The sequence below is a fragment of the Heptranchias perlo genome, chromosome 41 (assembly GCF_035084215.1).
Source record: "Heptranchias perlo isolate sHepPer1 chromosome 41, sHepPer1.hap1, whole genome shotgun sequence".
Classification (NCBI taxonomy): domain Eukaryota; kingdom Metazoa; phylum Chordata; class Chondrichthyes; order Hexanchiformes; family Hexanchidae; genus Heptranchias; species Heptranchias perlo.
Window position 1 is genome coordinate 7146235 of NC_090365.1, and position 72089 is coordinate 7218323.

Consider the following 72089-nt stretch of genomic DNA (forward strand, 5'->3'; position numbering starts at 1 on the left):
AGTGAATAACTCCTCAGAACACCGATATCTGTCAGCGTGAGCAACTTGAGATATCTGGGAACGAACGAGAACTGGGCTTGAAACTTTCTACATGGATCCTGAGAGTCCGTGAGACGCAGCTGCAGGCTCTGAAGGCAAAAAGCTTGGCCACCCCAGGCCTCGTGAGTGAAGGCATTTCTCGGTGATGTACTAAGTTATACTAACCAGGGTGGTCCCAGGTTAAATTCCCCACCTGTGCTGAGATAGTTGATCTCAGTGGAGCCAAAAGTTAGACTAAGGAAGGAAAAATAAATCAGTTACTGCTCACGATCACAGGGACACCGATTAGGCGAGGACGGGATCGGACTTTGTTACTCTCCCTGGTTGAATAGCTGGCCGACACACATGAAGAATGACGCTCGCACTTGAAGGACAGACACTCGGGCTAGATACCGGAGATCTGCAGACACCAGTGGAACTATCTAGCATCAAGACTCCGGCTTTAGGAAAGGAGGGGTGAAGAATTGGGGGGAAATAAATTGTACGTTTCTGCGAGGGGTGAATTTCCGCAATTGTCCTGATAGTCGTTTCTGAAGATTATGGCGGGAATTGACTGTCTCGATCCAAACAGACCGTTCACTGTGATGCAGAAGGTTCAATACTGCGGGAAGCAAACTAAAAGTGAGGAAATTGAGAGAAGGAAGGAGAGTTGGTGAAGACTTTGGACGTTGAACGTGTTACCAGGGCAGGCAGGATCAGGCCTTACGTCTTTCTACTCTCACACCCAGGCACTTTCACCAGAGGTCACTGGACAGTGACCAGGACCGGGGGGGTGGGGGGCCATGGCTGATTCTTTCCCGTCCCGTGCAGGGGGTCGGGGGTCAGGGGTGAGCAGCATTCTTGCTCCTGCCCCAGCTGAGATTACTAACTCAGTGCAACCCAGGTGGTTTTAGCCCCAGATACTCATCAATTAATCCAATGGCATCAATCGGGATGACATTTACTGGGAGACATTCCTTTTTCTACGCAATGTATGCAAGCCTGTGAACTTATAACTCTGAGCACAGCCACTGAAGGCAACATAAACTAATGAGAAAGAAGAGATGGATATCCTTTTTGTCGTGTGGAACAGGATGTCATAGCTGATGTCAGGTTAGAGTAAGCATGGGTTAATGAGTCCATTAATGGCAAAATCAAAGGCCAAATTAGATGAAGAATAATTGCTTAAACTCAACTGAAACCCATTTATTAAAATGACCATAAAACTATTTTTCCATGTAGTTTCAAAGGACATGTCAGTATTGTTTTAATGTTAATTATGAACTGCTGACTGGTTTTTAATTCACTGTCTGATACTGAGAGCAGAATTACTACACTTCATTTGAGATTTATTTGTAGAATCAGACATCTCTTTAAGGAGATTCCCAAATGTCCACCAGATCTGCCTGTTTCTATTGCCCTGAAGGGTCCATTTTACCCCCCTCCTGTTAGTTGAGTTTCCTGGCAGATGGTGCGATTGGTTACCACACCATTCGTAGAATCATAGAAAATTTACGGAGCAGAAGGAGGCCATTTGGCCCATCGTGTCTGCGCCGGCCAGCCTAATCCCACTTTCCAGCACTTGGTCCGTAGCCCTGTAGGTTATGGCACTTCAGGTGCACATCCAGGTACTTTTTACAAATGAGTTGAGGGTTTCTGCCTCTACCACTCTTTCAGGCTCTTATATTCTATGCCTCAGCTAATAAAGGAAAGTATCCCGCATGCCTTCTTTACCAGCTTATCTACCTGTCCTGCTACCTTCAAGGATCTGTGGACATGCACTCCAAGGTCCCTCACTTCCCCTACACCTCTCAGTATCCTCCCATTTATTGTGTATTCCCTTGCCTTGTTTGCCCTCTCCAAATGCATTACCTCACACTTCTCTGGATTGAACTCCATTTGCCACTTTTCTGCCCACCTGACCAGTCCATTGACATCTTCCTGCAGTCTACAGCTTTCCTCCTCACTATCAACCGCACGGCCAATTTTTATATCATCTGCAAACTTCTTAGTCATGCCCCCTACATTTAAGTCCAAATCATTAATATATACCATAAAAAGCAAGGGACCCAGTACTGAGCCTTGCGGAACCCCACTGGAAACAGCCTTCCAGTCACAAAAATACCCGTCGACCATTACCCTTTGCTTCCTGCCACTGAGACAATTTTGGATCCAACTTGCCACTCTCCCTTGGATCACATGGGCTTTTACTTTTTTGGCCAAACTTCCATGTGGGACCTTGTCAAAAGTCTTGCTAAAATCCATGCAGACGACATCAAACGCGCTACCCTCATCGACCCTCCTTGTTACCTCCTCAAAAAATTCAATCAAGTTAGTCAGACATGACCTTCCCTTAACAAATCCATGCTGACTGTCCTTGATTACTCCGTGCCTTTCTAAGTGACGGTTTATCCTGTCCCTCAGAATTGATTCCAATATTTTGCCCACCACCGAGGTTAGACTGACTGGCCTGTAATTACTCGGTCTATCCCTCACTCCCTTTTTAAACAACAGTACAGTGTTAGCAGTCCTCCAATCCTCCGGCACCATGCCTGTATCCAGAGACGATTGGAAAATGATGGTCAGAGCCTCCGTTATTTCCTCCCTTGCTTCTTGTAACAGCCTGGGATACATTTCATCCGGGCCTGGTGATTTATCTACTTTCAAAGATGCTAATCCCCTTAATATTTCCTCTCTCACTATGTTTATCCCATCCAATATTTCACACTCCTCCTCCTTAACTACAGTGTATGCATCGTCTCTCTCTTTTGCGAAGACAGACTCAAAGTATTCATTAAGAACCATACCCACATCTTCCGCCTCCACACATAGTTTATCTTTTTGGTCTCCAATAGTCCCTACTCTTTCCTTAGTTATCCTCTTGCTTTTTATGTATTTATAAAACATCTTTGGGCTTTCCTTGATTTTACTTGCCAGTATTTTTTCATGCCCTCTCTTTGCTTTCCTAATTTCCTTTTTAATTTCCCCCCAGCACTTTCTATAGTCCTCCAGGCTTTCGGTAATATTAAGTTCTTTCACCTCTGAGGCCTGCATTTGAATTCTGCCCGAAATTAAATTATGAAAGTTTTCAATCTCTGTAAGGGTCCCATATGAAATGAGTTTGGACAGTCCCGGCCCAATTGTTAGTGGATATGGGCCTAATTTGATATTAATCAGCTTTAACCTGGCAATCTCATTCACAGAAAGGCCAAATCTCTGTTGCCCGTATCCTAACACACAGCAAATCCCATTCCCTCATCACCTCCTGTGCTCGCTGACCTACATTGATTTCCGGTCCAGAAACACCTTGATTTTAAAATTCGCATCCTTGTTTTCAAATCCCTCTATGGCCTCGCCCCCCCCTATCTTTGTAACCTCCTCTAGCCCTACATCTCTTCTAGATCTCTGCACTCCTGCAATTCTGGCCTCTCGTGCATCCTCCACTTCCTTCGCTGCACCATTGGCGGCCGTGCCTTCAGCTGTCTAAGCCCTAAGCTCTGGAGTTCCCTCCCTAAACCTCTCCACCTCTCTACCTGGCTCTCCTCCTTTAAGATGCTCCTTAAAAGCTACCTCTTTGACCAAGCTTTTGGTCACCTGTCCTAATATCTCCTCATGTAGCTCGGCATCAAATTTTGTTGGATAACTCTCCTGTGAAATGCCTTGTCCCTCTGCAGGCGTGGGTCCTGGGATTGGTGAGGCTGCAGACCACACAAGAACGGACACCTAACCTAACAACACCCACAGAGAGGATAGTACCTGTGCACCAATATCAATCTGTCCCTCTCCCTCCCCTTCCCCTTCTCCCCCCCTCCTCCGCTCTCCCCTCCCTCATTGGGGCTTCCCTGATCCTGATGCATATTACGTTGTCTACCTCATACGTTGCAGGAAAGGACGCCCCGGAGCATGGTACATTGGCGAGACCATGCAGACACTGCGACAACGGATGAACGGACACCGCGCAACAATCGCCAGACAGGAGGGTTCCCTCCCAGTCGGGGAACACTTCAGCAGTCAAGGACATTCAGCCACCGATCTTCGGGTAAGCGTTCTCCAAGGCGGCCTTCGAGACACACAACAACGCAAAATCGTCGAGCAGAAATTGATAGCCAAGTTCCGCACCCATGAGGACGGCCTCAACCAGGATCTTGGGTTCATGTCACGCTACACGTAACCCCACCAGTGAAAAAGAGTTATCTGTTTTTAATACAACTGGTCATTCTCTCTCTTTCTCTTCCTTTTGGATGTTTCTCTCTCTCTCTCTCTCTCTGTCTTTGGGTTCTGACCGTTGTATATTCAGTAGTCCTGTATGTAATGTCTCTCTGTCACTTTGATTGCCTTGACAACGGGCAGTTGGAAAGATTATCTGTAATCACCAGGTATTGTTCTCTGACTATAAATGTGGTAACCTTCATGGAATCCCACACTCACCTGACGAAGGAGAAAGCCCCCGAAAGCTTGTGATTTTCAAATAAAACTGTTGGACTATAACCTGGTGTTGTAAGATTCCTTACATTTGTCCACCCCAGTCCATCACCGGCATCTCCACATCATATTAAATTACGGTATCTATAAACACAATTGTACCGACAGACTCCTCATACTTAATTTACTCTCCTGTAAATGCCATGGTACAGTAGCTGACTTTACAGAGTAACAGGTGACCATGGTGACAAAGTGAGGCCAGAGTTCAAACCTGTAGTCTACTTGAACTAGATTTGATTCCTGGGATGAGAGGGTTGTCCTATGAGGAAAGATTGAGTAGAATGGGCCTATACTCTCTGGAGTTTAGAAGAATGAGAGGTGATCTCATTGCAACATATAAGATTCGGAGGGGGCTCGACAGGGTAAATGCTGAGAGGATGTTTCCCCTGGCTGGAGAGTCTAGAACCAAGGGACATAATCTCAGGATAAGGGGTCGGCCATTTAAGACTGAGATGAGGAGGAATTTCTTCACTGAGAGGTTTGTGAATATTTGGAATTCTCTACCCCAGAGGGCAGTGGATGCTCAGTCGTTGGGTATATTCAAGACCGAGATAGACGGATTTTTGGACTCTAAGGGAATCAAGGGATATGGGGATAGGACGGGAAAGTGGAGTTGAGGTGGAAGATCAGCCATGATCTGATTGAAAGGTGGAGCAGGCTCCTGCCTACTCCTGCTCCTATTTCTTATATTCTTATGATAACTCTAAAGGTTGACGTCAAATCCTTCATTGACATACACCTATTCACCAGGATTCTCACTCCCATACGCTATCCATGGCCCCTACTGGAATTTGTTTGTTTGCGTGTGGGCATTTGTACAAGTACACACGTGTAAAGATCGAAGGTAAATCCGGAAACTATTTCAAATTAAACTGTGAAAGTAGAACAGGAGGGTACGAGCAAAAGGCAAATAATATCAGCAAGTTCTTCTTCATACAACGAATGGTCCATGCGTGGAGTGCACTTCAGGATGAGGTAGCTTCTTTGTATCATCCCCCTCCTGGAATCTGTTGGGTGACGTGATGGAGCGACTTTTCTTTATGAATAGTGAGCTTAGATGGGCCGAATGGACACCTCTTCTTTGGACTACAGGATTGAGGTCGGCTACAATGCCCTTCCACGGTTGAATGACCTGCTGACACTCGGTGCAGATGCGGACGTGAAGACTGGCCACTTGGCTCAGGCTGTAAACTGAGACCCGACCTCTGAACAAATCCGAACCTTCAGGAGAAAAAGAGGAGCAAGTGGGGAGAGGGAGGTTGAGAGGGGGGAAAAAACGTAGAAGGCTAAGCTTTGATTCGCCTACACGCTGCCAATTACCACAAAGGAGGCAAAGTGAGAGGGAGAGCAACGAGGATAGATACTTGAATGAAAATGAACTTACACAAACCTTGCCTGAACACAGCTTAGTCTATCCAATATCAGGAGTTTTACCTCAGGAAAATTCTGATGGTGTTTGCCTCAGGTGTGAAGATGGATGGCATCAAAGTTTAATGTTGCTCCGCTCGATTGGCTCCTTTTTATCTTCTGCGGCCTGCATTACCTGTGGCTCTGGAAAAGATAAAACTCTTCAGTCAGGGAAGGGAAGCCTGAGGTTAGTATTGTGAATCTCAACTGGAAGAACAAAGCAGCATTTTAGAAGTCAAGTGAGGTTAGACCCTTGGGATTTCCTTCATCGCTTTGCCTCCCCTCCTCTCCTGAAGGTGGTGACTCTCGCTGAGATACCAACTGCACAGGTGCCTGTCACCCCCTGGTAACTGATCCAAGTGGCCAGTTTGTCGTGTGTGAGCCTTGGCAGGCTGTTCAACTGTGGGGACCATCACAGCAGGCACCGGTCCTGTCCACATCCCATTTGCACTTGTACGCACTTTCACGCAGGGCTCATCGGGTAGGGATCGGGAGCAGGAGCCCTGGGGTGAGGGGATTTGGGAATGGAGTTGTGTCAGGGAGTGGCTGGGGACGAGGCAAGTCTGAGTGATAAATGGTCTGTGATGCATTATTTAGAGTTCATTGCTGTTGTCAGAGCTTTTCAGCAACTCTGTGAAGAGATATTAGTTGATGTATTCACATGTGAATAATACTGAAATAAAAATTGTTTTGTTTGAATTCACCTTAATAATAATAGTTGAGAGGAGGTAATAATTACAATTGAAATCCAACTGGGAGAAATCTTTGCCTGGTTGTTAATTATTGCCTGGGCGGAACAGAGAGTAAATTCTGAAGGCGGATTGCACATTGCTAATGGAACTCGCGTGGGCTTGCTCCCTGCAGTCTGTCCACTCTACCCCAGTGTGTGTTCTAGGGGAGGGGGTGTTGTAGCTCCCTGATAGCTGGAATCTGAACTGGTAATGTCTCAACAGTGATCTAATCGGGGCTATGAGGGAGACAGGGGTAAGACCGACAGAGGGAGGAGAGCAATAAGAGGGATAGAACGAGAGAAGAGACAAACAGGAAAAGGGAGAGCAAGGAGATAGAGATGGTGAACAAGAAGAGAGGGGAAGACTATAGAATTATAAAAGTTTGAGGCTTGGGTGGAGGCCCATCGTGTTTGTGTCAGAAGGGGAGATGGAAAAACAGTAAGGGACAAAAGAGTTGAATTTCTGTCGGGGATTCTCCTGATTGTTCCCGGTAATCTGGATGGGAAAGTGGGGGGAAGATCCACAGAAGCCCCAGAGAAACAGCAAACGCCATTTGCCCTGTTTTTTTTCCAGGTTTCCGCAGACCTCGCGCGCATATTATGGCAATCAGGAGGAGCCCTGTGGAAATTCAACCTCAGAGAGCGTATGAGGAGACAGAGAGGAAGAAGAGGCAGACAGATTGAGAAGAGAGAAGGAGAGAAAAAGAGAGAGAGGCAGACAAACAAACATACAGCGATGACTGACAGCAAGAGACCAAGATTTAGTGAGAGAAAAAAATAGATAGAAAACTGAGGGGAAAAACTGAAATAAATTTTAACTTGAAATTTCTGAGGCAGTATTTAGAATGTAAAGTGAATTTCCCATAAGGTTATTATTTGATAAAGGCAAACCATTTAATGGAGGGATAGGAGGAGGTCACCTTTACAAGCTGTCAGTGATCTGTCCAGACCGTAAACTTATCAGCAACCCCTGTAAAATTCTTGATCATTTATTTTGCGGAATTGTGAGCCTGATATCTGAAAATTGGATGCAATTTGCCTCCGACTGATCAAATTTAGATAGCAGCATGTCTCAAGGAAGAGATGTCAGCCTAGGTTGACAAGGATTAGGTGTATTTAAGTTATTTCTGTATTCCTGCTGATAGAGTTGGCGGAACATTTAACTAATTTGATCCCAGTTACAGCACAAAATTAAAACCAAAAATGCTGGAAAGACGGGTTAACATTTGGCAGTGACCCTTTGTCAGACTTGGGTTCAATACTGATCTCTTTCTCCTCTTTCAGATGTTGGTATGACATTCTCTGTGACCGTGGTGCACTCTGTCTCCCCATTCTTCTCCATCTGTCTGCAACCTTTGACACAGTTGACCATACCGTCCTCTAGACTTGACTATTCCAATGCTCTCCTGGCCAATCTCCCATCTCCCACCCTCCATAAACTTGAGCTCATCCAAAACTCTGCTGCCCGTATCCTAACCTGCACCAAGTCCCGTTCACCCATCACCCCTGTGCTCGCTGACCTACATTGGCTCCTGGTAACCCTTTGGTGTTAAAATTCTCATCCTTGGGTTCAAATCTCTCCATGGCCTCACCCCTCCCTATCTCTGTAACCTCCTCCAGTCCTAAAATCCCCCCAAGAACTCCGCTTTCCTCTGACTCTGGCCTCTTGCATCCTCCACTCTCTTCGCCCCAACATTGGTGGGTGTTCCTTCAGCTGTCTAGGTCCTAAGCTCTGGAATTCCCTCCCTAAACCTACCTGCCTCTTTTAAGATGCCCCTTTAAACCTATCTCTTTGACCAAGCTTTTGATCACATGCCCTGATATCTTCTTTGTTGACGCAGTAAAAGTTTTATCTGATTACGCTCTTGTGATGCACCTTTGGATGTTTTACTATGTTAAAGGCGCTATATAAATGCAGGTTGATGTTGGGTGCTTCGAGCATTTTCCGTTTTTATCTCAAGGGGTTCATCTTTATCCGTTCAGTTCAAGGAATTCCCAGGTCAGGATTACATTTCCACCTATCAGATTCCAATCATATATCATATTCCAACCCCAGCCTCAGATTAACAACTATGGTTACCACCTTCTCTGAGTCCAAAACCAAACAGCGGGGCAGAATATGGGTGGAGAAGGGTCAAAAGATGGAATGGGATCAGGCGAAGGACATGGTTGGGATTCAGGGCATGGCATGGGCAATTGGAGTTGGATTAGGCAGGACATTGGTAAGTCAGCAGCAATAGATAGGATGGGATCATGGGAAGGACATGAGGTAAGATAAGGAACAGGACATGGAGTTGGATTTGGCATGACATGGGGTGGGATCAGGAGCAGAACATGGGGTGGGATCAGGAACAGGTCATGAACTGGGATCAGGAGCAGGGTAGGAGGTGAAATCAAGGCCCCAGTTGGGATGTTTGCGAGGCTGACGATACAAATTCACTGAAAACTCTATTAACTTTTAAGAGTTAGTCCCTCCAGATCATGAATCCATTTTTATTGATAAACCTAAATAGCGGCAAAGGTCCAGAGAGCAGGACAGCACCAGAAGATGAGGTAAATCGATAACCGTCTTTCAGCCAGACTTGGCTTATGACAGCCTGTATATTGACAGAGGGAGGAAAGTCCCACAATTGTGAGATCCAGGGAAAGAACGTAGAGTCGAGGACTCATCACTTTCAGTCTTGGGACAAGGAGGGAGAAGCAATTAAAAGAGCAAATAACATATTGGGGCACAAGGGTGGGGTGGTGGGAATATATACCTACAGAGGGTGAGCCGAGGCACTTGGTGAGACCCCGACTGGAATGACGGGATAGATTTTCAACTTTTCGCCCTGGTGTAGAACTGATGTTACAGATTGCCCGCCTGTTATAGAAACAGCACAATTTTTATTTCCAATGATTTTAATTAGCGCATCAGAATTGATAAAATCGAGAGAGAGGGATTGTTGTGATACAGAGAGAGAGATTAGAGCCTACAGATTAATTTTGAGAGGTAATTTCCATTTGAACGTGGGGGCCTTGCATGTTGGCACAATCTTACGAGAACTTCCAACATAAGTGCTGCCAGTGAACTTGGAAAACTGGTATCTGGTTTACATTTTTGCACTGCCCACTCAAAAACTTGGCCCAAAACTGCAGAAGCAATCACGCTATTCCTCAAATCTCATTTATCCCCCTCTGCCTAGAGCTTCCCAATTATTTTGCATTGTTCCAGGACGCTACACTGACATTGTCCAAGCTCAGTGCATCTAATACTTAACAGTTATGAAAACTTGCATCAAACATTGTGGATTGACTCTGCACCAAGGCCTCAGGGCACAGTTGTTCCAACTCTCAATTCTGTTGTCGTTTAAATGATCCAAAAGGCAACAAAAACGCATTCTAACCAAAGTATATATTTTAGCAACACCATGAGTTCTTTTCTGAAGAAAAAAATTAGGTCAGGTCCACAGGGTTTATAAAAAATAATGGGATTCTTTCTTTCCACCTCTGCTTGGACTGCTGACTTGGGCTGGGCTGTTGATTCTCGCCCCAGCGGCCAGTCTTTGTGCTCGAGTGTAGATAGTGGATGTTGGAAACTTATCAACTAGGCACTAATCAACCAGACAGGAGGGGGGGAGCTGTACTCACTGCCGAGCTCGAATCATACCTATCCCAGCAAACACACACATACACTTCCCAACGAGAGTCAGTGGACAGCGGTCAACAGTGGAACTCCTGCTTGAATGATCCCCCTCCCCGAACACCAGGGTTAATTAGGGAAATTACTGCCACTGGAGGTCAGGGCAGCCCGGGAGCACAGCCCATTGGAGGTGGAATCCTATCTGAATATTCCCTTCTGTAGTGACTCCACAATCCACCACATCTGTGAACAGCTAACTCAGCAACTGTTGTGTATCTGGACTTTCAAAAGACGTTTGATAAAATACCACATTATAAACTTGTTAGAAAATTGAAAGCCCATGGGTTTAAAGGGACGGTGGCAGTGTGGATATGAAATTGGCTTTGAGACAGAAAGCAGAGAGTAGCGATGAGCTTTTGTTTTCCAAACTGGAGGGAAGTTTACAATGGTGTATTAAGACCACTGCTCTTTTTGATATATATTAATGAGCTGGGTATAGAGGGCATCATTTCAAAGTTTGCAGATGACACGAAACCTGGAAATGTAGTAAACAGTGTGGAGGATGACAAAGACAGACTGGCGAAATGGCAGATAAAATTTAACGCAGAGAAGTGTGAAGTGATTCATTTTGATAGGAAGATTGAGGAGAGGCAATATAAACTAAATGGTACAATTTTAAAGGGGGTGCAGGAACAGAGAGACCTGGGGGGGGGTGCACATACACAAATCTGTGAAGGTGGCAGGACAAGTTGATAAGGTGGTTAAAAAAGTATATCGGATCCTTGGCTTTGTAAATAGAGGTATAGAATTCAAAAGCAAGGAAGTTTTATTAAACCTTTATAAATCACTGGTTAGGCCTCAGCTGAAGTATCGTGTCCAATACTGGGCATCACACTTTCGGAAGGATGTCAAGGCCTTGGAGAGGGTGCAGAGGAGATTTACTAGAATGTTACCAGGGATGAGGGACTTCAGTTTTGTGGAGAGACTGGAGAAGCTGGGATTGTTCTCCTTAGAGCAGAGAAGGTTAAGGGGAGATTTAATAGGGAGGTTTAAAATTATGAAGGGTTTAGATAGGGAGAAACTGTTTCCACTGGCAGGAGGGTCGGTAACCGGAGGACACAGATTTAAGGTAATTGGCAAAAGAACCAGAAGGGAGATGAGGATAAATTCTTTTTATGCAGCGAGTTGTTATGATGATCTGGAATGCGCTGCCTGAAAGGGCGGTGGAAGCAGATTCAATAATAACTTTCAAAAGGGAACTGGATAAATACTTGAAAAGGAAAAATTTGCAGGGCTATGTGGAGAAAGCAGGGGGGAGTGGGACTAATTAGATAGCTCTTTCAAAGAGCTGGCATTGGCATGATGGGCCGATTAGCCTCCATCTACACGATTCTATGATTTGAGCATCATAGTGCGTGTGCTGAAAGTTGCAGAAACCAACTGGCCCAGGAGGGACAGGCCTTTGTTTTGGGTCAGCAATATAAAGGTTAACCCCTTGGGCAGATATTCACGATGTGAATCATTTCAGTCACACTGCATTGGACTCCGACAAATACAATCATGATTCATTTGCGAAGCCCACCATCTGTGGAGCTTTTTTAAAGCCTGTGATTTATGTGGCTAACTGAAATGTAGTTTTCTACTTGTTGAAGTCTCCCACATGAATTGCAACCATTAAGATAATTCAGAAAAAGAAATGGGGCAGTTGAGCGAGTCAGAAGCATTGGCAACTCAGTAACCAGGTCAAACTTCAATGTTCATCCTCCTGATTGGCTGGAGAAAATGGCCTTCGGAACTGGTTTCCAGCCAATCATGGATTAAACTTTCCCGAAGCAATGGACAGCGGAATAATAGAGAAGGACAGATAGATGAGATTTTAAGGAGTAAAGGTTCAAACCAGAAAATATTGGAAAAGAAAAATAGGAGAAAAAGAAATGGCAGGAGATAAGTTTTTAAACTTAATTTTTTTTCCTATTTTTAAAGCATAGATATGCACCTGGACATGGATGCACACGCAGACACATGCACGCAGATAAACACACGTGCATGCACACACGTAGATATACACATACACAGATACACACACAGATATACATACACAGATACACACATGCACACACAGTCAGATATGCACACACACGCGCACACACATACACAGACACGCACACACGAGCACACACACACAAACAGCTACGCATACACATGCAGACAGGCACACACACACGTGTGCACACAGATGTACATACACAGATTTACATACACAGATATACTTGCACGCACACACAGACAGATATGCACAGACACGCACGCAAACACAGACAGCTACGCACACACATACAGACAGGCACAAACACACATGCACACACAGATGTACATACACAGGTATACATTCACGCACACACACACAGATAAGCACACACACACACATACATACACACAGATACACACACACACGCAAATATACACAGGAGAAAGTAGAACGACATGTAATGTGTTTAAATGGTGAGCAGAGGGTGGTTAAACGGCTGAAATGATATTACAATGAGACGACAGGAAGCATAATGAAAGAAATTGAAGATATTTATGAGACGTGGAGTGTGTGTGAGTAGCTGAGGTGGGCCTGAGCGTTCCAGCATTTTCTGCCTGTGTTTCAGACTTGCAGCATCTGCAGTATTTAGTTTTACGATCTTGCGAAAAAAATCTCTCATTATTTCTATATATATCCTGTAGATAAAAAAGCCTTGTATCTTGAACACATCAGACAGTCTTCAGATGTCATACTTCAAGGTATCAAAAATATGTATAAAAAATGGAAGAATGCCAGGCATTTCTTGCTGGTTCTTCTGACCTCAATTACCTGACCTTTCCCCAAGGGCAGCTAAATCATAACAGCTACACATTAAGATCCCAGGCTAGCTGTGGGCAACACTATAGAAGATCAACTCATGTTACAAGAATCTGCAGAGCAGCTAAAATCTTTCCTTCACATGTAATCTTCCAAGAACTTTGGAATTTGGGGGATTTGTTGACATGCTACCTTGGCTCTCCACTTGAATCTCCTTCAAAGACTGTGTGATTTCTTTCTTCAGGTCCAAGCCTATCCGAGTTCTCCTTCGTTTATGAGGTGCTGTGTCCTCCGTGGGAAAGGATGGGCTTTGAGTGACAGGGACTTTTTCATTGTCTATAGTTAAAGCCACAGCCAAGGTGTCTTTGGTGGTATCTGTTAAGGTTCCCTGGACGTGCTCCTCCAGGCTTTCAGTCAGTTTAGAGGTGGATGGTAGCATGGCTCCATTTTGACTTCCATTGGTCTGTGAGTACACATTGCTCACCATGGTCTTGCTTTCACCAGTGTTATTGTAGACCTTGTATCTGATCATAAGGATGATGATAAAGACCAGCACAGAGGCCACGATGATCCCGCCAATGATGATGATCATGGTCCCACCAAGGAATTGGGTATGCATGGATCGGCACTGTGTATATTCCCTCTCCGTGGTGAACTGTACACAACCCACAGCCCTAGTAGCAGTCAGGGTGGTGATCCCATCATCATAGACAGCCAGGACACACAGGTCATAGTCTCGGCCTGAAATTAGGTCTTTTACAAGGAAGGTTTTGCTAGAAGGTGGAATCATTCTGTAAGACAATTGAATATGTGTTAGCAACCGTGGCCATGAAATATTTCAGTTCACAACTACAGGCTCTCTTGACATGGAAAAGCATTCTCTCACATTAATTGACAAAAGTCATTGCCTGATCAGGTGTTCGAGTCTCAATAAACCACACGCTGCTAGGATTACAACTTTACAAAGGCAGTGTGTTGACGCGTGACACGAGAGCTCCAACATGTTAACCCGAGAGGTAATTAGATGGACGTTTGTACCTAATTCTCCAAAACAGCGAATTCAAGAAAAATTACATTTATATTGCATCTCATCAAAACATTTCGCACAATGGTTATTGTTAGGTAGGCAAACATACAACCAGCAACACCCCATGAAAGAATGCCGAGTTAGTATGTCTTTGGTGGGATTGTCTGAGAAAGGACTGTTATCTAGGACACCAGGAGAACTCCCTTCTTCAAATAGTGCCATGAGATTGTCACAATGCACCTCAATCGTAACATCTCATCCAACTGACCATACCTCCTACGATGCAGCATTCTCCAAGTACTATACTCCAGTGCTGTGGGACTTGAACCCTCAACCTTCGAGCTAAGAGATGAGAGTGCTGTCCATTGAGCCAAACTGACACAGAGTTTCTATTCTCTGCCGTATGAGGAAGGTTTCACCCAGCTGCTACGTGTGGTGGCATCAGAAACATAGTGGGGAGATGTTCGGTAACCAGAGGAACTCCTCCGAAGTTACAAAGTACCCAGCATCTCAGCCAAGTCGCAATTTCTACCTTTGGGGAAAAAGTAACAAGGATGGAGCTGCCCCCATTCCCCCACATGGCTTAATGGTTAAATGCTCCTTATGGACAAGAAGGTTTCAGATTTGATTCTCGGTCTATTCTTTCTTAACTGATATCTGGCATTGCAACATTGGGGGACTGAGATCGAACTCAGTGTCTCTGGGCTAGGGAGAGAAACAATCAGCCAGGTTTCCTGATCCTGGTCCCTATCAGTGATCCGCGATGGAAAGTGTTTGTTTGTAGACATCCAGTGAACTCAGGCCTCGGGTCAGATGTTATTCCTCTACAGTCAAATAGCCTGGCTATTCTCACTGTTCTTGGCTCAGGCATGAAGAATAGCTACTTAAGTGAGGTATTGGGAGGCTGCTGGCCCCAGGGAACTGTATTGTAGCAGAGATCAGCATCATTAGCAAGGTAGGGGAGAAAATGGAGAGGGGGAAAAGAAAATATGATTGCTTACCTTGCAGACGGCTTATGAGCCAAACCTTTATAGCAGGCTATACTGAGCTAGAAAGGATAAACTAGGTGGTCACAAGTATATTCTCCTACACAAAACTAATACAGGAAGAAGCAATGGCCTCCCCTGGATATGAAAACAAAATGTAAGAAGTTACATCTGCCCACTATACTGGACCAACTGGTGGAGAACAGAAGGAGTAGTCGATGACTAAGATAAGTCGATGATTGAGGTAAGTCGATGACTGAGGTAAGTCGATGACTGAGGGTCGATGACTGAGGGTGGATGACTGAGGGTCGATGACTGAGGTAAGTCAATGATTGATAGTCAATGATTGATAATCGATGATTGAGGTAAGTTGATGATTGATAGTCGATGATTGATAGTCGATGATTGAGGTAAGTCAATGATTGATAGTCGATGATTGATAGTCGATGACTGAGGTAAGTCGATGACTGAGGGTCGATGACTGAGGGTCGAAGACTGAGGGTCGATGACTGAGGTAGGTCAATGACTGAGGTAAGTCAATGACTGAGGTAAGTCAATGATTGATAGTCAATGATTGATAATGGATGACTGAGGTAAGTCGATGATTGATAATCAATGCTTAATAGTCGATGATTGAGGTAAGTCAATGATTGATAGTCGATGATTGATAGTCGATGATTGAGGTAAGTCGATGATTGATAGTCAATGATTGATAGTCAATGATTGATAATCGATGATTGATAGTCGATGATTGAGGTAAGTCAATGATTGATAGTCGATGATTGATAGTCGATGATTGAGGTAAGTCAATGATTGATAGTCAATGATTGATAGTCGATGATTGAGGTAAGTCGATGATTGATAGTCAATGATTGATAGTCGATGATTGAGGTAAGTCGATGATTGATAGTCGATGATTGATAGTCAATGATTGAGGTAAGTCGATGATTGATAGTCGATGATTGATAATCGATGATTGAGGTAAGTCGATGATTGATAGTCGATGATTGATAGTCGATGATTGAGGTAAGTCGATGATTGATAGTCAATGATTGATAGTCAATGATTGATAGTCGATGATTGAGGTAAATCGATGATTAATAGTCGATGATTGATAGTCGATGACTGAGGTAAGTCGATGATTAATAGTCGATGATTGATAGTCGATGATTGATAGTCGATGATTGATAGTCGATGACTGAGGTAAGTCGATGATTAATAGTCGATGATTGATAGTCGATGATTGATAGTCGATGACTGAGGTAAGTCGCTGATTAATCGTTGATGATTGATAGTCGATGACTGAGGTAAATCGATGATTAATCGTTGATGATCGATAGTCAATGATTGATAGTCGATGACTGAGGAAAGTCGATGATTAATTGTCGATGATTGATAGTCGATGATTGAGGTAAGTCGATGAATGAGGTAAGTCGATGATTAATAGTCGATGACTGAGGTAAGTCGATGAATGAGGTAGTTACATATGGACTGTGGAAGGAGTGGGCTTGATGGGATGAATGGCCTTTCCGTGTTCCAAAGTTCCTTGTGTAGTTAGAGAGCAAGGGATTTAATTAGTGATAAAGTAACTGCAGGGTACCATCTTACAGTGGAAAGTTATTAAGGAATCATGATTGCTTGTGACCCAACCCAAAAAATGGAAGAACATGACACTGTGACACAAATGCTGGACAGCTTTTACCAAAATGGCAATGATTCCACCTTAAAAAGAACATTTCATAAATGTCAGCTTGGCTCAGTTGGTCGCACTCTCATCTCTGAGTCAAATGATTGTGGGTTCAAGCTCCCATTGCAGGACTTGGGGCCCATAATCCAGGCTGACAATCCAGTGCAGTGCTGAAGGAGTGCTGCACTGTCGGAGGTGCCGTCCTTCGGATGAGACGTTAAACCGAGGCCTTATCTTGCCGATCTGCTGGTTCAGGTATAAGTTAAAGATCCAATAATCATATTTAGAAAAGAGCAGGAAATTCTACCAGTGTCTTGGGCCAACGTATCCCCTCAACCATCACCACCAAAAATCCGATTAACCGGTCATCCATCTTATTGCTGTTTGAGGGATTTTACTGTGCGTAAAATGGCTGCCAAGATTGACTGCACAGCAGCAGTGACTGAGTGAGAGACGGAATAAGAAGCTGCATAAAAAGCAAGTCTTTCCTCCTCATATCCCTGCATATGAAATAACATTAATCTTTACTTCATTGAAATGGAAAAAGAAAATATTAATTAAAATGAGAGTGAATGCAATCACGAGAAGCTCTATCGGGATTCCAAATAGATCACTAAAAATACCAATGATTATTTTTCAAAAATCAACATACCTCTCCAATGAGTAAAAACTCCTTTTACTCATTTCATTAAACCTCGTATTGTACATGAACACAAACTGTTCGACAGTTAACCCAACACATTAGCAATATCTAGAATATCCTCACTATATATGTATATTTTTTATTAAAGTTCACAAATACAGCTCATGCTTTTTTTTAAAAATATGGTCATCAATGTGAGGGATGCTAAACTCTGGAATGAAACACATTCCCTTTCAGAAAGCCAGTCTCAGCACCCGGTCCGATTACAGTGCAGTCAGATGTGAGACAGACCTCACCCCCACCCCGTGCTGCTCCAACAGCACCCCCTCAGTCCCAATTCCAGGAGAGCCCCCCGCAGTGCACCCGTGGGTGACATTTGTCCAAGTCCCACAATAGAAAAATGGGTGGCAGATGATCGGCCGTCTGTGTACATCCCGTCTCATTTTCCTTTCAATGTGCATCAATGGGACGGAGAATGTGAGGGATGTGACAGCGGCCGATCCGCTAATCTCCGTTTGGAAACCCTGCTGAAGTTGAAATTCACCTCCACGGAGTCTCCCCCCATTCACATTGAGACCCATTTAAACCAATCTAACCACTGCTTCCTGGCTTACCCACACTTACAGAAACAACACACACCCACACTCACCCATACCCATTTAAACAGACACACACCCACACACACACCCACACACACACCCATACAACACACACACCCACACACACCCCCACACTCACCCATACCCATTTAAACAGACACACACCCACACACACACCCATACAACACACCCATACAACACACACCCATACAACACACACCCACACACACACCCATACAACACACACCCACACACACACCCATACCCATTTAAACAAACACACACCCATACAACACACCCATACAACACACCCACACTCACCCATACCCATTTAAACAGACACACACCCATACACACACACCCATACAACACACACACATACACACACCCACACTCACCCATACAACACACCCATACAACACACCCATACACACACACCCATACACACACCCACACTCACCCATACCCATTTAAACAGACACACACCCATACAACACACCCATACAACACACACCCACACTCACACCCATACAACACACACCCACACTCACACCCATACAACATACACCCACACACAAACCCATACAACACACGCCCACACTCACCCATACCCATTTAAACAAACACACACCCATACAACACACATACAACACACACACACCCACACCCACACACCAGTACTCACATAACACTCATCCATACTCACACACAAACACACGCTCACCCATACCCATATAACACACACCTACACACACACCCCCATATAAATACACACCCACCCACACACACATACCCGTACTCATATAACACCCATCCACACTCACCCATACCCATTTAAACAGACACACACCCATATAACACACACCCACACACACACACTCATACAACACACGCTCACCCACAGACACACCAGTACTCATATAACACACACACACACACACACAATCACACCCCCCATACCAATTTAAACCCACACACCCAAGCACATGCCCGTATCCATATAAACACACTCCCACACACACACACACACAATGTACACATACACTCAAACCTAAAGAACCCATGGCTTAATATTATTGCAGCTAACTCTCCGCACAATGCCCAATAACTCCTTCAAGGAGTTTACTTTGATTATTTAATATTATTTAAACAAAATATTCATTTAAATCTGTAAAAATGGAAAATCATTAATCAGAATCCCTCAAACCTGATTTTTTAATTTTTTGATGAAGAAGCTGAAAGCAGGCCTTGACTCTGGGCAGCAACAAGGTGAGAAGAGTTGAAGGGAAGATGAGGTACATCAGGAAGCAATGGTTAGAAGGTTTCAAATGAGCTCCCAAGGCTAATATTCACTGCTTGAGAAGAAGAGGCACATCCTGGATTCCATTGAAGATGGGCCTTTCCTTCTGCCACTGACTGGTCAACTCCAGTTCATGTTATTAGATCCAACAAGCCCATCCTCTTCATGACTGATCTCAACTCCACTTATCACTTTGTAACCTTCTCTTAGAAACACATCAAGTTGACTCAAACTCATTTGATTTTGATGTCAGTGGCAGTGTCGGAGAGTACACCACATTATATTGTGCTAGTGCCACGGAGAAAAAGCTACAAATATATAATCATATAGCTCTATTATAGTTTTGTATTGATAAATTGACTTGTCAGACTACAGCAAAATGAACGTCATTCATCCCTGGAAATTTGATTCAAATTGATTGATGGTATAGAAGTTTTCTCTGTTGATTAAGAGCTTTATGTGGATGGAGTTGGGCAGTTGCTATGCCGTTTGTAGTCTGCAAAACCGCCCCTCAAATTGAAAGTCTCACCCAGAGAAGCCATAGGATGGCTGGTGTGAGGGACAGAAATGTCATATTGGTGCAGTAAGGAGTGTTCTGAGGTTGGGTTTGGCACGGTGTTGGGCTAGAGCAGAGGGTGCTCTGTATCTAAATACCTGACCTGGAATTGATTAATGCCCATACGAACATCTCTTCCCCCTCAACGAGAAGCACAAGGCAAAACATTGAGTCCTGCGCATGGAAAGACCAAAGTCTTTGGAGAATGTTGGCAGAGATTGAGGCGATTCCATTACTTTCAGGAAACTACATCCAGAGGTGGGCTGAACAAAATGGCTGCCTTGCCAGGTAAAGCCCACAGGAAGTAAAGTTACATTTATAACGGTAGCAGTGTGTGCGGCAGTATTGGCTAATACGTCCACTCACACTGTGCAAGCACCTCAGAGAGGGGGAGACTAAGAGTCAAAATCATGCAGGTCCATTGTAGTTCTTTTTGACAAATGATTTTGCTGGAACACACAAGGCTGAAAGGCACTGATTTCCAGTTTGATTTTCCTCATTGAAGTTTCCAGTATTGATGTCGTCCACATCTCCAAGGACCCAACAAAGTACCACCCTAGTTGGCACAAGGTAATTAACTGTTTACTGAGAGTGCGTATTGGAATGGTAAGCTTCACTGGCCTGATTGCTAATGAGCATATTTGCAAAATAAGTGATGCCTTTCTTGAGAACACACATTTCCATTTATTTATTTATTTTCTTGCTGGCTTTTCATTTCCTATTGATTTCTACAAAGTCTTTGTGCCAACATCACAAAAATAAATTACACTTTGTGTAAATATGTGACACGCTGTGAATTTCCAGCACTAGACAGATGCACATAACTCATTTCAGACTTTCCAGTTGCTTTTGTTCGACTGTACTCAATGAGACTTTTTTTCTGCACAGGTACAGTTGTTTATCTGGGACCTTTCTCCCAATATAATTCTCCCCACTGAGGGTACTGACTCACGCTGGGGTACATGGGCGTGAGCCATCTTTCTGTACCTCACCCAAATGTTCATGCCTCATGAGCCCAGACAGAGCCCTGAGGCTATTTTATCATGGGGATATCACCAAGTTTGATACTTGTCTACAACGGATATCCGCACGCCTTTTCCACTGAGTGTTACTCAGATATCAATCAAAAGCAGGAGCTTTGCCTCAGTTTTTTCTCCTCCTCAGCCCAGGACTGCTGTTGGAGCTTCTTTGCTGCCTCTTCGGCTGAGATCAGCTAACTCACCACAGCTCAAGTCTCTAATCTGGGACCTTCTGAGTGGCTTACCTCCATTCTGGGCAGTGTCACCAAGGGAGCTTATCTTGTTGCGTCTTAACTGACCTGTTCCTCATAGACTAGGCCTAGTAAGTCCAAACACTGACCCACGCGTCCTGGCAAGTTCAAGAATGGACTCTGATCTGCCACTCACAGAATAGAGCCCAGAATCTGCACTCTCCAAACTCTTGCAAATAGTTTCGTATCTTGGGCAATTATTTGGGACGTGGCAGGGATGGAGAGATGTAACTTTTTCCCAGTACTTGGTCTAATATCTGCGTTTGTTATGAACAGATCACAAACAGATGGGGTGAGAGTTGAGGTCCTGAATGTACTTGCGGCATCTGATTGTCCCTGCTCACTTCTCCAAAGGTCTCCAGTGCCCAGACCAGCCAATGCCATGACGCACGTCTCTATTTTCTCATTGTTCGCTATCCCGTTGCTCTCCACAGATGGTCCAACTGGACCTTCTAACGTCAGGAAGATTTTATGAGGTTTCGGCCAAGAGCCAAATTTAGGAGACGCAGCCAAAATTTCTGGAGATTCAGGGGCTGGTTTATCACAAAGCTTTCATTTAACAGTCTCATCCAAAATATCCAGTAACTGGGACAAGTGCCTGTATATATTTTTTTTTAAATGCAGCTGATTAGAAATGAGGGCAAGATGGAAGGCCTTCAGCACGCTCATTCTGGAGACAAGCAAGGCAGAGCAGGCATTAGGTGCCCATAAAACCCATGGCTGCAGGGCCCCATCTGCCAATACCAGCTGGTCTGAAACCCAGTGTTGGACAGAGGCTCCTCCTCTCTCTCGTCTAAATGCCGGACATTCGAGTTTTCAGTGTTGTCGCCACTGGCCATGCACTGTCACTGGGACTTCAGTTAATCAGTAACTGCTCCTGGATTAGATACTAATCTCCACATCCAGTACACGGAATCCCATGTGAGTCCAGTCCGTGTGTAACTCCTGAAGAAAAGGGGGGTTTCTAGATAACCTGCTCATGGTGTTATAAATGTCACTTGATATAGGGCAAGACCCTCCGGTCATTTAAGAGACAGCTGGGCAACGGTTCTTTTCAGACGAACGAGCCAAGATGAAGCAAATGGCTTTCCTCATCCGTGACTATTATGGGATCTTGTAAAAAAATGTTTTCGAACAGCAGAAGGTGGCTAGAAGTAGTTTTCTGAACTGCAATGCCCCACAATCACACCCATCCTTTACAAAGCAAGGGCAACACTTGGCAGGCAAAGCTGTGACACCGAATAGTCAAGATTTATATTCTAATAAATCCCTTTTAGCGTCGTGCGTAAAAATCTATATTTATGGTATGTTTTAAATGAGCGTAATTGATCAGCTTTGGACTGTTAGTTCAGCAAAGCCCCTCAAGCAGATTTGCTCTCTTACTAGTTCACTTATTTGTTTTTTAGTTTGGTCTGAATTTATTTATTTTCCTCTGCTGATGGTGTTGGCTCTTTTCTGCGTACAGTTCCACAGGTATCTTCTGGTACTTAACCCAAGTGATCCCTATCCTCTCTAAAGCCCTCAAACATGTCTTCGCCTCCCATCTCTCTCTCCAAGTCCCCCGTTGGACGCCCTTCAATCCTACTTCTGATCTGCTCACACCTGAGAGTCGGCCCCGGCCAAAGTCGCAAATGACCATTGGTGCGATATCCCTTCATCTCCTCCTCAACTCCTCCTCAACATTTCAACAATGTCAACAAAGCCATCCTCCTCCATGGGACTGTTATTGCAGGGTTCCACTCCTACTTGCCCCAACAAGCCAGCGCATCTCCTAAAGGATGCGGGAGGGAGGTTGCAAAGATAGGGTGAGTAAACCTATGGAGGAATTTCAAGATGAGGATGAGGAGCTTACATTTATGTGTGGGCAACGGGTGGTTGGAGAGGACAGAGGAATCAAGGGTGGGCTATTTGAGGAGGCAGATGATGATGGCAGTTTTGAAAGGGGGAGGAACGGTGCCTAAGCAAAGGGGACAGCCGGCAATGTCAGCAAGTATGTAAGGTAACTGAGTGATCAGGAATGGCAAGGGGAGGAGGTCAAGTGACCAGGCAGTGAATCTCTTCCAAGAGACAATGAGAGCAGGCAAGGGGAGACATGGGGGAGAAACTGCAGATTGACAAGGGATCAGGTTAGAGTAAGTGGGGGAGGGGAGGTCAGGAGCAAGGAGGAGAAGGAGAGGGAGGTGACGGCTGCAAGGTGGTCTCAATCTTAGAGGAAAAGAGAGAATGTGTCCTTTGCACTTGTTGGATATGAGTGTGCAGGAGCTGGTATGGTACGGGCTCCAAAATAATCCCAGAGTAAAAGAGGATTGAGGTATGGTAGAGTTCAAGTTGGTTGAGCCAGATTTGATGATGAGCGACTAGGCCGGCCAGCTCAAGTATGTGACCCTTGGACTTATTGGATCAAAGATGGGAACCGCACTAGGAGCGTGGCAGAAGGAGGAGATGGCGAGTGATCTGGTGAAAACTAGGATATTGAAATCAGGGATTAGAGAGCAATTGAGCAGGTCAACATCAGCCGAGGGCCAGAGGAGAGAGGGAGTTGGAGTTTCACAGTGAATTTGAGCAGGAGCCGCACAGGGACTTTTCCAGGAGTGGAGGGTGAGAGTGATGGGGTTGGAGGATCACAAGCAAGTGTGAGTGCTAAGGGAGTCAAGGAAGTGATCAGATAGTTTGGAGGTTTAGGGGCTGAGTGAGGTGGCTGGGGAGACGGTTGTGGGTATGGGTGGGAGAATTTATGTGAAAGGTGAGATTGAGAGAGGAGAGAAGGTCAGAGACATCAGAGGAGACCGGGCTCGGGGAGTTTAGGTTGAAATCACCAAGAAGGAGTAGCTTGGCACAGAGAAGGATATCTCCGTGATGAAGTTGTCAAGGGGCTTGGGTGAGCAGTTTTCAGTGAGAGAATAGGGAGGGATGGACAAGGATGAGGTGCTGGGACATGAAGGTACCAGAGGAGTAGAGGGAAGACCAAGTTGGAACTTGGTAATAGAAATGGAGGAGACCTTCCCTCATGGTCTCTGGGCTCAATTTTGAAATGGTGGTGGTTTGGCAGGGAGGGGGTGAAGGTGGGCGTGGAAACCTGAAGAAAAAAAACTTACCATTTCCGTCGCGATTGCAACATAATTGATGATGATTAACGTCATCTCCGGGTTTCACACCCAGCAGCCAGTCTGATTGACAGGCTGGCTGCCGACAGGAGCTGCAACGCCGGGGGGTGCGGGGTCGGGGGGGGGGAAAGAAAGAGGTGTCATCTGGCTCTGGAACAGAAGATCGAGGTGGGGGGGAGAGAGAGGAAGATCGGCGGGGGGAGAGGGGAAGATTGGGGGGACTTCAGGGGGGAAGAGGGGGAGATCGGGGGATACCGAGGACGGAAGAGGGGGAGATCGGGGGGACATCAGGGGGGAAGAGGGGAGATCAGGAAGACATTGGGGGAAAGGGGGAGACCAGGGACATCGGGGGAAGAGGGGGAGATCGGGGGGACATCGGGGGAGTGAAGAGGGGGAGATTGGTGAGATATCGGGGGGAGGAGAGGGGGAGATCGGGGGGAGAAGAGAGGGAGATAGGTGGGATATCGGGGGGGGAAGAGGGGGAGATCAGGGAGACATCGGGGAGGATGAGGGGGAGATCGGGGGGACATCACGGGGGAAGAGGGGAGATCAGGAGGACATCGGTGGGAAGAGGGGGAGATCGGGGGGGACATCGGGGGAGTGAAGGGGGAGGACGGGGGGAAAGGGGGAGATCAGGGACATCGGGGGGGAAGAGGGGGAGATCAGGGGGACATCGGGGGAGTGAAGGGGAGAACGGGGGGTAAAGGGGGAGATCGGGGGGGTGAAGAGGGGTAGATCAGTGAGATATCGGGGGGAGAAGAGGGGGCGATCGGGGAGAGAAGAGAGGGAGATCGGTGGGATATCGGGGGGGGAAGAGGGGGAGATCGGGGGCCATCGAGGGTGGGGGGGGAGAGGAGGAGATCGGAGAGGGGGACATCAGAGCAGGGTGGAAAGGTAGGTTGATTTTATGTTTTAACTTTGTGCAACGGTTTGTTATTTAATTCATTTTGTTTCTTTTTGCCTGATCCGGCCCTGGTTTTACTCGGCATGAATCAGAAGCGGTGGGAAAGCCACCCAGGTAAGTTAAAAATTGTTCTAACCACCTAATACGTCACAAGTAAAGTGCCTTAAGTACCTCAGTGAGGTACATTTTGTTCTTTAACTATCGGACTCGGGACGCCCCGCGCACACAGGTGCGTCTGTGGGGAACTCGGTAATCGGCGGGTTGGAGCCGGCTTTCAAACCCGCTCTGTATTTCTGCGATTTTCGCAGCCCCTCACCCCGAACGCACCCACAATTGACGTTTAAAATTGAGCCCTCTATCTCTCGTTGGATTGGCACTGGTGCATATTTTCTGATTGGCTTAGTATGCTCGCACGAGATTGCTCTGTGAACCGTTTTTTTGGGGCAAGGGTGGACTCGTTTAAACTCAGAAAATGTCACCAATTATTGCACACCTGAAACCGATTTGGTTGTGCCCTGGATTAACGTTGTTTGTGATAATAGTTCAGACTGAAGAATAAGAAGTAAAGTCTTTGGTTTAGTCCTGTCTTAACGGAGAATGTTTGACACGCACACATGTGCACCTTGAGCATGTGCTGAGGTTGGTGTGTTTGGGGATTGGAGGGGAATACATTAATTACAGGATTATTCCAGGACTGTTGGGAGCGCCCTGCCTATTAGGTACAGATTGCCACAAGAAGATTCCAACAACGCTCAAGAAGCTCGACACCACCCAGAACAAAGTAGCCCGCTTGATTGGCACCCCATCCACCACCCTAAACATTCACTCCCTTCACCACCGGCGCACAGTGGCTGCAGTGTGTACCATCCACAGGATGCACTGCAGCAACTCGCCAAGGCTTCTTCGACAGCACCTCCCAAACCCGCGACCTCTACCACCTAGAAGGACAAGAGCAGCAGCCACATGGGAACAACACCACCTGCACGTTCCCCTCCAAGTCACACACCATCCCGACTTGGAAATATATCGTCGTTCCTTCATCGTCGCTGGGTCAAAATCCTGGAACTCCCTTCCTATTAGCACTGTGGGAGAACCTTCACCACACGGACTGCAGCGGTTCAAGAAGGCGGCTCACCACCACCTTCTCAAGGGCAATAAATGCCGGCCTCGCCAGCGATGCCCACATCCCATGAACGAATAAAAAAAAAGAAGACATGGGGATATATTTGAATTTGAGCTGCCCAGGGTAAGTGGGGTTGGTAGATGGCCTGAAAATGGCCGGTGCTCCTCTAGTTCTGATGAATATTAGAGATTCCATGGAAGAAGAGCAGGGAGTTCTCCCGATGTCCTGGGCCAGCATTCCTCCCTCAACCAACACCACCAAAAACAGATTAACTGCCCATTCATCTCATCTGCTGTTGGCGGGATCTTGCTGTACACAATTAGGCTGCCACAGTTGCCCATGTAACAGTGACTGCTTATCAAAAGTAATTCATTGATTGTCACGGCCTACATACACCCTGAGGTACTCTATAATTGAAAGTTCTTGCTCCGCCCATTTCAACCTTGGTCGTGTCTTGCAATATGGTGTTGGGATTCTCAATTTAAATAAAAATATACAGATTGCGGTGTCTGGGTCAATGATGAGACTGGTTAAGACTCAAGGCTTGAGTGGGGGGAACTGCCAATCAACGGAAGATAAATTCAAGGATGAGCAAAAGCCATTCGGCCCATCAAAGCACATCCCACAAGTCCTCCAACTCAGCCAGCCCAATGTGAAGTTCAGTTAGAACTCCCCTAAATGTCTCTCACTCTGCCACTTGTCAAAGGCACTCTGTGATCTGTAAAACTCAAAATGGAGGACCTATTGCCACAAATTTGCCGAAAGTGGTCTCCCGACCCAGGTAACAATAAAAACAAGCAATGACAGATCAGTGCCTGTAAAGGAATTACCAGGCCCGGATAGAGAATTAACAGTCATAGATTTTTCCATAAAACAGTTCCATTTTTATAGGTCCTGTCAGGTGTCATGACTCAATGTCATTTACAAATAAAAAAAAAACAAATCTTGTTAGGGCCTTTATTGAGCTGCATCTGTTCCTTCATTTCAAAGTTGCACACTTCTCTGAAGTGTTATTGATTCAATGTAAATGACCTGCATTGCAAATCTAAAGATAGTTTCATGCTACAGATGCATTTTGTGGAAATGTGTCTGTGCTATATCATAATGTTCAGACCTGAGCAAAATTCTTATTGATTAGGCTCGTGGGTGAACTGGTTACGTGACTTAATTCCAAGATGGAGAGGGTCCAATCATGGAGGAACTGTTGGTTAAAGAGACAGGAACACTGAGGTCTTTCCCGACGCAAAATGCTCACAGGACAATGAAGGACCTGGTAAAATGATTTCAGCGTTCGTACAAATCCACATTAAAGAGAGTCTCGTTACAAGGATAAATAAAACACAGAGTCTCACTATCAGAATCGATATCAACAGAGAGTCTCACTATCAGAATCGATATAAACAGAGAGTCTCACTATCAGAATCGATAACAGCAGAGAGTCTCACTATCAGAATCGATTTAAACAGAGAGTCTCACTATCAGAATCGATTTAAACAGAGAGTCTCACTATCAGAATCGATATCAACAGAGAGTCTCACTATCAGAATCGAAATCACCAGAGAGTCTCACTATCAGAATCGATTTAAACAGAGAGTCTCACTATCAGAATCGATATCAACAGAGAGTCTCACTATCAGAATCGATTTAAACAGAGAGTCTCACTATCAGAACCGATATCAACAGAGAGTCTCACTATCAGAATCCATTTAAACAGAGAGTCTCACTATCAGAATCGATATCACCAGAGAGTCTCACTTTCAGAATCGATATCACCAGAGAGTCTCACTATCAGAATCGATATCAACAGAGAGTCTCACTATCAGAATCCATTTAAACAGAGAGTCTCACTATCAGAACCGATATCAACAGAGAGTCTCACTATCAGAATCGATATCACCAGAGAGTCTCACTATCAGAATCGATATAAACAGAGAGTCTCACTATCAGAATCCATTTAAACAGAGAGTCTCACTATCAGAATCGATATAAACAGAGAGTCTCACTATCAGAATCAATATCAACAGAGAGTCTCACTATCAGAATCGATTCAAACAGAGAGTCTCACTATCAGAATCCATTTAAACAGAGAGTCTCACTATCAGAATCGATATCAACAGAGAGTCTCACTATCAGAATCGATTTAAACAGAGAGTCTCACTATCAGAATCGATTTAAACAGAGAGTCTCACTATCAGAATCCATTTAAACAGAGAGTCTCACTATCAGAATCGATATAAACAGAGAGTCTCACTATCAGAATCGATAACAGCAGAGAGTCTCACTATCAGAATCGATATAAACAGAGAGTCTCACTATCAGAATCCATTTAAACAGAGAGTCTCACTATCAGAATCGATATAAACAGAGAGTCTCACTATCAGAATCGATATCAACAGAGAGTCTCACTATCAGAATCGATTTAAACAGAGAGTCTCACTATCAGAATCGATATAAACAGAGAGTCTCAATATCAGAACCGATATCAACAGAGAGTCTCACTATCAGAATCGATATAAACAGAGAGTCTCACTATCAGAATCCATTTAAACAGAGAGTCTCACTATCAGAATCAATATAAACAGAGAGTCTCACTATCAGAATCGATAACAGCAGAGAGTCTCACTATCAGTATCGATAACAGCAGAGAGTCTCACTATCAGAATCCATTTAAACAGAGAGTCTCACTATCAGAATCCATTTAAACAGAGAGTCTCACTATCAGAATCGATATCAACAGAGTCTCACTATCAGAATCGATATCAACAGAGAGTCTCACTATCAGAATCGATTTAAACAGAGAGTCTCACTATCAGAATCGATTTAAACAGAGAGTCTCACTATCAGAATCGATATAAACAGAGAGTCTCACTATCAGAATCGATTTAAACAGAGAGTCTCACTATCAGAATCGATATCAACAGAGAGTCTCACTATCAGAATCGATATAAACAGAGAGTCTCACTATCAGAATCCATTTAAACAGAGAGTCTCACTATCAGAATCGATATCAACAGAGAGTCTCACTATCAGAATCGATATCAACAGAGAGTCTCACTATCAGAATCGATATAAACAGAGAGTCTCACTATCAGAATCCATTTAAACAGAGAGTCTCACTATCAGAATCGATTTAAACAGAGAGTCTCACTATCAGAATCCATTTAAACAGAGAGTCTCACTATCAGAATCGATTTAAACAGAGAGTCTCACTATCAGAATCGATATCATGATGTGGAGATGCCGGTGATGGACTGGGGTTGACAATTGTAAACAATTTTACAACACCAAGTTATAGTCCAGCAATTTTATTTTAAATTCACAAGCTTTCGGAGGCTTCCTCCTTCGTCAGGTGAACGATGTGAAAAAATTTCACATCGTTCACCTGACGAAGGAGGAAGCCTCCGAAAGCTTGTGAATTTAAAATAAAATTGCTGGACTATAACTTGGTGTTGTAAAATTGTTTACAAGAATCGATATCAACAGAGAGTCTCACTATCAGAATCGATTTAAACGGAGTCTCACTATCAGAATCCATTTAAACAGAGAGTCTCACTATCAGATCAACTTCACTATTTGTGTTTTTCTGTTTATTTAAGCCAGTGGAAGTCCCACGGCCTGTTCACAGTGTTGGAGGGTAGCCTGTGCTTTATGGGACCAGGCCATCGTACCTTGTAACGCTCACTGGTCTGGGGTTTCCATTAAGGCCGCTATCAGCAAAATGCACCCAGAATACACCTGACACTGTGCTGGTTTTGCCATGGTGAATTTAAGCTGAAGTTTTAGCCCAAACTCATTTGCAGAAGCCCGAAGGTAAAATCTCTCGTGAATCAGCGCAATTAAGCACCGTAATCAATTTGTGACTGGAACAGGGCCAATGGGGCCTCAGGGTGCTGGGTGGGATCATATAAAAGGCTGGTCATTTCTGTCTTCAATTAACTAATTGATGATATTTCTGCAGCAGAGCAGAACACACCTGTGGCCTCAATTGACTGTTGCTCACAGGTCTGATGAAACAGAAGGGCAGGTCAATTGACTGAATTTAAACTAATTTCTGCAGGAAGAGAAACAGACCTGGGTCAATGGCATCAATTAACTGTAGGTCAGGTGATTAGCGTTGGCTTCATATGACCACAAGTGCCTGTGAGCCCGAGATTCTGGGCACAGTGTGATGAACCCCTTGAACGAGAGCAATCGGCAGAAACTTGCCAGGCCGACCCGGGGGCGTGGCCAGTATTGCGGGCGAAGACTGCCTTGGGCAGAGGGACACCTTTGAACCAACATAAAAGATCGCGGACACATGAGCGGAAAGTGGTTATTGGCGCAACTCACTTACGTTTAAGATTCCACGATCGTTTTGTGCTATTGATTCGATTCGGCCCAGATTAGCCTGTTATCTGGGCGAAAATCATGTGAAAACTCTCAGCCAGTGTATGATAGCGTTCCCTCTTTAAAATCACAAGGTGTAATTGCCCTGCTTTCCTGGGTCAATTTATAAGTGTGACAGATAAATTTGCACGTCTAAAAGCCTGTTTGTTTAAGCAGTGAATGCTGGTGATATTTGTGGGGCAACCCAATAATGCGAAGATATTGAATTAATACACTTGGTTTGGAATGTCACACTCACTGAACAATCCTGCCTCTCCATGGGTCAATTTGATTCTCTCACACTGTTTCGATAGCCTGGTTAAAATTTCCTTTAAACACTTTTACACTGATGTTTCCAGTGGGATGCCACAGGGCTCAGTGTTGGGTCCCTTGCTGTTTGTGGTATATATTAATGATTTGGACTTGAATGTAAGGGGCATGATTGGCAAATTTGCAGACGACACAAAAATTGGCCGTGTAGTTGATAGTGAAGAGGATAGCTGTAGACTCCAAGAAGATATCAATGGGTTGGTGGAGTGGGCGGAAAAGTGGCAAATGGAGTTCAACCCGAAGAAGTGTGAGGTAATGCACTTAGGGAGGGCAAACAGTAAAAGGGAATACACAGTAAACGGGAATATATTGAGAGGGGGAGAGGAAGTGAGAGACCTTGGAGTGCATGTGCACAGCTGGAGTATTGTGCGCAGTTCTGGTCACCACATTACAGGAAGGACGTAATTGCTCTGGAGAGAGTGCAGAGAAGATTTACAAGAGTGTTGCCAGGGCTTGAAAATTGCAGCTATGAGGAGAGATTGGATAGGCTGGGGTTGTTTCCCTTGGAGCCGAGGAGGCTGAGGGGAGACTTGATTGAGGTCCCTGAAGGTGGCAGTACAGGTAGATAAGGTTGTGAAGAAGGCATACGGAATGCTCTCCGTTATTAGCCGAGGTATAGAATACAAAAGCAGGGATGAAATGATGGAACATAAGAACATAAGAACATAAGAAATAGGAGCAGGAGTAGGCCAATCGGCCCCTCGAGCCTGCTCCGCCATTCAATAAGATCATGGCTGATCTGATCCTAACCTCAAATCTAAATTCATGGCCAATTTCCTGCCCGCTCCCCGTAACCCCTAATTCCCTTTACTTCTAGGAAACTGTCTATTTCTGTTTTAAATTTATTTAATGATGTAGCTTCCACAGCTTCCTGGGGCAGCAAATTCCACAGACCTACTATCCTCTGAGTGAAGAAGTTTCTCCTCATCTCAGTTTTGAAAGAGCAGCCCCTTATTCTAAGATTATGCCCCCTAGTTCTAGTTTCACCCATCCTTGGGAACATCCTTACCGCATCCACCCGATCAAGCCCCTTCACAATCTTATATGTTTCAATAAGATCGCCTCTCATTCTTCTGAACTCTAATGAGTAGAGTCCCAATCTACTCAACCTCTCCTCATATGTCCACCCCCTCATCCCCGGGATTAACCGCATGAACCTTCTTTGTACTGCCTCAAGAGCAAATGGAACTGTATAAAACGCTGGTAAGGCCATAGCTGAAGTATTGTGCGCAGTTCTGGTCACCACATTACAGGAAGGACGTAATTGCTCTGGAGAGAGTGCAGAGAAGATTTACAAGAGTGTTGCCAGGGCTTGAAAATTGCAGCTATGAGGAGAGATTGGATAGGCTGGGGTTGTTTCCCTTGGAGCCGAGGAGGCTGAGGGGAGACTTGATTGAGGTGCACAAAATTATGAGGAGCCCAGATAGAGTAGACAGGAAGTACCTGTTTCCCCTAGCGGAGAGTTCAAGAACTAGAGGACATAGATTTAAGCTGATTGGCGGAAGGATTAGAGGGGACGTGAGGAAAAACTTTTTTAACCAGAGGGTGGTGGGTGTATGGAATTTGCTGCCCGAATTGGTGGTAGAGGCAGGGATCCTCAACTCTTTTAAAAAAGTACCTGGACCTGCACCTAAAGTGCTGTAAGCTGCAGGGCTACGGACCGGGTGCTGGAAGGTGGGATTAGAATGGGCACCTGATTGTTCTTCGAGCCGGCGCGGACACGATGGGCCGAATGGCCCCCTCCTGTGCTGTATCTCTTCTATGGTTCTATGGTTCTATGTTCCATTAGCAGTAAACACAATACAAAATAAACAACCTTGGGGTCTGAGCAGCCTCAGCGTCTCAGGAAAAGTGGTCCCAAGAAAGCAGATCAGAAGCAGAGAACAGGTGAATATTTTCAGTGGTCGTCCAGCAGGAACTAAGGTTGCATTGGTGCACTAAAAGTGAATAGGGGCACTCAGGGTCTCCACTCGATCATCACTTTCCCATAGCCTGAGCATCAGTGCGAATGTGTCCTATGTGGTGGAATTGAACTAGCACGGGGAGTCGAAGCTAACACATCGCAATAAACTTGAGTAAGAGCAGAAATAATAAATTTGTGTAAGTGGGCACAATAAATTTGTGTACGAGCAGACACAATAAACTTGTGTAAGAGCAGACACAATAAACTTGTGTAAAAGCAGACACAATAAACTTGTGTAAGTGGGCACAATAGACTTGTGTAAGAGCAGACACATAAATTTGTGTAAGAGCAGACACAATAAACTTGTGTAAGAGCAGACACAATAGACTTGTGTAAGAGCAGACACAATAAACTTGTGTAAGTGGGCACAATAGACTTGTGTAAGAGCAGACACAATAAACTTGTGTAAGTAGGCACAATAAACTTGTGTAAGAGCAGACACAATAGACTTGTGTAAGAGCAGACACAATAGACTTGTGTAAGAGCAGACACAATAGACTTGTGTAAGTGGGCACAATAGACTTGTGTAAGCGCAGACACAATAAACTTGTGTAAGAGCAAACACAATAAACTTGTGTAAGAGCAGACACAATAGACTTGTGTAAGAGCAGACACAATAGACTTGTGTAAGTGGGCACAATAGACTTGTGTAAGCGCAGACACAATAAACTTGTGTAAGAGCAAACACAACAAACCTGTTTAAGAGCAGACACAATAAACTTGTGTAAGCAGGCATAATAAACTTGTGTAAGTAGGCACAATAAACTTGTGTAAATAGACATAATAGCTTGTGTAAGAATTGATGTAATAAAATTGTGTAAGGTTTCATATAATAAGCTTGTGTAAGAGACAAACACAATAAGATTGCAACCATATAGTGAATTCTGGAAGGTAGAGGCCACTAAGCTGCCCTTTCGATGACAGACTCAAAGCCAACAAGGCAAAACTACCAACTCCAATGCCCAGTGTAGATTCAGCTAATAATCCTCACCCAGAGAGAAGGCTGTTTATAAATGTGACAGAGTGAGGATCTAATGGACATCACCCACTGTAGTTGTTAGAACTGTGATTGGGGATCTCAATGGTAGAACTAAGCTCTGTTCATTTTCAGACTTTAGATCTGTTTTTAAATTGTTAACGCCCTACATTTATAGTGAAGTTTTTGAGTTTGTGGGTGTTTGGAATCAGGTTTTATGTTGCCATAGTAATGAGGCATACACTCAGACTCTGCTAGACTCTGGGCACAATACTTTAAGCTCAGTTCTCGAGTGTAATGATTTCCAGACTTAGATAATGAAAACTAAAACTACGGAGGAATCTGAGCATTTTTGAAATCCTAAGCGTTTATTAGTTCTCTTTCTTGACAAATACTTCTTTTGGCTAAAAACAAATCCTGCTGACGCACTTGGAGGAAGCTGTGGGCTGCTAATTAAGTAAGTTGTGAGACAGCCGTGTTCCCCTGACAGTGACTCAGTAACATCAAAGAAAGGCTTTGAATTTGCTTTCTCAATTTGGTCAGTGGACGCATCATGAGGTACAGAGAGATACCAAGGACTTGGTTCCATCCTGATCGGCACTGAGTTGGTTGATTTTATCTGGCGTAATAATGCGGATTCTACCTGCCTCCGGTTAGGGAGGAGAGGAGACAAAATCAGCCAGGGTTCCTGCTCCCGATCGCTAACCAGGGATCGCACTTCTCAATGATATCACATTTAGTTAGATGTCATAATTCTATGGAAGCATTTTGAAAGCTTGTCGCTCTCTCAATTTCAGAGTGACATCCACTTTGGATCAAAAAAGGGTACTTTCTAAATGGTAAAAAGTTAAAAACAGTGGATGTCCAAAGGGACCTAGGGGTACAGGTACATAGATCATTGAAGTGTCATGAACAGGTGCAGAAAATAATCAAGAAGGCAAATGGAATGCTGGCCTTTATATCTAGAGGGCTGGAGTACAAGGGGGCAGAAGTTATGCTGCAGCTATACAAAACCCTGGTTAGACCGCACCTGGAGTACTGTGAGCAGTTCTGGGCACCGCACCTTCGGAAGGACATATTGGCCTTGGAGGGAGTGCAGCGTAGGTTTACTAGAATGACACCCGGACTTCAAGGGTTAAGTTACGAGGAGAGATTACACAAATTGGGGTTGTATTCTCTAGAGTTTCGAAGTTTAAGGGGTGATCTGATCGAAGTTTATAAGATATTAAGGGGAACAGATAGGGTGGATAGAGAGAAACTATTTCCGCTGGTTGGGGATTCTAGGAGTAGGGGGCACAGTCTAAAAATTAGAGCCAGACTTTTCAGGAGCGAGATTAGAAAACATTTCTACACACAAAGGGTTGTAGAAGTTTGGAACTCTCTTCTGCAAACGGCAACTGATACTAGCTCAATTGTTAAATTTAAATGTGAGATAGATAGCTTTTTGGCAACCAAATGTATTAAAGGATATGGGCTAAAGGCGGGTATAATGGAGTTAGATCACAGATCAGCCATGATCTTATCAAATGGCGGAGCAGGCATGAGGGGCTGAATGGCCTACTCCTGTTCCTATGTTCCTATGACATATCTTGGGTTTTGTTGATCAATTTTATTGCCCTTTTTTTGACAATAGTTTTATGTCTCCAAGAGTTGCTGGTCTATCTCCAAGATGGCGTCTGATGCCACTCATGGTGAGAGGCAGGGAGACCAAACCATGGGAGCCCTGGAGTCCTCCAGGAATTCCTGTCCCCAATCAAACCCGGCTCTTTATGTCGTTGCGGGGCCTGAGTCTCGGGGCGGGGGGAGGAGGCGGGGGTGAGAATGGGAGGAGGATGGGTTGAAGATGGGAGGGGGAGGGGAGAAAGGGGAAGGGTTGGGAGGGTGAGGGAGAGGAGGGGCAGGGTGGGTGGGAGAGGGGGAAGAGTGGGTGTGGGGGGGAGGAGGGGATGAGGGGGTGGGGGAGGAGGTGGGAGGAGGGGGAGGAGGAGGAGGAGGGGGGCCCAAGTCTCGGGGAGGCAGGGGATCCACATTGGGAGCACAAATTCATAAAATTACAACTTAGGTTATTACAACATAAACTTGTGTTTATCCGTGTGCCAGTGTGAGTGTCTGTGTTTGTGTGTGAGTGTGTCTGTGTGTGTGTGTGTGTGTTGTGAGTGTGTGTACGTATCCCTTTAGTAGATGTTAGCTCCACACACATGCTGACGAGTGTGTTCCTGTAAATTGGTGAGCTGGGAGCCCTTTGGAGGAGTGGGTTTCAAACAACTGAAACATAAGTAGAAAAGTACAGTGCATTTTAAATTAGTTTTCTTTTAAATCACTGACATTAATTGTTAATTGCTTCTGGACTAGCAAAACTGTAATAATCTGCCCTCCCTTTATACTCTCAGCCACAGAATGTTTAAAATTAGAAAATAACCTTCTGTGTTATTGACTTCAAATACTGAGTGTGTGGCACCAGGATTTATTTCATACCAAAATTAATTCAAAGTGGAAGAACAATATAAATATAGGAACAGGAGGAGGCCATTCAGGCCCTCGAGCCTATCCCCACCATTCAATCACATCATGGCTGATCTGTAGCTCAACTCCATTTACCCATCTTTGCTCCATATCCCTTGATACCCTTACCCAACAAAAATCTATCGATCTCAGTCTTGAAAATTTCAATTGACTGCCAGCATCCACAAACTTTTGAGGGAGGGGAAGAGAGTTCCAGATTTCCACTACCCTTTGTGTGAAAAAGTGCTTCCTGATTTCACCCCTGAACGGCCTGACTGGTTGTACAAACATATTTGAAGTGAGGTCAACACATTTCGGACCCACATGGATGAGCAGAGAGAAGGGGTAACATCAGTCTCCGACAGGTACGCATCCAGGCTTGAGCTCATAAGTGACAAGTAACATTTGCGCCAGACAAGTGCCAGGCAATGACCATCTCCAAAAAGAGAGTCTAATCACCTCCCCTTGACATTCAACGGCATTACCATCGCCGAATCCCCCACCATCGACATCCTGGGGGTCACCATTGACCAGAAACTTGACTGGACCAGCCATATAAATACTGTGGCTACAGCAGCAGGTCAGAGGCTGGGTATTCTGCGGCGAGTGACTCACCTCCTGACTCCCCAAAGCCTTTCCACCATCCACAAGGCACAAGTCAGGAGTGTGATGGAATACTCTCCATTTGCCTGGATGAGTGCAGCTCCAACACAACACTCAATAAGCTCGACACCATCCAGGACAAAGCAGCCCGCTTGATTGGCACCCCATCAACCACCCTAAATATTCACTCCCTTCACCACCGGTGCACAGTGGCTGCAGTGTGGACCATCCACAGGATGCACTGCAGCAACTCGTCAAGGCTTCTTCGACAGCACCTCGCAAACCTGCGATCTCTACTACCTAGAAGGACAAGGGCAGCAGGCACATGGGAACAACACCACTGCATGTCCCCCTCCAAATCACACACCATCCCGACTTGGAAATATATCGCTGTTCCTTCATCGTCGCTGGGTCAAAATCCTGGAACTCCCTACCTAACAGCACTGTGGGAGAACCTTCACCACACGGACTGCAGCGGTTCAAGAAGGCGGCTCACCACCACCTTCTCAAGGGCAATTAGGGATGGGCAATAAATGCTGGTCTCGCCAGCGACGCCCACATCCCATGAACAAATTTTTTAAAAAGGCGTGTGAGCAAGTGGGGAGGGGTAGACATGTGGGGACTCAGGTGGGTCGTTAATATTGGCAGGAATAAGCAACACGGACGTGTACAAATTTTGAAAATGTTAGTTTGCTTTCAATATTTTGACACAAAATGTGGGATAGAACTGACTTAGAAAAGTTTATCATAGAATCTTAGAATGATACAGCGCAGAAGGAGGCCATTCAGCCCATCTTGCCAATGCCAACTCTTTGAAAGAGCTATCCATTTAGTCCCACTCCCCTACTCTTTCCACGTAGCCCCATGTAATAGTCAGTAAGCAGTCTCTAGTAGATAGATCACTATTTACAACAATTCTGTACCTCCAGGGGCCTTGGGTAATTTGGGGGAAGATGTGTCGAAGTTGAAGAGGAAATGACAAAATTGCTCAATTAACCAAGTTTTGGCTTTCTGTGGTTTAAGAACAGAAGAAATAGGAGCAGGAGTAGGCCATACGGCCCCTCGAGCCTGCTCTGCCATTCAATAAGATCATGGCTGATCTTCGACCTCAACTCCACTTTCCCGCCTGATTCCCCATATCCCTTGATTCCCTTAGAGCCCAAAAATTTATCTATCTCAGCCTTGAATATAATCAATGACTGAACGTCCACAGCCCTCTGGGGTAGAGAATTCCAAAGATTCACAACCCTCTAAGTGAATAAATTCCTCCTCATCTCAGTCTTAAATGGCCGACCACTTATCCTGCGACCATGGCCCCTAGTTCTAGACTCTCCAGCCAGGGGAAACAACCTCTCAGCATCTACCCTGTCGAGCCTCCTCAGAATGTTATACGTTTCAATGAGATCACCTCTCATTCTTCTAAACTCCAGACAGTATAGGCCCATTCTACTCAATCTCTCCTCATAGGACAACCCTCTCATCCCAGGAATCAATCTAGTGAACCTTCGTTGCACCGCCTCTAAGGCAAGCATATCCTTCCTTAGGTAAGGAGACCAAAACTGTTTCTAGCCCAATTTCAAAATGGTTCCCTCCTGTTTTCAGAAACTAACATGACAAGAGGAATTAGGGACAAGTTTAACAGGTTGAAGGGTCAAGGTTCATAACTGAGGCTGAAGAAATAGAGGAGATGATGAGAGTTAGAGGTTGGGGGATACCAAGGTTGGAGCATATCAGAGGGGGACAGATGATATTTAGCAAGATATTATCGCAGCAACTTGTTGCCTGCCTTTACTTGATCCGTTTTCTACTTATGAAAACGCACAGGGAGAAATTATCAGTGATTGTTTTCGGAGACATCTGTGGAAAGTAGCGGATAAACTAGGAGTATTGCTACGACTGCCATCCCTGGGTTTGTGAGGTAGCATGCCTAATTCAGGCACATCACGGTAAATTCACTGCTCCCATTGCCCAGTGGGGATTGGAGTTCGGGGACAACACTGTAGACCTGATTCTCTTACTCATGCTCCCCTTGGGAGTGAATTTAATCTATCGAGTGAAAATGAATGGGCATCATTTCGATGTTTGATCTTGGTTTTGTTTTCCAAATACGAAGTCAATGGCGATGAGCACGGGGGAGTCTGCTCCAGTGCTGGCCCTCAAATCGGCCCTTTGCTTTTTAGCACCTGCTCTTCTCTGGGAGTTCATGCTAAGCCATTAGCAATGGGATGTGAAGAACTTGCACTGGGCATTTGCTTTGTTTTCTGAGGTACAGCCGCAATGGGCTGTTAATACAGTAACAGTCGAAGGTCCTAATCGTGTGCGACGGGCTGAGGCTCCCCAGTCAATGCCAGCACATTGCAACGAGTCGCTGAATTCACCTGAAAGCTGTCATCAGAGCAACATGAGCAGTGTGCTACAATGAGTTCAGGAGCTGAATTACTAATATTGATCATGTCCATGTGGTTCGACTGGTTATGGCAGTGAGTGGTTACACCATGCAGAGCAGGAAGGTTTGATACGTGGTCTGTATTGAGTTAGGTGATCTTAGCCATGGTGCTGATAAGGACACTGTGATTGGCCTCAGGAGTCTGGCGTAAGGAGGGAACTGCAAGGGTTCTTAATGGGTAAAAAAGTAAAAATTCCCATGATCAGCCAAGTAGCTTCCAATCAGTAGGTCCAGTGAAGGCTTTGGGAGAGCGCGATCTACGCACTCAATAAAAGTGTTTGTGACAGAACCCGATCGAGCCGCTCGGCTGGTGGAAGTGTGAAGGAGCAGGGCCCAAGTCCGCCAACGCAGAGAGACTAAGACCAGTCCCAAAGTGCGGGGACAAGATCCTCTGTATGGTAGGGCCGGGCAGCCCATGCCTGATCCACCAAGAGCATCTGGCCACTCGGAGGCTGGAAGAGAGACTCAGGAAAGGCCATTGATTCCCTCTGACGCCTCTATCTGTGGAACTCACTTTCGAAACAGTTCCTTCCTTTCTCCTCTCTTTGATTGTTCTTTCACTCCTTCTAACCTCTCGATTTCCCACTCCTTCTTGCTCACTACCCATCGTTCTCTCAAACTCTGTTAGGCACTCAGGGAATGCAATTGCTGTTAACAGGGAGGGGAGACTTTCTGACTTTGAAAAATACAGCAGAAACTTGTCAAATGAAATTACACCAAAGCCTATAGCCTTTAATTGCTTGTTTGCCTTTAATTATCATGCTTATATAGACACAGCAGCGATCAGTTAATCTCACATGTGCAATGGGAGGGAGGCGATAATAACTGTCTGTGCCAGCAAATTATTAATTTGGTGCAGTAACCATGTATTGAAAATCAAAACAGATCATTATTAAGGAATGTGTATCCTCGGTGTTTTGATTGCTTTTGGATGAGATGTTAAAAGTTTGCCCGCTCAGGTGAACGTAAAAGATCCCACGGCCACGATTCAAAGAAGAGCAGGAGAGTTCTCCCCGGTGGCCTGGCCAATATTTATCTCTCAACCCACAGCACGAAAACAGTTTAGCTGCTCATCTACTTCATTGCTGTTTGTGGGAGCTTGCTGTGCGCAATTTGGCTACTGTTTCCTACAGAACAACAGTGACTACTCTTCAAAAGTACCTTACTGATCGTGAAGGGTTTTGGGACATCCTGAGGACAAGAAAAGCACTTCCTGGAGAACTCAGCCTGCAATTTGATCGAGTTGTATATGTGGAGGGCTAATGGATAAATATTTTCGGCTCAAGATCACAACTAACTCAGGATTGAACCAATAAAAGGGATGACGGTGGATAGGCAATGGCTAATATTTAAAGAACGTGTGCAGGAATTACAACAATTATTCATTCCTGTCTGGCGCAAAAATAAAACAGGAAAGGTGGCTCAACCGTGGCTTACAAAAGAAATTAGGGATAGTATTAGATCCAAAAAGCAGACATATAAAATTGCCAGAAAAAGCAGCGAGCCTGAGGATTGGGAGCAATTCGGAATTCAGCAAAGGAGGACAAAGAGATTGATTCAGAGGGGAAAAATAGAGTATGAGAGTAAACTAGCAGGGAACATAAAAACTGACTGTAAAAGTTTCTATAAATATGTCAAGAGAAAAAGATTAGTGAAGACAAATGCAGGTCCCTTACAGTCAGAAATGGGGGAAATTATAATGGGGAACAAAGAAATGGCAGGACAATTAAACACATACTTTGGTTCTGTCTTCACAAAGGAGGACACAAATAACCTTCTGGAAATGTTAGGGAACCAAGGGTCTAGTGAGAGGGAGGAACTGAAGGAAACCAGTATTAGTTAAAAAATAGTGCTAGGGAAATTAATGGAGCTAAAGGCTGACAAATCCCCAGGGCCTGATAATCTACATCCCAGAGTACTAAAGGAAGTGGCCCTGGAAATAGTGGATGCATTGGTGATCATCTTCCAAAATTCTATAGACTCTGGAACAGTTCCTACAGATTGGAGGGTGGCAAATGTGACCCCACTATTTAAAAAAGGAGAGAGAGAAAAAACAGGGAATTACAGACCAGTTAGCCTAACATCAGTAGTGGGGAAAATGCAAGAGTCTATTATAAAAGATGTGATAACAGAACACTTGGAGGGCATTAACGGGATTGGACAAAGTCAGCATGGGTTTATGAAAGGGAAATCATGCTTAACAAATCTACTGGAGTTTTTTGAGGATGTAACTAGTAGAATAGATAGGGGAGAACCAGTGGATGTGGTGTATTTGGATTTTCAGAAGGCCTTTGATAAGGTCCCACATAAGAGGTTAGTGTGCAAAATTAAAGCACATGGGATTGGGGGGAATATACTGGCATGGATTGAGAATTGGTTGACAGACAGGAAACAGAGAGTAGGAATAAACGGGTCTTTTTCCGGGTGGCAGGCAGTGACTAGTGGGGTACCGCAGGGATCAGTGCTTGGGCCCCAGCTATTCACAATATATATCAACGATTTGGATGAGGGAACTAAATGTAACATTTCCAAATTTGCAGATGACACAAAGCTGGGGTGGAATGTGAGCTGTGAGGAGGGTGCAAAGAGGCTCCAATGTGATTTAGACAAGTTGGGTGAGTGGGCAAGAACATGGCAGATGCAGTATAATGTGGATAAATGTGAGGTTATCCACTTTGGTTGTAAAGGCAGATTATTATCTGAATGGTGATAGATTGGGAAAAGGGGAGGTGCAACGAGACCTGGGTGTCCTTGTACACCAGTCGCTGAAAGCGAGCATTCAGATGCAGCAAGCAGTTAGGAAGGCGAATGGTTTGTTGGCCTTCATTGCAAGAGGATTTGAGTACAGGAGCAGGGATGTCTTCCTGCAGTTATACAGGGCCTTGGTAAGACCACATCTAGAGTATTGTGTGAAGTTTTGGTCTCCTTATCTGAGGAAGGATGTCCTTGCCATGGAGGGAGTGCAACGAAGGTTTACCAGACTGATTCCTGGGATGGCAGGACTGAAGTATGAGGAGAGATTGGGTGGACTAGGCCTATAGTCACTAGAGTTTAGAAGAATGAGAGGTGATCTCATCGAAACATATAAAATTGTAACAGACTAGATGCAGGGAGGATGTTCCCGATGGCTGGGGAGTCCAGAACCAGGGGTCACAGTCTCAGGATACGGGGTGTGCCATTTAGAACCGAGATGAGGAGAAATTTCTTCACTCAGAGGGTGGTGAACCTGTGGAATTCTCTACCACAGAAGGCTGTGGAGGCCAAGTCATTGGATGTATTCAAGAAGGAGATAGATATATTTCTTAATGCTAAAGGGATCAAGGGTTATGGGGAGAAAGCAGGAACAGGAATTGAATTAGACGATCAGTCATGATCATTTTGAATGATGGAGCAGGCCCGAAGGGCCGAATGGCCTACTCTTGCTTCTATTTTCTATGTTTCTATGTTTCAATAAAGGGAGAGTTTTGTCTCATTTAAGATACAAGGTGGGAACATTGTTCTGTTTTCCCATTACTGCATCGGGGACAGTGTCCCAGAGTTACTGCATCGGGGACAGTGTCCCAGAGTTACTGTATCGGGGACAGTGTCCCAGAGTCACTGCATCAGGGACAGTGTCCCAGAGTTACTGCATTAGGGACAGTGTCCCAGAGTTACTGCACCGGGGACAGTGTCCCAGAGTTACTGCATCGGGGACAGTGTCCCAGAGTTACTGCATTAGGGACAGTGTCCCAGAGTTACTGCATTAGGGACAGTGTCCCAGAGTTACTGCATTAGGGACAGTGTCCCAGAGTTACTGCATTAGGGACAGTGTCCCAGAGTTACTGCATTAGGGACAGTGTCCCAGAGTTACTGCACCGGGGACAGTGTCGCAGAGTTACTGCACCGGGGACAGTGTCCCAGAGTCACTGCACCGGGGACAGTGTCCCAGAGTTACTGCACCGGGGACAGTGTCCCAGAGTTACTGCATTAGGGACAGTGTCCCAGAGTTACTGCATCGGGGACAGTGTCCCAGAGTTACTGCACCGGGGACAGTGTCTCAGAGTTACTGCATCGGGGACAGTGTCCCAGAGTTACTGCATTAGGGACAGTGTCCCAGAGTTACTGCATTAGGGACAGTGTCCCAGAGTTACTGCATTAGGGACAGTGTCACAGAGTTACTGCATCGGGGACAGTGTCCCAGAGTTACTGCACCGGGGACAGTGTCTCAGAGTTACTGCATCGGGGACAGTGTCCCAGAGTTACTGCATTAGGGACAGTGTCCCAGAGTTACTGCATTAGGGACAGTGTCCCAGAGTTACTGCATTAGGGACAGTGTCACAGAGTTACTGCATCGGGGACAGTGTCACAGAGTTACTGCATTAGGGACAGTGTCCCAGAGTTACTGCATCGGGGACAGTGTCCCAGAGTTACTGCATTAGGGACAGTGTCCCAGAGTTACTGCATCGGGGACAGTGTCCCAGAGTTACTGCATTAGGGACAGTGTCCCAGAGTTACTGCACCGGGGGCAGTGTCCCAGAGTTACTGCATTAGGGACAGTGTCCAAGAGTTACTGCACCGGGGGCAGTGTCCCAGAGTTACTGCATTAGGGACAGTGTCCCAGAGTTACTGCACCGGGGACAGTGTCCTAGAGTTACTGCATTAGGGACAGTGTCCCAGAGTTACTGCATTAGGGACAGTGTCCCAGAGTTACTGCACCGGGGACAGTGTCCCAGAGTTACTGCATCGGGGACAGTGTCCCAGAGTTACTGCATTAGGGACAGTGTCCCAGAGTTACTGCACCGGGGACAGTGTCCCAGAGTTACTGCATTAGGGACAGTGTCCCAGAGTTACTGCATTAGGGACAGTGTCCCAGAGTTACTGCACCGGGGGCAATGTCCCAGAGTTACTGCATCGGGGACAGTGTCCCAGAGTTACTGCATCGGGGACAGTGTCCCAGAGTTACTGCATTGGGGACAGTGTCCCAGAGTTACTGCATTAGGGACAGTGTCCCAGAGTTACTGCATTAGGGACAGTGTCCCAGAGTTACTGCACTGGGGACAGTGTCCCAGAGTTACTGCATTAGGGACAGTGTCCCAGAGTTACTGCACCGGGGGCAGTGTCCCAGAGTTACTGCATTAGGGACAGTGTCCCAGAGTTACTGCACCGGGGACAGTGTCCCAGAGTTACTGTATCGGGGACAGTGTCCCAGAGTTACTGTATCGGGGACAGTGTCCCAGAGTTACTGCACCGGGGACAGTGTCCCAGAGTCACTGCATCGGGGACAGTGTCCCAGAGTTACTGCACCGGGGACAGTGTCCCAGAGTTACTGCACCGGGGACAGTGTCCCAGAGTTACTGCACCGGGGACAGTGTCCCAGAGTTACTGTATCGGGGACAGTGTCCCAGAGTTACTGCACCGGGGACAGTGTCCCAGAGTTACTGCACCGGGGACAGTGTCCCAGAGTTACTGCATTGGGGACAGTGTCCCAGAGTTACTGCATCGGGGACAGTGTCCCAGAGTTACTGCACCGGGGACAGTGTCCCAGAGTTACTGCATCGGGGACAGTGTCCCAGAGTTACTGCATCGGGGACAGTGTCCCAGAGTCACTGCATCGGGGACAGTGTCCCAGAGTCACTGCATCGGGGACAGTGCCCCAGAGTTACTGCATCGGGGACAGTGTCCCAGAGTTACTGCATCGGGGACAGTGTCCCAGAGTTACTGCACCGGGGACAGTGTCCCAGAGTTACTGCACCGGGGACAGTGTCCCAGAGTTACTGCACCGGGGACAGTGTCCCAGAGTTACTGCATTAGGGACAGTGTCCCAGAGTTACTGCATTAGGGACAGTGTCCCAGAGTTACTGCACCGGGGACATTGTCCCAGAGTTACTGCATTAGGGACGGTGTCCCAGAGTTACTGCACCGGGGACAGTGTCCCAGAGTCACTGCATCGGGGACAGTGTCCCAGAGTTGCTGCATTAGGGACATTGTCCCAGAGTTACTGCATTAGGGACAGTGTCCCAGAGTTACTGCATCGGGGACAGTGTCCCAGAGTTACTGCACCGGGGACAGTGTCTCAGAGTTACTGAATCGGGGACAGTGTCCCAGAGTTACTGCATTAGGGACAGTGTCCCAGAGTTACTGCATCGGGGACAGTGTCCCAGAGTTACTGCACCGGGGACAGTGTCTCAGAGTTACTGCATCGGGGACAGTGTCCCAGAGTTACTGCATTAGGGACAGTGTCCCAGAGTTACTGCATTAGGGACAGTGTCCCAGAGTTACTGCATTAGGGACAGTGTCACAGAGTTACTGCATCGGGGACAGTGTCCCAGAGTTACTGCATTAGGGACAGTGTCCCAGAGTTACTGCATCGGGGACAGTGTCCCAGAGTTACTGCATTAGGGACAGTGTCCCAGAGTTACTGCATCGGGGACAGTGTCCCAGAGTTACTGCATTAGGGACAGTGTCCCAGAGTTACTGCACCGGGGGCAGTGTCCCAGAGTTACTGCATTAGGGACAGTGTCCCAGAGTTACTGCACCGGGGGCAGTGTCCCAGAGTTACTGCATTAGGGACAGTGTCCCAGAGTTACTGCACCGGGGACAGTGTCCCAGAGTTACTGCATTAGGGACAGTGTCCCAGAGTTACTGCATTAGGGACAGTGTCCCAGAGTTACTGCACCGGGGACAGTGTCCCAGAGTTACTGCATCGGGGACAGTGTCCCAGAGTTACTGCATTAGGGACAGTGTCCCAGAGTTACTGCATCGGGGACAGTGTCCCAGAGTTACTGCACCGGGGGCAATGTCCCAGAGTTACTGCATCGGGGACAGTGTCCCAGAGTTACTGCATTGGGGACAGTGTCCCAGAGTTACTGCATTGGGGACAGTGTCCCAGAGTTACTGCATTAGGGACAGTGTCCCAGAGTTACTGCATTAGGGACAGTGTCCCAGAGTTACTGCACCGGGGACAGTGTCCCAGAGTTACTGCTCCGGGGGCAGTGTCCCAGAGTTACTGCATTAGGGACAGTGTCCCAGAGTTACTGCACCGGGGACAGTGTCCCAGAGTTACTGTATCGGGGACAGTGTCCCAGAGTTACTGTATCGGGGACAGTGTCCCAGAGTTACTGCACCGGGGACAGTGTCCCAGAGTTACTGCACCAGGGACAGTGTCCCAGAGTTACTGCACCGGGGACAGTGTCCCAGAGTTACTGTATCGGGGACAGTGTCCCAGAGTTACTGCACCGGGGACAGTGTCCCAGAGTTACTGCACCGGGGACAGTGTCCCAGAGTTACTGCATTGGGGACAGTGTCCCAGAGTTACTGCATCGGGGACAGTGTCCCAGAGTTACTGCACCGGGGACAGTGTCCCAGAGTTACTGCATCGGGGACAGTGTCCCAGAGTTACTGCATCGGGGACAGTGTCCCAGAGTCACTGCATCGGGGACAGTGTCCCAGAGTCACTGCATCGGGGACAGTGCCCCAGAGTTACTGCATCGGGGACAGTGTCCCAGAGTTACTGCATCGGGGACAGTGTCCCAGAGTTACTGCACCGGGGACAGTGTCCCAGAGTTACTGCATTAGGTACAGTGTCCCAGAGTTACTGCATCGGGGACAGTGTCCCAGAGTTACTGCATTAGGGACAGTGTCCCAGAGTCACTGCATCGGGGACAGTGTCCCAGAGTCACTGCACCGGGGACAGTGTCCCAGAGTTACTGCACCGGGGACAGTGTCCCAGAGTTACTGCACCGGGGACAGTGTCCCAGAGTTACTGCACCGGGGACAGTGTCCCAGAGTTACTGCATTAGGGACAGTGTCCCAGAGTTACTGCACCGGGGACATTGTCCCAGAGTTACTGCATTAGGGACGGTGTCCCAGAGTTACTGCACCGGGGACAGTGTCCCAGAGTTACTGCATCGGGGACAGTGTCCCAGAGTTGCTGCATTAGGGACATTGTCCCAGAGTTACTGCATTAGGGACAGTGTCCCAGAGTTACTGCATCGGGGACAGTGTCCCAGAGTTACTGCACCGGGGACAGTGTCTCAGAGTTACTGCATCGGGGACAGTGTCCCAGAGTTACTGCATTAGGGACAGTGTCCCAGAGTTACTGCATCGGGGACAGTGTCCCAGAGTTACTGCACCGGGGACAGTGTCTCAGAGTTACTGCATCGGGGACAGTGTCCCAGAGTTACTGCATTAGGGACAGTGTCCCAGAGTTACTGCATTAGGGACAGTGTCCCAGAGTTACTGCATTAGGGACAGTGTCACAGAGTTACTGCATCGGGGACAGTGTCCCAGAGTTACTGCATTAGGGACAGTGTCCCAGAGTTACTGCATCGGGGACAGTGTCCCAGAGTTACTGCATTAGGGACAGTGTCCCAGAGTTACTGCATCGGGGACAGTGTCCCAGAGTTACTGCATTAGGGACAGTGTCCCAGAGTTACTGCATTAGGGACAGTGTCCCAGAGTTACTGCACCGGGGGCAGTGTCCCAGAGTTACTGCATTAGGGACAGTGTCCCAGAGTTACTGCACCGGGGACAGTGTCCCAGAGTTACTGCATTAGGGACAGTGTCCCAGAGTTACTGCATTAGGGACAGTGTCCCAGAGTTACTGCACCGGGGACAGTGTCCCAGAGTTACTGCATCGGGGACAGTGTCCCAGAGTTACTGCATTAGGGACAGTGTCCCAGAGTTACTGCATCGGGGACAGTGTCCCAGAGTTACTGCACCGAGGGCAATGTCCCAGAGTTACTGCATCGGGGACAGTGTCCCAGAGTTACTGCATTGGGGACAGTGTCCCAGAGTTACTGCATTGGGGACAGTGTCCCAGAGTTACTGCATTAGGGACAGTGTCCCAGAGTTACTGCATTAGGGACAGTGTCCCAGAGTTACTGCACCGGGGACAGTGTCCCAGAGTTACTGCACCGGGGGCAGTGTCCCAGAGTTACTGCATTAGGGACAGTGTCCCAGAGTTAATGCACCGGGGACAGTGTCCCAGAGTTACTGTATCGGGGACAGTGTCCCAGAGTTACTGTATCGGGGACAGTGTCCCAGAGTTACTGCACCGGGGACAGTGTCCCAGAGTCACTGCATCGGGGACAGTGTCCCAGAGTTACTGCACCGGGGACAGTGTCCCAGAGTCACTGCACCGGGGACAGTGTCCCAGAGTTACTGCACCGGGGACAGTGTCCCAGAGTTACTGCACCGGGGACAGTGTCCCAGAGTTACTGCATCAGGGACAGTGTCCCAGAGTTACTGCTTCGGGGACAGTGTCCCAGAGTTACTGCACCGGGGACAGTGTCCCAGAGTTACTGCATCGGGGACAGTGTCCCAGAGTTACTGCATCGGGGACAGTGTCCCAGAGTTACTGCATCGGGGACAGTGTCCCAGAGTCACTGCATCGGGGACAGTGTCCCAGAGTCACTGCATCGGGGACAGTGCCCCAGAGTTACTGCATCGGGGACAGTGTCCCAGAGTTACTGCATCGGGGACAGTATCCCAGAGTTACTGCATCGGGGACAGTGTCCCAGAGTTACTGCATCGGGGACAGTGTCCCAGAGTCACTGCATCGGGGACAGTGTCCCAGAGTTACTGCATCGGGGACAGTGCCCCAGAGTTACTGCATCGGGGACAGTGTCCCAGAGTTACTGCATCGGGGACAGTGTCCCAGAGTCACTGCATCGGGGACAGTGTCCCAGAGTCACTGCATCGGGGACAGTGCCCCAGAGTCACTGCATCGGGGACAGTGTCCCAGAGTTACTGCACCGGGGACAGTGTCCCAGAGTTACTGCATTAGGGACAGTGTCCCAGAGTCACTGCATCGGGGACAGTGTCCCAGAGTTACTGCACCGGGGACAGTGTCCCAGAGTTACTGCACCGGGGACAGTGTCCCAGAGTTACTGCACCGGGGACAGTGTCCCAGAGTTACTGCATTAGGGACAGTGTCCCAGAGTTACTGCATTAGGGACAGTGTCCCAGAGTTACTGCACCGGGGACATTGTCCCAGAGTTACTGCATTAGGGACGGTGTCCCAGAGTTACTGCACCGGGGACAGTGTCCCAGAGTTACTGCATCGGGGACAGTGTCCCAGAGTTGCTGCATTAGGGACATTGTCCCAGAGTTACTGCATTAGGGACAGTGTCCCAGAGTTACTGCACCAGGGACAGTGTCCCAGAGTTACTGCATTAGGGACAGTGTCCCAGAGTTACTGCACCGGGAACAGTGTCCCAGAGTTACTGCACCGGGTACAGTGTCCCAGAGTTACTGCATTAGGGACAGTGTCCCAGAGTTACTGCATTAGGGACAGTGTCCCAGAGTTACTGCACCGGGGACATTGTCCCAGAGTTACTGCATTAGGGACGGTGTCCCAGAGTTACTGCACCGGGGACAGTGTCCCAGAGTTACTGCATCGGGGACAGTGTCCCAGAGTTGCTGCATTAGGGACATTGTCCCAGAGTTACTGCATTAGGGACAGTGTCCCAGAGTTACTGCACCGGGGACAGTGTCCCAGAGTTACTGCATTAGGGACAGTGTCCCAGAGTTACTGCACCGGGGACAGTATCCCAGAGTTGCTGCATTAGGGACATTGTCCCAGAGTTACTGCATTAGGGACGGTGTCCCAGAGTTACTGCACCGGGGACATTGTCCCAGAGTTACTGCACCGGGGACAGTGTCCCAGAGTTGCTGCATTAGGGACAGTGTCCCAGAGTTGCTGCATTAGGGACATTGTCCCAGAGTTACTGCATTAGGGACGGTGTCCCAGAGTTTCTGCACCGGGGACATTGTCCCAGAGTTACTGCACCGGGGACAGTGTCCCAGAGTTGCTGTAAGAGGTTTAGTTCCACGGACTCCATCAGGCCTCAGGTACATTACCCAAGAATAAGCCCAGGACAGTGACTATCAACAGGCTAATCTTCACAGAGAGCATCACATGCCTGAACCTGTCTCCACTCAACGTCACAATCACTTTCCACTCAGGGTTCCTTTATAGTGACCCGGATCCCTGGCCAAATCTTCACCTCCCTAATCCAAGGATCGCATTCCCATCACTGCCCTAAATGAAACCAGCACCTGGGCTGATGCAGTTATCCACTTAACCTTCGATGGGGAGCCTGGGTGTCTGTCACTGATGTGTAGACCATCCCATAAGTTGGAACCCCAGATAGGGAAAGCCAAGATTCAAGGCGGACCTTCCTTCCTAGTTCAAGGAAGTGAAGGACATGAAGCCTGTCTGGAAATGAACTGATTTAGAGTTCAAGCCTTGGGATTGAGGCACATTCTCCACCTGGTCTGGTTTCTTCTCATTACTAATGTCATGAGGCAGATGTTTGCCTTTCTGACACCCTGTATTATGGTCATGTGGGCTCTTAATATATCACTGAGCCTGTATCATGCGTCTTCATGTTTAACGCATTGCTGATTAAGCCAGTGTACCCTTTACAGATGTTCTCCCCAATCTGTAAATCCAGATGCGTTTGCAGAAAAAGTACCTTCTAAAAAACCATTTCCCTCCAAACTTTCTCACCTCCTCTTCGAACGGCGCTGGCGTTAGCGAATCAGCTGTTGGTTTTACATCCCTGATGATCTTCTTTCCATTGACTTTAACGGAAGAGTGTAACTGGCCACCGATTGGCTCGCACCCGATTTGCGTGAGTCTCGCTCGGTCGGTCCAACCAGCGCCAACCATCCACCAACACTCCCCCCGAGTGGTCACTCTTCATTCGCGAGACGTGTCAGTGGGTATCAACAAGAAACCTGACCGTGGACACCTCACAAACAAACTCCCACCTTCTCCTCACCCAGGCACTCACACGTGCAATTTGCAGAAGGAATCACTTGATAGAAATTCAGGAGGGTGAATTTCTGCTGGGGGAGGGGGTTTCCTCATTGTCCGCTGTAACTGCGTGGAATTATCTAACTCAGTACGGAAAATTCTTCAGGGTGAATACACTTCGCGACTGGGCAATCGGGAGAGGACTGAACCCTTGATAGCCTCTAATAACCTGACTTTAGTGATTGCAGGCTGTTCATTAACTTCCTGTTCACCATAACTGCTGGATGGACTAAGTCCAATCTGACAACTCGAGGAACTAAATTCTGTCAAATATGCATGAATGAATGAAAGTAGACATTTATTGGAATACTGCATGATTTATAAATGGACCTTGTATATTTCATGAAGTGCGATTTATAATGGAATGCCAATTCAGTCACTTATTAAATAAAGTGTGAGATGGAAGTGAATACAAGCAACATCTTATATTTTATAAATGAACACTTTCATGTGTCAGAACTTTTTACAGTTTGTTTGCTTCAGAAGCGAAAAGCTTCTCTTCCCGTTCCCATACTTTTACCTCTGGAGTTCCCCCAAAGATCTATCCTTTGCCCCCTCCTCAACTGCATGTTGCCCCTCAGTGACATCATCCGAAGACATCATGTCAGGTTCCACATATCTCTGTAACTTCCTCCAGTCTTACAACCCTCCGAGATCTCTGCGTTCCTCCAATTCTGGTCTCTTGTGCATCCCCGATTTCCTTCGCCCCTCCTTTGGTGGTCGTGACTTCAGCCGTCTAGTCCCGAAGATTTGGAATTCCCTTCTTAAACCTCTCTGTCTCTCCACCTCTCTCTCCGCCTTAAGACTCTCTTTAAAACCGTCCCCTTTGACCAAACTATTGGTTACCTGTCCTGATGTCTCTTCCTTTGGCTTGGTGTCAAATTTAAAATGCCACAGAAATGATTAGTTGGAGTGTGAGGAACTGTCCATTCTGCACTCGTATTACTAATGAGTGCCTGTCTGTTTAAAATGTCTGCGATGTATTGTGCACACTGATATGCCATCTTCTCCACTCCATGCTGCCATCTCACTCCCTGCTCTATATTCCATCCTGAGCAAATTACTCAGCCCACTGCACCTATCCTGAAACGATGAATACATTTATCACTTTACTGTCTGTTCTTCTTTATTAATATTACTAGGGCCTGAACATGCTCCAGATACGCTACTTCACATGCTCTTCCCCCTCCTTGCTTCCTCACAATAACCAAGACCCATTCTACTGTCTCCTCCGATCTACAGGCTTTTAAAACCCATCTTGGTATCACTGACCACTACTTCTTGATTTATCAGCTTCTCTCCTAGTGTTTTGTGCTTTCTGCTGTCCTCTGCTGTGGGCATTGACTCTCCCTTTCATTTTCTCAATGAAAAGAAAATAGCACAGAATATGGGAAGGGGGAGTATGAATGAAGAACAGACCCTTGCTTTGGCAGTGAGTTCAGAGACACTGCAGTGAACTCAGAGACTTGTTGGCTCTCTTAACTGTTATGTGGGTGTCTCTGATCCAACTCCTGAACACTGCTCATTGATTCCTGCTGAAAAAATGCACTTCTGTGGACTTTAGATGAACCGTAGCAACTTGCAATTCCATAGCGCCTTTAATGTAGCAAAACATCCCAAGGTGCCTCACACAGGGGGAAATCAGACAACAAGCAACAGGTGGCAAGAAAGCCATTGGAAGTGTCATAGGCAAAGACAAACAGGTCGATTCTGAGGAGGCTTTTGAATATGGGGAGAGAGGTAGAGAGGCAGAAGGGTTTAAGGAGGGTATTGCAGAGTGCAGAGGGGGTAATGACTCAAGGCTCTCTCCCTAATGATGGAGCCGAGGGAGGGAGTAGAATCAAACACAGGTTTCAACAATGGTGGGGTTGGCAGGGACCAAGGCAGATGATAATATGAAGGAGGAAGAGGCAGGTATGAAGATCAGACCAGGGTCATACAGGTTGGGTTCAACCTAAACAGGTTCAAACCTACAGTGAATTAATTGAAGTGCAGCAACTTGTGTTGTGGGCAAATTCAGCAGCCAATTAACACTGATGAACATACCACAATTAACACTGATATATGTACCACAATTAACACTAATATATGTACCACAATTAACACTGATATATGTACCACAATTATCACAGATATACGTACCACAATTAACACAGATATACATACCACAATTAACACTGATATACGTACCACAATTAACACTGATATTTGTGCCACAATTAACACTGATATCCATACCACAATTAACACTGATGTATGTACCACAATTAACACTTATGTATGTATCACAATTAACACTGATATATGTATCACGATTATCACTGCATCACGATCACTACTGTATGTATGGTGATTAACCTGGTTATGTGGAAGTCTGGACAGATTACTGTTTACTCTGGTCACTGAAGGCCGCAAGAACCATGAGCAGTCTCAGAGCCCCGAGACCCAGCTGTACACTTTCTGGTCCTGATGCCCAGTCGACTAGTATTGTAAACACGGTTTTCTCTACTTGAGGTGAGATTTCACATATCGAAACCCAACTCCTGCTGCTACAAAAAAGAGGGGCGAGAGTCTTTTGGGACACAGGCCTGTCCGCAGAAGGAGTACTCAAGCTGCGCTCGGAGCTGGAGTCAAAATCATTGAAATAACAGCACAGGGGGAGGTCTATCGGCTGATATTGCCTGTGCAGTTACTACCATTAAAAGGGATGATCTGCCCTAACCCCATTTCCTTTCACATTTTGCGAGAATAGTTTTGTAATATTGCATTCTCCCACTCCCACCCCCTCAATATTGCATTCTCCCACTTCCCTGAAAGACGTTCTCTGCTTCAGAACAGAACTGGCCACTCTGTGAGACAGCAGCCTAGAAATCAAGAGCCTCCTTCTGTGTGTCCACTCGTTGCCCTCTTCAGCCTACAAAGCCGGTTAGTGATAACTAATTTTGTGAAGCTTCTCGTTTAAGGAGAATCCTGAACTTTCACTTTTTCCATAATTATAATTGGATCTCAATTCTCATTTAAAGGACACTGTACATTTGCTCAAACTGCCCAGATAAATATCTCTGCTGATGTCAGGAGTTGTACCTTCGCTGCAGGCCTGCAGTCAGTGCCCTGACACAGATGTTTCATGGCCCGGTCAATAGGCCTTGGCAAGAATCCGGGCCCCAAGGCCGCTCAAAGTCATGACAGGATTCTGTGCCCCAAGGGTGCTGCAGGCTAAAGTCAAAGTCTTCTATGGTGTAAAAAATAGATACAGTTGAGAACTACCATGAGATTTTAAGAAGAGATGGCATCTAGCTGATAGATGCACATTTGCAAGGCCTGGGATGAAATGCTTTGAGCCTTTTGATTTGGGAGTTTGTGCCTTATGTAAATGTTGAGGCTCATTCTTTTAACCCAAATCCCTATTTAGGATTTCTACCCCAATATGTCCCCAGCTAAGCACTTGTAAAGAGGGTTGAAAACAATCTCATATAATTGGGTTTTAATAGAGCAGGATTCATGGGCAGTGCAGGACTGCAATGCCTTTTTTTAAAATGACTGTGTGATGCCAATAAAATAGTCATTGAGGAACTGCAGTGGGATTTTTATCCCAGTCCTGATGATGACCTTGCTTGTGGGGTACAAATGACCTTCCACTGCTTACTCGCTCAGCGGCTACTTTGCATCTTCATTCTAATGCTTAGTAGCTCCTTGTGTGGTTTATTTTAGTGCTGTCTCCTGCTCAAAGTTGAGGATTGCCCAACTGAAGTGAATGATCTTAGATAATCCTATTGGAGTTTACAATGGTGAATGGGCAGCATCTGCTGATAGGTCCCACCAATTTGCCTTGGAAGAGATAGGTGATGGTATCCCAGGGATGATTCTTGCCCCGATTCCCATCTGACTATTTTCCCTAAGTCCCTGCTCAGGGCCTCTTTGCAGCGACATGACTAAGGGCAGAAGCTGACATGACATGTTGGACCTACATCCACCCACCGTGATGCTGCCTGTTACGTTGCATTGCACAACCCAGCAATACAATGGGCTCAGTTTTGAAATGGTGGTGGGTTGGCAGAGGGAGGGGGAGGTGAAGGCGCGCGTGGCAAACCCGAATAAAAGAACCTTACCGTTTCCGACGCGATCGCATCGTAATTGATGGTGATTAACGTCCTCGCTGGGTTTCGCGCCCGGCAGCCAGTCTGATTGACAGGCTGACTGCCGTCAGGAGCTGCAACGCGAGAGGGGGAGGGGGGAAGAGAAAGAGAGAGAGCGAGACATCACCCAGTGCTGGAACGGAAGATTGGGGGGAAAGGAAAAGATCGGGGGGAGAGAGGGGAAGAATGGGGGGAGAGAGGGGAAGATCGGGGAGAGGGGACGATCGGGGGGGGGGGGAGAGTGGAAGATCGGGGAGAGGGAGGGGAAGATTGGGGGGAGAGAGGGGAAGATCGGGGAGAGGGGACGATCGGGGGGGGGGGGGGGGAGAGTGGAAGATCGGGGAGAGGGAGGGGAAGATTGGGGGGAGAGAGGGGAAGATCGGGGAGAGGGGACGATCGGGGGGGAGAGTGGAAGATCGGGGAGAGGGAGGGGAAGATTGGGGGGAGAGAGGGGAAGATCGGGGAGAGGGGAAGATCGGGGGGGAAAGGGGAAGATCGGGGAGAGGGAATGGAAGATCGCAGGGAGAGAGGGGAAGATCAGGGGGATGAGGGAAAGATCGGGGGGGAAAGGGGAAGGTTGGGGGAGAGGGGAAGATTGGGGTGAAGAGGGGGATATCGGGGAGGTGAAGAGGAGGTGATCGGGGGAACATCGGGGAGGTGAAGAGGGGGAGTTTGGGGGGATATAGGGGAGGTGAAGAGGGGGAGATCGGGGGGATATAGGGGAGGTGAAGAGGGGGAGATCGGGGGGATATAGGGGAGGTGAAGAGGGGGAGATCGGAGGGACATCGGGGAGGTGAAGAGGGGGAGATTGGGGGGATATAGGGGAGGTGAAGAGGGGGAGATCGGGGGCATATCGGGGAGGCGAAGAGGGGGAGATCAGGGGGGACATCGGTGAGGTGAAGAGGGGGAGATCGGGGGCATATCGGGGAGGTGAAGAGGGGGAGATCGGGGGGGTGAAGAGGGGGAGATCGGGGGGGTGAAGAGGGGGAGATCAGGGGGGCATCAGTGAGGTGAAGAGGGGGAGATTGGGGGTATATCGGGGAGGTGAAGCGGGGGAGATCGGGGGTACTTCGGGGGGGGGGTGAAGCGGGGGACATCGAAGAGAGAGACATCGGACATCGGAGCAGGGTGGAAAGGTAGGTTGATTTTGTGTTTTAACTTCGTGCAATGGTTTTGGATGTACTTTATTTCACCTGGTTTCGCCAGGCGTGAATCAGAAGCGGTGGGCAAGCTGTCCAGGTAAGTTAAACATTGTTCTAACCATGTAATCTGTCCCAGGTAAAGTGCCTTAAGGACCTCAATGAGGTACATTTGGCTCTTTAACTATCATCCCGCCGGCTTTAATTGCTGGTTATACTGCCGGTACCAGTCTCGCACTGATACCCTAATGACAAGAGTTATACTGCTGACTGTGCATCATACTCTGCTCAGTGGCAATGGAGTTTTGCACAAGTATTGAAGCTCATTTGCTGGTTAAATCATATTGCTAAAAAGAGAGCTAACACTAAAAAAAAAATAACTTTTTAAAAATTAAATTTAAACTGCTGGGGAACTTTTTAAACTTGGCTTTCCCATGAGATCAAAGTTATACTGCGCCGTGTGAAGCCACCTCCTGGATGCAATCTCATCTCTCAGCTTTGGTGCCAATCGTTGACCTCATTCCCGAGGTTACATCACCGATATTGAACCTCTGAAACTGCTTGACATTAGTCTGCCAGCAGCATTATAACTGGCTTATTAAATCTTCACAATTAAAAACTTTCAATGAGAAATTTCTAATTTCCAACAGACATGAAGAACTCATTTGCTCCCAGTATTTTGCGCTGTGTTTCGGATCACACCTCAATGTCGCCGCGTCTAAATATTCCCTTGGTTAGGTTGTCCTGAATTCTGTTGCGTGTTTTGCTGCATTTTTTCTTCTGGGGAAATAAAAGTGATCAGTGTTGCATTTACCTGTAAACGAGTGCATCGTCGGAGGAGCTGTTATACTGGATCTGGTACATGCGAATCCCAGGGATATTGCGCTGTGAGGGCCAACGAATCTGCACCGAAGATGATGTGAGATCAGTCGCTATGACCTTCTTATCCTGTGGAGTCTTTGTGTCGTTAGCAACAGGTGGAGAACCAGACTTGGCGGAAGTGGTGATGTCAGATGAACCAGGATCTGGTTCTTTGATGCTATTTGTGCCGTTGGCAAAATGGGGGAGAGGGTTAACAATCAGCTCAACTTCGACCATGGAGTCTCCAGCAGCATTAGAGGCAAAACAAGTGAAAGTTCCACTGTCTTTAGGGGTGGCAATTAAGATATCCAGTGTCCCATTTTCATAGGTGGTGGCCCTCGATGAATTAGAGATTAGCCGTCCTTCTGGTGAGGTCCAGTGAATGAATGGGTCTGGGTCCCCCACTGCTTTACATTTCAAAGTTGCACTTTGACCTTCCATGACGAAAGTCTTGGCCGTGTGTCGAGTGATCAGTGGAGGATCGCAGGTAAACTCCTCCTCGGGGATAAACCAGAAATATTTGCCCATTAAATGGGGCGGTGAGGCACAAGTCTCCAGGTCATCCTCCCTTGTAAGGCGTCTCAACCAGAGCAGTTCACAGTTGCAGTGTAATGGGTTACCACCAAAGCTAAGTACAAGTGAAGACAGTGGGGAACCTTTTGTTCTGGCATACATTTGGACTCTTAGAAACAAGGGATCAGGGGGCAACTTGTGAAGTTTATTGGATGTCATGTCCAATCGAGCCAATTTGTGAAGGTTAGAAAAAGTCCCTTCTGGAACAAAGTCAATCAGATTATGGTCCAGACTGAGAGAGTTGACATTTGTCATTTTCCCAATAGTTTCCCAAGGCAGATTCTCCAAGTTGTTGTAAGACAGATCCAGATCTTCAAGAGACGTCACAAAGTCATCGAAAGAGCTGGTAGAAATGTAATGCAGCTGGTTGTTGCTAAGGATCAGATGCCGGAGGTTCACCAGGCCCTTGAAGTGTTCGTTGTTGACAATGGTGAGCCTGTTACTGTCCAGGTGAAGAGCACGCAGCCCCCGCAGGTCACCAAAGGCAAAGGGCATGATCTGGCTGATTGTATTCCTCGACAGGGTGAGGTGAACAAGACTGGTCATGTTGGCAAAGTCTTTCCTCCTGACCGTGGTAATGAAGTTATCAGTCAGACGTAGCTCCACAGTTCTCCTGTCAATAAACGGAGGCACGAAGAGAAGCCCAGTTTTGGCACAGAGGATCGCGAGGGAAGGAGACAGGTTTTGGCAGATGCAGCGCTTTGGGCAAAGCTGAGCCTTCACTGCCATGCTGAGTATCAGCAGATAGAAGAGGAGCCTTTCCATCGTCGATCAGACTAGCGAGCTGGAAAAAAAGATTATCAAAGAATTAGAAGCACCTGAAGGATGTTTTAAAAAAGCCAACAAATGCCTGACATTGTATTTGCAATGTAGCTTTTGATAGTTTCAGCCAAAACTAAAATCCCTTCATTACACATTTGTCATTTCTTTAATGTAGCACATGGAGCTCCCCACAATGAATTAGCAAGTTTATTCAGTGATAACGTAGGAACAGGAGGAGGCCATTCAGCCCATTGAGCCTGCTCCGCCATTCAATTAGATCATGGCTGACCTGCACCTCAACTCCATTTTCCCACTTTGCTCCAACTCCCTTGATACCCTTACCTACCAAAAATCCATTTATCTATCTCAGATTTGAAAGATCCAATTGACCCAGCAGCCACAAATTTTTGGGGAGCGAGAGTTCCAGATTTCTATCACACTTTGTGTGAAAAAGTGTTTCCTTGTTTCACTCCTGAATGGCTTTGCTCTAATTTTAAAACGATGTCCCCTTGTTCTTGATCCCCCACCAAAGGAAATATTTTCTCCGTATTATTGTACAGAATTTACAATGGACCCAACTCCTTCCCATTCACTCTCACTATGTACAATTCCAATCGACACATCTCTTATTCACCCCCATTATGCAGAATCCCAAAGGATCATTCCCTCATACATCTCATTGTATGGAATTCCAATGGACCAATCCCTTCTCATTCACCCCCATTATGTAGAATTCCAGTGCTCCGTGAAACTGTAAATATGTTTTTTATAAAGATATTTCCCATCTTGCTACAAGTAGCAGGGAGCTTTCCTTAAATTTCTTCTCACTTACTTCCCATTCAGTCTTGAGTGTACAGAATTCCAATAGATCAAACCCCTCCCCATTTCTTCCCACTATATTTATTTCCATGACATAAAATACCTCTTTTAGGCAGGACAATTAAACACATAATCCCAATTGAAGCATCAATTATTTCCCAGTTATTCCTCATTCCTTTCTTCAGCATGTTGAATTTTGACAATCCAACATAATCAATCACTTGTGAGGTTTCTGAAATAAAGTCACCTAATTTAGGTTCTATCACAGCACCGATGACTAATGGGTGATATTCCTTCTGTTAAGAATTGTCATGATAAAGTTGACATCTTTACAAAACACATCCTTATTTTCCGAAATTCCCCAGCTCCCACTTTCTTATCCACCTTCCTGAAGGCTCTATATTTAGTTCCTTGAATATTCAATGTCCCCGTCCACCACCTTAAACATTCACTCCCTTCACCACCGGCGCACCGCGGCTGCAGTGTGTACCGCCTACAAGATGCACTGCAGCAACTCGCCAAGGCTTCCTCGACAGCACCTCCTAAACCCATGACCTCTACCACCTAGAAGGACAAGAGCAGCAGGCACATGGGAACAACACCACCTGTACATTCCCCTTCAAGTCACACACCATCCCGACTTGGAAATATATCGCCATTCCTTCATCGTCGCTGGGTCAAAATCCTGGAACTCCCTACCTAACAGTAATATGGGAGAACCTTCATCACACGGACTGCAGCGGTTCAAGAAGGGGGCTCACCACCACCTTCACAAGGGCAATTGGGGATGGGCAATAAATGCTGGCCTTGCCAGCGACGCCCACATCCCATGAATGAATATTAAGAAAAAATGGCTGCTCTCCATTATCTCAGCCTGGTGGCCATTCTTCACAGGTGAACCTGGTTGATTATTTAAGTTATCGGGAGGGGGTATTAGCATCGCAGCCAGCTCCGATCCTGTCCTCACCCCTGACCGCGGGAGTTGCTGGGTCGTGATCGAGAGCAGGAACACTGGCTAGGTTTTTCCCCTAACTAACCAAGAGGTACTGAGATCTGCTCCAGGGCAACTTAATTCACCAGATTGTCACTTTAGCCTCTCTTATCTCCCTCTAGTAATCTTTCACAGATGCTATATTAATTTATGAATGCACTGGCATATATTATGGCTGCTAGATTGCTGCACATCTATGGATTAATTCCTGGTACAATTTCATCTGCAGTGCTTTAAATCATTAATGCTTCACATGAGCCTGTGAGTAAGACTGTGCAAGGCTGTTTTAGAAAGAACCAAAGCCTTTAGCACAGGATTACACCAAGGTTTGGATCAATCAAAAGGTAATAGTTAAGTTGACGGTAAGATTTGGATTTAAAATCCATGTAGACAATTGGAAGGAGGGAAGACTGAGGGAAGTGAAGGGCTTCATAGATATGAGCTCCAGGGAATAAGTTAGGGCGGGAGATGGTACGGTGAGACTTTATCTCAACATAATGAGGATGAAGTAAGGAGGAAAAGTCTGTAGGATGGACTATTTGGAGTTTAGGAGGAACAAGAGAGGAAAATTCAGGGAACTAACAATATCGATAAAATAGAAAAAGAGATGGGTTACAGGCTAGAGGCGAACATGTTTGGTATGAGGAGAGATTACACAAATTGGGGTTGTATTCTCTAGAGTTTCGAAGGTTAAGAGGTGATCTGATCGAAGTTTATAAGATATTAAGGGGAACGGATAGGGTGGATAGAGAGAAACTATTTCCGCTGGTTGGGGATTCTAGGACTAGGGGGCACAGTCTAAAAATTAGAGCCAGACCTTTCAGGAGTGAGATTAAAAAACATTTCTACACACAAAGGGTGGTAGAAGTTTGGAACTCTCTTCCGCAAATGGCAATTGATACTAGCTCAATTGCTAAATTTAAATCTGAGATAGATAGCTTTTTTGGCAACCAAAGGTATTAAGGGATATGGGTCAACGGCAGGTATATGGAGTTAGATCACAGATCAGCCATGATCTTATCAAATGGCGGAGCAGGCACGAGGGGCTGAATGGCCTACTCCTGTTCCTATGTTCTTATGTATCTTGTCCAGCTGTGTAGGAGTCGGAGTAAATATACATCTGCAGATACAGGCCACTAGGCTGGGCTTTATTGAGTTGAGAGAAAAAGGGTTTGGCAAAAAATGAAACCAAGCTTCTTGGAGGATCTTTCTTCTCTCATTCTCTTCCCCTCCTCTCATGAAGACATTGGCTGTCTGGGATATGCGTCAATAGGCTCTGGTGTGAGCAGAATCAATGAGCATCATTGGCCTGCACAATCATGGAGGAGAACTCAGTTAAGCCAAATCCCGTTCTCACCCACACTGACTTTACAGGAGGGGTCACTGGATGGAAATCGGGAGCTGAAATCCTGGCTAATTCTCAACTAACCTAGCATTCGAGCCTCTCCTCAATATGGGCCTTGGTGCAAATCTACAACCAATCCAGTCAGGATTTCTAATTACTGAAAACTGGATGGAGTTTTAACACTGACTGATTATCAGGGGAAATAGAACTGGCTGGTGAAAAGGCCAGAAAGTGCACACCTGCACACACCAAAATTCTCAGGGGCGGTAACTCGTCCAAAGGAAAACACCAGCCAAGAGCCCGTCTGTAGGAAGACTTGCTCACGGATTGAGTTGGGTTAAAGGTCACTACAGTTGGTCTCTATTCAAATAACAAAGACTGAGGATATGTTTGGCTAGCAGTAGTTGTCTGGACTTTGCTTCCAAAATCCCCCCACTACACCAATCACCTTGACAACGGCACCTGTCTTTCAAAACAAAATGTCAGCTTACCCAACACTGCATCAGATTTTCTTTAAAATATGCATCCACCCATATGATTTTTAAAATTAATTCTCGGGATGTGGCAAAGCCTGGCATTCATTGCCCACCCCCAGTTGCCCTTGAGAAGGTGGTAGTGGGCCTTCTTCTTGATCCGTTGTAGTCCGTGTGGTGAAGGTTCTCCCACAGTGCTGTTAGGTAGTGCTATCTACAAGTAATATATTAAAATCTTATATCTGCATGCACTTCTAGCAACCTTTCCCATTATAAATTCCTATGCCCACATTTAGAATGGATACTGCCAATGTAGACTGGTCATGCTGTAATTGCACACTACCCCCTGTGGAGGCACTGCAGCGACATTGCTAGCATGTCAAGTTTACATAGGAGGTTTCCATTCTAAATGTGGAATTTTTAATTGAAATGTGAAAATAAGGGCAGAATAACTTTCTGTGGCAAGTTTAATGTGCAAATCCATAAGAATAATGGGGAGGCTAAGGGTGAGATGCCATTTGTACGAAGCAAACGTGCAGCGGCGTAAATCGACTAGCGGGTTCTGAAGATCCACCAACTCATGGAGTATCTCTTAATCCTTTGAATTTGCTGTCCGATTTACGCATTAATTACGGCATGCGACTTTAACATATCGTTATTTTTCCAGCAAGATTCCACCCAATATCTGAACTATGTCTATCCCCACCCCCACCCCCCCCTCCCCCGCCGTTCTCGAACCCCAGTTCATCTGAAGGATACACTTGGGGTTTGACTCCCTGTGTGCACTGCCTTGGGAGTTTGACTGATATTAAAAATCTTGCCTACGCATGAACTTCCTGTCCAGATTCCCACCGTGACAATTTTTGGTCATATTTAATATTGAAGCCTCCTATGTAAACATTTGAAATTAAAATCCTGCATGCAAGCTGTTGCCTGGACTGTAGGTGGCAATGTGGAGTAAGTTTCTGAAGCCTCTCCGTCATTATCTTGAATATAAGAAAACTTATGTTCACCAACTAACCGTAAAAATGAAAGCCAGCCATTGACCTGCAGTCTCAAATTTACAAACAGTAAATTTATAATTGCCGTCTGATTGACTCCAACAGTTTATAAGTAGCTGGAATTTGCTTATTTGGAGCAAGTGGCTTAGAAGCTACAGGCCAGGTTAGTAACTAAATTCATAACCGTGCTCCAGACCCAAGATTACAGATAATCCATAAGCAACATCATGGAAGATCCATTTGCTTTAATGTCCACTGTCTCTTCATGAGCTTTCCCAGACTACTCTGGTCACTGTCATTTCTCCTAAACTGCAAATACGCTGTTGTATTAACTTACCTGCACCTTCGGTGTCTGTTAAAATAAAAGCTCATCGCACTATCTCCACCTCAATTTCATTCTTTCCCAAGATTTCAAAACTGTGCGACTCCTCACCTCCCTCAGTCTTCCCCTCCCACCGAAGTTCTATAGGCTTTTAGAACCCAAGTCTGATTTCCCTCTCCTCCCTCCCTCAAATTCGATGGTGTCCAGCCATATAAATACTGTGGCTACAAGAGCAGGTCAGAGGCTGGGTATTCTGTGGCGAGTGACTCACCTCCTGACTCCCCAAAGCCTTTCCACCATCTACAAGGCACAAGTCAGGAGTGTGATGGAATACTCTCCACTTGCCTGGATGATCAAGGGCAATTAGGGATGGGCAATAAATGCCGGCCTCGCCAGCGACGCCCACATCCCATGAACGAATAAATAAAACTATGACAACACTCAAGAAGCTCGACACCATCCAGGACAAAGCAGCCCGCTTGATTGGCACCCCATCCACCACCCTAAACATGAATTCCCTTCACCACCGGTGCACCGTGGCTGCAGTGCGTACCATCCACAGGATGCACTGCAGCAACTCGCCAAGACTTCTTCGACAGTACCTCCCAAACCCGCGACCTCTCCCACCTAGAAGGACAAGAGCAGCAGGCACATGGGAACAACACCACCTGCACGTTCCCCTCCAAGTCACACACCATCCCGACATGGAAATATATCGCCGTTCCTTCCTCGTCACTGGGTCAAAATCCTGGAACTCCCTTCCAAACAGCACTGTGGGAGAACCATCATCACACGGACTACAGCGGTTCAAGAAGGCGGCTCACCACCACCTTCTCAAGGGCAATTAGGGATGGGCAATAAATGCCGGCCTCGCCAGCAACGCCCACATCCCATGAACGAATAAAAAAAACTATGACCAAAGCTTTTCACATACTTTTTGCAAATAAATATGTAACGTGAATCTGCTAAAACCCATCCCCAAAACCATTTCGGAACAGGAATCATGAAATGATGAAACAAAATGCCTCCCGCCCCAGTGAAATTTCCTTGACTGTATTCTCTGGCTCCCTGTTGGTAAGGAATTCACTGAGATAAGGGAGAAACTCCTAATGTTTAATGTAGAGAATGGAGAGACACTGGCGAGGGTTGCAACCTATTATGGCAGATGTGTCATCACATCAGTCTTTCTGCTTTTTCATCAAACAATAATAACTGAAACTTGAAAACATAAACTGATGGATTAGCTTTCTAACTTCTCATTAACATGACAGCATGAAGCTTCCTCATTAACCAAGGCAGAATCTGTTCCCATAATTTAATTTTGTTTTGTCTGCTAAATTAGCAAGGCCCACCACAACATTTCTAAAATGTTCATCACTTGCATTGCAAGCTTTGTGATGCTTTTATGGATCACTAGAAGCATCTAATCTATTGAGGGGTTCAGGTCCAGTAATTTTAGTGTTTATTACACATTTATGAAGTACAATGATAGGAGACCTGGCAGCATATCACTTATACTTGATCTGTTCAAGTAATTTTCATGAGTTTTGAGCTGTGAGGAGTTATAGCCACATAAAACCCGTAAGATAATGTACAATCAGTTTTTAGGCCTCAATAGACTGGCGCTGGGATGTCCAAAGCAAGTTAGTCCTATATATATATATTTATATGTCTTACTCACTGGTTTGCCTTGTGTGAATTTCCCAGGGCTGGAGGTTTGGATGGGCTGTGTTTAGTACAGTGAATAAATCCTAAATCAAATCACAAAGTTTGTTTACCATCTGCAGCTTGAGCTATGTGGGAATTAATGGGAGTGCGGATTTAAATTTTAGCTTTGGCCGCAAGATCCCATGGTACACGCTCATGTTACACACGGACACCCCGAATCAATGGGAAATGGCATCCTGTGGTGCCGCATGGAGCCATACAAATCGAAAGCTCCCAGGTACAATCTCCAGCCTTATGCTGAGTTCGCTGACCTCAATTGGCCGACAGTGGCTGCAGTGTGTACCATCCACAGGATGCACTGCAGCAACTCGCCAAGGCTTCTTCGACAGCACCTCCCAAACCCGCGACCTCTACCACCTAGAAGGACAAGAGCAGCAGGCACATGGGAACAACACCACCTGCACGTTCCCCTCCAAGTCACACACCATCCCGACTTGGAAATATATCGCCGTTCCTTCATCGTCGCTGGGTCAAAATCCTGGAACTCCCTTCCTAACAGCACTGTGGGAGAACCTTCACCACACGGACTGCAGCGGTTCAAGAAGGCGGCTCACCACCACCTTCTCAAGGGCAATTAGGGATGGACAATAAATGCCGGCCTCGCCAGCGACGCCCACATCCCATGACCGAATTTGAAAAATGTCCTCAGGTGTCGACAGAATCATAGAATGATACAGCACAGTAGAAGACCATTTGGCCCATCGTTCCTGTGCTGGCTCTTTGAACGAGCTATCCAATTAGTCCCACTCCCCTGCTCGTTCCCCACAGCCCTTCAATTTTCTCCCCTTCAAGTATTTATCAAATTCCGTTTTTGAAAGTTACTATTGAATCTGCTTCCACCGCCCTTTCTGGCAGCACATTCCAGATCGTAACAACTCGTTCTCCACGTGAGCCTCGCCTGCGATTCTTGGCAGGCTATTTCACCGTGAGGGGCATCACAGCTCAGGCTGATCTCGTCCTCATGCGGCAGCCATCAGAAACGAGAAGCTTGACTTCAGCCAACGCCCACTTTGGGTAGTGAGCAGGAGCAGGGCCTCGAGTAATGTTCTCCAGCCTTGGTCCAGAGTGTTGATACCAAATCCTGGCCCTCGTAGTCTGGGCTCTCAGAAGAGCTGCAAAACGCACGGAACCAATTCTAGAAAGGATCAGCGAATTCAGGAGATGTGAGGGGGATAAAAAAGCAAAAGAAAAAAAGGGGAGAGTAATGATTGCTTTTCTACTCAATTAAGTTTTGTTTACTTTTCTCCATATTCATCTGTGCTTCAAAAAACATTCTTTTTTCAACCAATTTATAATCAATTATGGCCCAGCATCCAAGATCAAGCATTTAGAAGAATTATAATTTTCTGCTGTCTGGTATTCAGATGCTGTATGGCTGATGACTTCTTGTCCTAACACTTTCTCTAATGTTCCAAAAAGTACATTCAGAACCTCCCACTCCTCCCCATCGAAATCCAAAATGAATGCTGAGCTGTTGGGTTCCTCCAATGTGTTCTTAATGATCCCATTAATAGCAATCTGCTAAGCCTCAGAGTAGGCCGCATGGCGTTGGTGCATCCTGGGAGCTGTAAAAGTTTTGGCTGCTTGACATTTTTTAACGACTTCAGGCCCACTTGAAAATCTCGCTGAAGGAAGGTTTTGTGAGAGTGCGGGAGAGGGAGAGGGGCATATCCACTTGTCAACATATTTAAGCATTTTCCAAATGGAATTCATGCCTCATTAAATCTAGCTGAGCGCATTTGAGAAACATATATGTCATTGTGGTTTCCCTAGCAACAGGGACGAGCAGCTCCATCTAATTACGACCAGCAAAATAAACCTCTGAATGTCAAATTTCACTTATCGGCAGATAATTAATTTCTAATTTGTATTACTTTTTTTTTTCCCCTCCAAAAACACAATCAATTTTGTTTTCCATTAATTTGTTTAGTTACATCCGTGATACAGCTAATGTGAAATTAAGTTAGTTAAACCTCAGGAACATTCCTTAACCCTGTACGTGGTGGAATAGCTATCCCCTAATGTCGAGCTGTGTTTTTGGTAAACGTGCACGAGAACTCTCTCACAAAGCTTCTTCCGTCATTCAGAAGGCAGGAGAGTGACGATTGAGTCCCACCTCTGTTATTCCATTCGCTGATTCACAGACCAATGAAAATGTGTGGGATAAGGGAGGTGGTTTTGACAATGTAAATGAGAGTAGCCAGCACATGGATTGCGATTTGGACAGAATGGAATGCCTTCACACTCTCTCTCTCTCTGAGTCTCTCTCTTTCTTTCTCTTTGAGTCTCTCTTTCTCAGTCTCTCTCTCTCTCGCTCTCTGAGTCTCTCTCTCTCTCTCTCTCTCTCTGAGTCTTTCTCTTTCTTTCTCTTTGAGTCTCTCTTTCTCAGTCTCTCTCTCTCTCGCTCTCTGAGTCTCTCTCTCTCTCTCTGAGTCTCTCTCTTTCTTTCTCTTTGAGTCTCTCTTTCTCAGTCTCTCTCTCTCTCGCTCTCTGAGTCTCTCTCTCTCTCTGAGCCTCTCTCTCTCTCAGTCTCTCTCTCTCTCTGAGTCTCTCTCTTTCAGTCTCTCTCTCTCTTTCTCTCTCTCTGTCTCTCTGCTGAGTCTCTCTCTCTCCCTCTCTCAGTCTCTCAGTTTCTCTCTCAGTCTCTCTCTCTCTCTCTCAGTCTCTCTCTCCCTCAGTCTCTCTCTCTCTCTCCCTGAGTCTCTCTCTCTCTCCCTCTCTGAGTCTCTCTCTCTCTCCCTCTCAGTCTCTCTATCTCAGTCTCCCTCAGTCTCTCTCTCTCTGAGTCTCTCGCTCTCTCTCTCCCCCCCTCTCAGTCTCTCTCTCTCAGTCTCTCTCTCTCAGTCTCTCTCTCAGTCTCTGTCTCCCTCTCTCAGTCTCTCTCTCTCTCTCAGTCTCTCTCTCTCTCTCAGTCTCTCCCTCTCTGTCTCTCTGTCTCTCTCTCTCAGTCTCTCTCTCAGTCTCTCTGTCTCTCTCAGTCTCTCTCTTTCTCTCAGTCTCTCTCTCCCTCAGTCTCTCTCTCTGAGTCTCTCTCTCTCTCTCTCCCTTTCTGAGTCTCTCTCTCTCCCCCTCTCAGCCTCTCTCTCAGTCTCCCTCAGTCTCTCTCTCCCTCAGTCTCTCTCTCTCTGAGTCTCTCTCTCTCTCTCTCCCTTTCTGAGTCTCTCTCTCTCTCCCCCTCTCAATCTCCCTCAGACTCTCCCTCTCTCTCCCCCTATCAGTCTCTCTCTCTCTCTCTCAGTCTCTCTCTCTCTGTCTCTCTCTCTCCCCTATCAGTCTCTCTCTCTCTCTCTCAGTCTCTGTCTCCCTCTCTCATTCTCTCTTTCTCTCTGTCTCCCTCTCTCAGTCTCTCTCTCTCTGTCTCTATCAGTCTCTCTCTCTCTCTCTCTCAGACTCTGTCTCCTTCTCTCAGTCTCTCTCTCTGTCTCTCAGTCTCTGTCTCCCTCTCTCAGTCTCTCTCTCTCTGTCTCTCTCAGTTTTCTCTCTCTCTCTCTCAGTCTCTCTCTCTCTCTCAGTCTCTCTCTCCCTCTCTCAGTCTCTGTCTCCCTCTCTCAGTCTCTGTCTCCCTCTCTCAGTCTCTGTCTCCCTCTCTCAGTCTCTCTCTCTCTCTCTCTGTCTCACCCTCTCTATCACTCCATGCCTCTGTTTCTCTGACCCTGTCAGGAGGCATCTTTCTTTCCCTTACTACTTTCCTAATGTGTTGTCAAGCTCTGCGCCTGAGTCTCTCATGAGAACATAAGAAATATGAGCAGGAGGAGGCAATTCGGCCCCTCGAGTCTGCTCCGCCATTCAATCAGATCATGGCTGATCTTCGACCTCAACTCTACTTTCCTGCCTGATCCCCATATCCCTTCATTCCTCTAGAGTCCGAAAATCTATCGATCTCACTCTTGAATATACTCAACGACTAAGCATCCACAGCCCTCTGGGGTAGAGAAATCCAAATATTCACAACCCTCTGAGTGAAGAAATTCCTCCTCATCTCAGTCCTAAACGTCCGACCCCTTATCCTGAGACGATGCCCTCTAGTTCTAGACTCTCCACCCAGTGGAGACATCCTCTCAGCATCTACCCTGTCAACCCCTCTTAGAATCTTATATGTTTCAATGAGATCACCTCTCATTCTTCGAAACTCACTGTCAAAACATTATCAACCAAACCTCCACATGGTGGTCAACACCACAAACACGTTTTCCCTCGGGTTTTGATAGCCTCCGTTGACCTGCTAACTGGGCTGCTCAGAGCATCAGCGTGCAACATAGTCACGCTGCCACATAGTGTGATGATGCGAACACATTGGTGCAGGGGACAGGGGTGAGCCTCAGGTTGCCTGGCCTGTCCCTTGTGTGTAATTGCACTGTGATGGCAGGGGTTGATTGCTGTACATTGTGTGAGTCGGCCAGGCAGTGGGCAGGGCGCCATCTCTGACCCCCGGAGACATCGGCCGGAGGCTCGATCCATGATCAAGCCTCAGTGCAATATTCCTGGTGAGCTGCCGGCGCTAATCGTGCTCCCTATAACTAACCATAGTAAACTTAATAACTAACTATAGTAAACTTAGGAACTAACCATAGTAAACTCAGTAACTAACATTAGTAACCTTAATATCTAACTTCAGTGACCTTATTAACTAACCTTAGTAACCTTAATATCTAACATTTGTAAACTTATTAACTAACCATGCAACTTTAATATCTAACCATAGTAATCGTAATATCTAACCATAGTAACCTCAACATCTAACCTTTGTAAACTTATTAACTAACCATGCAATCTTAATATCTAACCATAGTAACCTTAACATCTAACCTTTGTAAACTTATTAACTAACCATAAAACCTTAATATCTAACCATAGTAACCTTAATATCTAACCTTAGTAACCTTATTAACTATACTTAGTAACTTTAATAACTCATAATAATAGTCTTAATAACCAACACCTCTGGTTCATGACACCGAGATGGATAAAGGCATGCTTTTAGCACCCATTTCCCCTTTCCCTTGTCCTGGCCAATATTTATCCCTCAACCAACATCACTAAAAAAAAAGATTATCTGGTCATTATCACACTGCTGTTTGTGGGATCTTGCTGTGCGCAAATTGGCTGCTGCGTTTCCCACATTACAACAGTGACTACACTTCAAAAGCACTTCATTGGCTGTAAAGCGCTTTGGGACGTCCTGAGGTCATAAAAAGCACGACAGAAATGCAAGTCAGTCTTTCTTTCTTTTAGAAATTTCCAGAAAGCCCATTTGAAATTCGGACTGCTCTCCCCAAACCTGGACTCTTGGAACCCTCAGATGATGTACCTCAAATCTGATGTGAGATTCTACCTGTCTCCTGTAATCATTCTGACACTGCAGCATGAAACGTCTCCTGAAAACATCAGTCGAACTTCATAATGGTTGTGCTGCAGGCAATTTTTAAATAACCACAATGCTCCAGATCTGATAAACTTGATGGAGTATTTCAATCAAACACATTGGACTGCCTGTCTGTGTAATTCTTAACTGGCCCATGCTATAAGATTTGGGGATTGTGTCTATAGTAATTTGTTGCTGCTAATGGCCCCATTTGTCCTCCCCTTCATAAGTGTCACAGATCAGCTGAGACTGTTTTGCAGAGAAATTTTAAAATCCTGTCCTCATGATAAGACATTGTCAGAATTTGTTCTTTTCTTGAGTTAACAAGATGCAAAGAAACCCTGCACTTGCAGGTATCTTAAAAGGGATTGAGACTCTGGCAATTTTCTTTGGTCTATCTCCAGTTGCTCACTGCCCATTCAGCTAGAATCATAGAATCATAGAATCATAGAAGTTTACAACATGGAAACAGGCCCTTCGGCCCAACATGTCCATGTCGCCCAGTTTATGCCACTAAGCTAGTCCCAATTGCCTGCACTTGGCCCATATCCCTCTATACCCATCTTACCCATGTATCTGTCCAAATGCTTTTTAAAAGACAAAATTGTACCCGCCTCTACTACTGCCTCTGGCAGCTCGTTCCAGACACTCACCACCCTTTGAGTAAAAAATAGCCCCTCTGGACCCTTTTGTATCTCTCCCCTCTCACCTTAAATCTGTGCCCCCTCGTTATAGACTCCCCTACCTTTGGGAAAAGATTTTGACTATCGACCTTATCTATGCCCCTCATTATTTTATAGACTTCTATAAGATCACCCCTTAACCTCCTACTCTCCAGGGAAAAAAGTCCCAGTCTGTCTAACCTCTCCCTGTAAGTCAAACCATCAAGTCCCGGTAGCATCCTAGTAAATCTTTTCTGCACTCTTTCTAGTTTAATAATATCCTTTCTATAATAGGGTGACCAGAACTGTACACAGTACTCCAAGTGTGGCCTCACCAATGCCCTGTACAACTTCAACAAGACATCCCAACTTCTGCATTCAATGTTCTGACCAATGAAACCAAGCATGCTGAATGCCTTCTTCACCACCCTATCCACCTGTGACTCCACTTTCAAGGAGCTATGAATCTGTACTCCCAGATCTCTTTGTTCTATAACTCTCCCCAACGCCCTACCATTAACGGAGTAGGTCCTGGCCCGATTCGATCTACCAAAATGCATCACCTCACATTTATCTAAATTAAACTCCATCTGCCATTCATCGGCCCACTGGCCCAATTTATCA

General features: G+C 46.2%; 1 protein-coding gene across 1 annotated transcript; it reads right to left on the bottom strand.

Moving 5' to 3' along the window:
* Nucleotides 1-5940: 5940 nt before the first annotated feature.
* LOC137305834 (leucine-rich repeat and fibronectin type III domain-containing protein 1-like protein) lies at nucleotides 5941-58774 on the bottom strand. The gene is made up of 3 exons (XM_067974760.1): nucleotides 57381-58774; nucleotides 13297-13895; nucleotides 5941-6051 (listed from the first exon to the last, which is right to left on the bottom strand). The coding sequence occupies exons 1-3, from the start codon at nucleotides 58763-58765 to the stop codon at nucleotides 5984-5986; spliced, it is 2052 nt and encodes a 683-aa protein (XP_067830861.1). The 5' UTR covers nucleotides 58766-58774; the 3' UTR covers nucleotides 5941-5983.
* Between the last annotated feature and the right edge of the window lie 13315 nt (nucleotides 58775-72089).

Excerpts from the sequence above, each read along its gene's own strand:
- LOC137305834 (XM_067974760.1), bottom strand. The coding sequence starts at position 58,765 with ATGGAAAGGCTCCTCTTCTATCTGCTGATACTCAGCATGGCAGTGAAG. Across the intron at positions 13,896-57,380 it reads GACGATGCACTCGTTTACAG|AATGATTCCACCTTCTAGCA; the intron begins GTAAATGCAACA and ends ATTGTCTTACAG. Across the intron at positions 6,052-13,296 it reads GATTCAAGTGGAGAGCCAAG|AGCCACAGGTAATGCAGGCC; the intron begins GTAGCATGTCAA and ends TATCTTTTCCAG.